At 37.1% G+C, this 72089-nt stretch overlaps 4 protein-coding genes and 1 pseudogene across 4 annotated transcripts in view; 1 reads left to right on the top strand and 4 right to left on the bottom strand.

Annotated features, from left to right (window-relative positions):
- The window catches only part of LOC132253663 (glutamate receptor 2.8-like), a 10402-nt gene extending 760 nt beyond the window's left edge, over positions 1-9642 (bottom strand). The window contains exons 1-5 of the mRNA XM_059736564.1: positions 9362-9642; positions 1651-2734; positions 768-1047; positions 256-653; positions 1-179 (exon numbers count right to left, since the gene is read on the bottom strand). The exon at positions 1-179 is cut by the window's left edge and continues 760 nt beyond it. Coding sequence (XP_059592547.1) covers positions 1-179; positions 256-653; positions 768-1047; positions 1651-2734; positions 9362-9642 — 2222 coding nt within the window. The remainder of the gene's footprint in view (positions 180-255; positions 654-767; positions 1048-1650; positions 2735-9361) is intronic.
- A 7080-nt stretch (positions 9643-16722) lies between these two features.
- On the bottom strand, positions 16723-26470 carry LOC100253755 (glutamate receptor 2.8-like; annotated as a pseudogene).
- An 11285-nt stretch (positions 26471-37755) lies between these two features.
- Positions 37756-38313, top strand: LOC132253612 (uncharacterized). Its single transcript, XM_059736117.1, has one exon. It carries the CDS (start codon positions 37756-37758, stop codon positions 38311-38313), a length of 558 nt encoding a protein of 185 aa, XP_059592100.1.
- Positions 38314-47735: 9422 nt separating this feature from the next.
- Positions 47736-52249, bottom strand: LOC100241793 (glutamate receptor 2.8). Its single transcript, XM_059736116.1, has 5 exons — positions 51985-52249; positions 49569-50884; positions 49104-49416; positions 48410-48807; positions 47736-48335 (listed from the first exon to the last, which is right to left on the bottom strand). Exons 1-5 carry the CDS (start codon positions 52181-52183, stop codon positions 47736-47738), a joined length of 2826 nt encoding a protein of 941 aa, XP_059592099.1. The 5' UTR covers positions 52184-52249.
- A 17315-nt stretch (positions 52250-69564) lies between these two features.
- On the bottom strand, positions 69565-71005 carry LOC100252057 (glutamate receptor 2.5-like). Its single transcript, XM_059736115.1, has 3 exons — positions 70936-71005; positions 69730-70136; positions 69565-69660 (listed from the first exon to the last, which is right to left on the bottom strand). Exons 1-3 carry the CDS (start codon positions 71003-71005, stop codon positions 69565-69567), a joined length of 573 nt encoding a protein of 190 aa, XP_059592098.1.
- Positions 71006-72089: the final 1084 nt, after the last annotated feature.

The following is a 72089-nucleotide window of genomic DNA, read 5'->3' as shown; positions in this document are numbered from 1 at the left end:
AATAGGCCCCAAAATCTATTAAGCCCGATGCTGTCTGAAGAAACTGAGCTGGTGAGCTCTGGACAACTGGGTGTTTGCCCAAACCACGCCTTCTCAAATTGTAGCATTTTGGCTCCCTCGGTCACGTTTAAGACTTTCCTTGAAACATCAGCTACAAGGGGTGAACCCTTTGGAAACACCTGAAAAATTATCAAAAAATAAGAAACCTCGGTATGAAAATTTATACACGTACGTGTGTTAGGAGAGAGTACTTACAAATCTAAACCCATCAAACTTGTATCTTGGTCCCACTGCAGTGTATTTGGAGCAATATTTTGGGAGGAAAGTCTTCATGTAAGGGATTTCATCAAATGCAGCAGCAATTCCACCTTTTGAAAATAATTCATCCAGTTCTTCTGGTGACTCATAGATTACAAGCTTGGACTCATCAAATTTCATCCATTTGATCAAGAATTCATGAACGAAAGAGGCATGTTGGCAACCTACACGCTCCCCTTTCTTTATCAGCTCATTTATATCGGTGATGGTTGGGTTGAGCTGTTGAACTCTCAACATTGAAGTCAAGCTGGCTGTGTAACTTTGAGTAAGAATCAGCACCACAAAAAGCCATATGATCACCACAAACCGAGCCAAGTTGCTGACAACTCTCTCCTCTGTTAACAAAATTTAAGTGTGAAAAAGAAAATCAACTCCAGAAAATCAATATAAAGTGATTTTCTTGTTTGGATATTCTTGTTGGATTTTCCTTTTCCATCTGATTTTAAAACTTTCAAGCTCTTTCGATCTTGGAACATGAGGCTTCACGCCCAACACTCCTTGCATTGAATCAATGACAGATGGATCCAAAGTACTCAAGATATCAGTTAACCCATCAGTTAGAATCCAAACATAACCTTCTTTCATCATTCCAATCTCATTCGCTCTGGTGAAAAGCCGTGAGCCTAGAGGTGTAAGCATGTGTACAATGAAAACTCTGGTTGGCATCGTCATCAACTTGTAAAGCTCTTCGAGGATTTGATCATCAGTGGCTAATGGATGAATGACGCTCTTGCAAGGCATCAGTAAGATATGGTATCCCAATAGGAGATACGGGTGTCAATCTCTTGCAAGGCATCAGTAAGATATGGTATCACTCCATTTCCATACTCGTTGTCCACGTAAATGAGCACAACTTCTCTCCGCCCAAAGGCTTGGACAATTGCCATTATAGCTGGTACTTGAGCTGAGTCATTCAGTGTGGCTCGGACAAAATATGGACTCCGGAGCGAAGAAAGGGAAAGGACTAGTTGCGGAAAATGAAATGATGGGCACATGAGCCTTGTCTCCGAGACCAATCACAAAGTTGGCCTGCATGGAGGATGCTGGTCCTATGATGGCTTGAACTTCCTCATTTTGTAATAAATCTAGAGCTGAATTTCACAATAATTAAAATTTTATGATTCTAATGTTTCATTCTATTTCTACTATATTATCAGAAATCAAACAAGGTACGCACAAAAAAGGAAAATACATCCCCTTGGTCCCATACATTCTAGAATTCGTGAAATAATCATAAATCTTGTTATACCAGAAAGGTGGACCATATATGTCAGAGATTTTCTTGGAGATAACCTTAATTTTTTTATATGCCTTCCATTCTACATCTCATTATTTCTTAGTGCCATAGGTCATACGCGTCACTTTTAAACCAAGGGGGAAATTTAATTCATGGAGACTTTTGCGTCTTTGAACCATCGTGTGGTTAACAAAGAAAAGTCTTCCTAGTGAAGAAAAGAAATGTTGCTTAGTTGAAAATCCTACCCCTCTTTCCCCTTTCCCAATCACATTAACTATCTCAAAGGCTGTCGAGTGAAGTTGCCCATCAAATATTTGAAAATATCCACTGAGACCTTTCAATTTGGTACTTAACAGTGACTGGAGAAGATTTGTACCAATTTGAGAGACTCTAATGGTGTCAAGAAGCATCGAATTGCTGGAAATATTAGTCTTTTGGAAGCTGAAGTTTGTTGCCCCAACTTTCTCAACAGCCATGGCTAGTGCAGAAGCAGCGTCATAAGCCCATAATCCAAAAATGTTCAGCTCAGAGGTCTCATCTTTTGGATGATCTAGCCGGAACTTCCTTTTCCATCGGACTCTGAAATTTTCGAGCTCTTTTGTTCTTGGAACATGAGGCTTTACGCCCAACACCCCCTGCATTGAGTCAATGACTGAGGGATCCAAAGTACTCAAGAGGTCGGTTAGCCCATCAGTTAGTATCCAAACATAGCCCTCTTCCATCATTCCAATCTCATCTGCTTTGGTAAAAAGGTAAGACCCCAGAGGTGTACACATGTGTACAATGAAAACTCTAGTTTGCATTGTCATCAGCTTGTAAAGCTCTTCACCAATTTGATCATCAGTGGCTGATGGAGAAATTACACTACGGTAAGTGACACGGACATCGATCCCTTGCAAGGCATCAGTCATATAAGGTATAATTCCATCGCCATACACATTGTCCACGTAAATAAGCACAACTTCTCTCCACCCAAAGGCCCGGACTATTGCCCTTATTGCTGGTACTTGAGCTGAGTCATTTAGGGTAGCTCGGATAAAATATTGACTCTGAAGCGAAGAAAGAGAGGGACTTGTTGCAGAAAAGGAAATGATGGGCACCCGAGCTTTGCTTCCAAGACTGATCATGAAGTTGGCCTGCGTCGATGATCCGGGCCCTATTATTGTAGGGACCCCTCCCCTTGGGAAACACGTGGCACGCAGCTCATAGTGACGCGTGGCACGTGTTATCAGCCGGACCTTCATCATCCGGATTCCCCTGAGGATATGCATGGTGCAGTTATCCTATCCGGACCGCCTCAAGGAAAGGCAAACGACGTTTCAGCTTCTCCTATCCAAGGAAGAGCAAACGACGCTGGCAGAGCGTAGACATCCGGATAATCTCCACAACACATCCGGATAATCAGCATGAGCCACCCGGATATAAATCGTCTGAATGGTCAAATAAAGTAAAGCGAGTCTTACACGCAATCACAACAAGCAGCCATGGCCCACATCTTGTCACCTGCAGAGTGAGAAGACAAGAGGAAGCGACAGCAAGTCACTTCCCACGATCATTCTACATAACCACTTCCCACGATCTCTGACAGCCGCATCACCTACCATGGTCTCTGACAGCCATTCGTAGGATGATAATGCTCCTACTGACACCTATTATCATCATTACAACATAAAATATCTCCTCACCATTAATGAAAGGAGCAGTACCCCTGAAGTTGTATATATATGCCTTCACACGCAGAAGAAGGGGATCCCCCTGGTAACCTCTTGAGACCTAGTAGAAAGCCAACTGATTTATGTCTCTCTCTCTTACCATGACTAACAAAACCATCGGAGGGTGCGTCCGGACACCCTGTCCGGATGCCTTTTGCAGGTACAACCGCTGAATCAAGAACCCCTTGTGTGTTGAGGATCACGTGTCCATCCATCTAGCAGCAACGTGGACCACCGGATACGCGAGGCGACAACATTGGCGCCGTCTGTGGGAAGCTTTACTTTTTATTTTGATTCAGTCACTAGCAAAGATGGCCACACCTTCCCAAAGTCGATCATCCGGTAGAGGGGAGGAAGATAATCTCGAATGGCGTCAGGCCATCGAAAAAAGACAGTTGGCGAGCGAAAAACAGCTAAGAGCTCTCCTCCAGGAGACGGTGAGGTTAAGGGAAGAAAACGTTGTGTTACGCATTCAAGCCTCAACGTCAGGTTCTCCTCGTCGTCAGCGTTCAAGAGGCCAGGTGGCAAACTCAAGGCCAGAGCCAGAATCAATATATCCTGGGTCAACAGGAGTTGTCCCAAGAGCATACAACGCAAGGCCCCATGAGCCACGTACACCTATGCCTCGAGCTCCCAGTGAGGAAAGCTCAGATTCCACTCATTTTTCAGCAAAGAGACAACGTGATAGAAAATCACAGTTGTCAAGTTCTATGCGCGCAAGACTAGGCCCACAAGAGCCTGGGAGATCAAGGCCACCAGTAGCCACGACCCGGGCACCACGCCCCGATCCTATGATCGCTCCCATGGTGCAGAACGTATCTCCGCATCGTGACCCCATGGTCACCCCAGCGATGCGGAACGTTCACTCACACCTAGCGGAACGACCAGCTGGGAGAAACCTCCCAAACGAGCCACCCATTGGCTCCATCAGCAAAAGGCTGGATGACGTGCTCTCCACGCCCTTTTGCTCTCATATCACCCATTACGAGCCCCCAAGGGGATTCCTCGTACCAAAGTTTTCCACATACGATGGGACCAACGATCCCTTCGATCACATCATGCACTATCGACAGCTTATGACGCTCGATATTGGCAACGATGCATTGCTATGCAAAGTATTCCCCGCCAGCCTTCAAGGGCAGGCCCTCTCATGGTTTCATCGCCTACCTCCTAACTCTGTTGACAATTTCAGGGACCTATCTGAAGCTTTCGTGGGACAGTACTTGTGCTCTGCTCGACACAAGCAGAATATCAGCACCCTCCAGAACATAAAAATGAGAGACAACGAATCCTTGAGGGAATTTGTGAAACGATTTGGCCAAGCCGTACTTCAAATAGAGGCTTGCAGCATGGATGCTGTCCTACAGATCTTCAAGAGAAGCATCTGTCCAGGCACTCCATTTTTCGAATCGCTGGCCAAAAAGCCTCCTACAATGATGGACGATTTGTTCAGACGTGCTAACAAATATTCAATGCTCGAAGATGACGTACGTGCAGCCACTCAGCAAGTTTTGGTTGCCGGACGGGCTTCCAGAGATGACGCGAACAGACATGCCAAACCTCCGGACCGGCCAAAACCAGTTGACCGGAGGAAGGACGGGCCGAGTCGTCCGGATAGGCCGCCCATCACACCCCTATCCGTGTTATACGAAAAACTTCTTCCAATGATCCAAGGGTTGTCCGACTTCAGGTGGCCTAGACCCCTCGAAACGGACCCATCCATGAGAGACCGCAGCAAGAAATGCACCTTCCACAAAGACCATGGTCATACAACAGAGACATGTCGGTCCCTCCAGTATCTGGTTGAAAGGCTCATCAAAGTAGGACATTTAAAACAGTACCTCCGCTCAGATACTGGAGGAAGGGACGCATCTCAACATCATAACTCTAGGGCCCCGAGGACCCCAGTCGCCCCCAAGGCTGTCATAAACTATATCAACGGGGGCCCATCTGACGAGGAATACGATTCCAGGCGGAAAAGGCAGAAATTGCTGCGAGCCGCGTCAATACGCGAACGCATTAATTCCATCCGGCCGGGTCTCACTGGAGAGGGCCCTCGCCCCATAGATGGGACAATCATTTTCCCACCAGTAGATCCCACCCGGACGCTACAGCCACATCGCGACGCCCTCATCCTCTCCCTAGAAATAGGAGATTTCGATGTAAGACGTATCTTGGTCGACCCAGGCAGTTCAGCCGATCTGGTGCAAGCATCAGTCGTTGGCCATATGGGACATAGTCTCGCAGGTCTCGAAAACCCCGGAAGAATCTTATCCGGATTCAACGGGTCATCAACCACATCCTTAGGAGACATTATACTGCCGGTCCAAGCTGGCCCAGTCACTCTCAACGTGCAATTCTCGGTGGTACAAGAGTTATCACCCTTCAATGTCATCTTGGGACACACATGGCTTCACTACATGAAGGCCATCCCTTCCACATATCATTAAATGGTGAGTTTCCTCACCAACGAAGGGCAAACTGACTTGTATGGCAGCCAGTTGGCCGCTCGACAGTGCTATCAAATAGCACGAGAAGCGGGAACTAGCCAGGAGGATGCATCTCCCCCTGAACCCAGCATTGCACACGACCAATAGCAATTATTGGGTCCGGCGGACAAAGATCCCCCGGCAGCAGATCCCTTACAAACAATCCAAATTTCGGAGGAAAGCGATCACCTCACGAACATCAGTTCCCTCATGACACAAGAAGAAACTCAGAGCATACAAAATATCCTTCGAAGCAACCATGACATCTTCGCATGGACACATTCGGATATGAAAGGAATTCATCCCTCTATTGCCTCTCACAAGCTTAACGTTTTTCCAGCAGCCAGACCCGTTCGACAGAAGATTAGACGCTTTCATCCGGATAGACAAAAAGTTATCCGAAATGAAATTGACAAATTGCTGGAAGCCGGATTCATCAGAGAAGTATCTTACCCGGATTGGTTGACAAATGTAGTGGTGGTACCAAAGAAAGAGGGCAAATGGCGAGTCTGTGTTGATTACACCAATCTCAATAACGCATGTCCAAAAGACAGTTTTCCATTACCACGAATAGATCAAATTGTGGATTCCACTTCCGGGCAAGGGATGCTCTCTTTCTTGGATGCCTTCTCCGGATATCACCAGATTCCCATGTCTCCGGATGACGAAGAAAAGACAGCATTCATAACACCACATGGCCTTTACTGCTACAAAGTCATGCCATTCGGACTCAAAAATGCTGGCGCCACTTATCAAAGATTGATGACTAAAATCTTCAAACCTCTGATAGGCCACTCAGTAGAGGTATATATTGACGATATCGTGGTTAAAAGCAAAACTCGAGAACAACATATCCTTCATTTGCAAGAAGTTTTTCACCTCTTACGAGGGTATGGCATGAAGTTAAATCCTTCTAAATGCGTCTTTGGCGTGAGTGCTGGCAAATTTCTAGGATTTATGGTCAGCCAAAGGGGCATAGAAGTCAGCCCGGATCAAGTCAAGGCAGTTATGGAAACACCTCCTCCCAGGAACAAGAAGGAGATACAACGTCTCACAGGCAAGCTCGTTGCGTTAGGACGTTTCATAGCCCGCTTTACCGATGAGTTGCGACCCTTCTTCTTGGCAATACGAAAAGCTGGAGCGCATGGGTGGACAGACAGTTGCCAAAGCGCTTTGGAAAGGATTAAGCATTGTCTTATGCAACCACCCATCTTGAGCAGCCTCATCCCAAAAGAGAAACTATACATGTATTTGGCAGTCTCAGAATGGGCAATCAGTGCGGTTCTATTCCGCTGCCCATCACCCAAGGAGCAGAAGCCCATCTACTATGTCAGCAGGGCATTGACAGACGTAGAAACCAGATATTCAAAAATGGAGCTAATAGCCTTAGCCCTTCGAAGCGCTGCCCAAAAGCTCTGGCCCTATTTTCAAGCTCACCCGGTGATCGTGTTGACTGATCAACCCCTTCGCAACATTCTGCACAAGCCAGATTTAACCGGGAGAATGCTACAATGGGCCATCGAATTAAGCGAGTTTGGAATTGAATTCCAACCAAGGCTATCCATGAAAGGCCAGGTAATGGATGACTTCGTGCTAGAATATTCCCGAAAACCCGGCCAACATGAAGAATCAAGTAAAAAAGAATGGTGGACTCTGCGAGTTGATGGAGCCTCACGTTCATCAGGATCTGGAGTCGGGCTCTTATTGCAGTCCCCAACTGGGGAACATCTGGAGCAAGCCATCCGGCTGGGGTTCTCCGCGTCTAACAATGAAGCAGAATACGAGGCCATCCTGTCCGGATTGGACCTCGCCCTTGCTCTATCCGTCTCCAAACTCCGGATCTACAGCGACTCGCAACTAGTGGTAAGGCACGTCCAGAAAGAATATGAGGCTAAGGACGCACGCATGGCGCGATACTTGGCCAAAGTAAGAAGCACCTTACAGCAATTCACCGAGTGGACAATCGAAAAAATTAGGCGAGCTGACAATAGGCACGCTGACGCTTTGGCCGGCATAGCTGCCTCCCTCCCTATCAAAGAAGCCATTCTACTGCCCATACATGTGCAAGCCAAATCCTCTGTCGCAGAAGATTCCACTTGCAACACCATTGAGGCAAACCAAACGGATGATCAAGAATGGACGCATAATATTGCAGAATATCTCCGGGCAGGCACTTTACCCGAAGATCCTAAGCAAGCGCACAAAGTCCGGGTGCAAGCTGCCCGTTTCACCCTGATTGGGGGGCACCTGTACAAGCGATCCTTCACAGGGCCTTATCTTCGCTGTCTTAGGCATTCAGAGGCCCAGTATGTGCTAGCTGAATTACATGAAGGAATATGCGGAAATCATGCGAGAGGACGATCCCTGGCACATAGAGCTCATTCACAAGGATACTATTGGCCAACAATGAAGAAAGACGCGGCAGCATATGTCCAAAAGTGTGATAAATGTCAACGATACGCTCCTATTCCACATATGCCATCAGCAGCATTGAAATCGGTCTCAGGCCCATGGCCTTTCGCGCAGTGGGGCATGGACATAGTGGGACCCCTCCCAGCAGCACCTGCCCAGAAGAAATTCCTCCTTGTCGCCACTGATTACTTCAGTAAATGGGTAGAAGCTGAAGCATATGCAAGCATCAAAGATAAAGATGTCACCAAATTCGTATGGAAGAACATTGTTTGCCGCTTTGGAATTCCCCAAATCATCATAGCTGACAATGGTCCACAATTTGACAGCATTGCATTCAGGAATTTCTGTTCGGAACTGAATATCCGGAATTCATACTCCACGCCGCGTTATCCTCAAAGCAATGGGCAGGCGGAAGCCACAAACAAAACTCTAATCAATGCCTTAAAGAAAAGGCTTGAGCAAGCCAAAGGGAAGTGGGTGGAGGAGCTGCCCGGCGTCCTGTGGGCCTATCGAACCACACCCGGACGGCCAACAGGAAACACTCCTTTCGCCCTCACATATGGAATGGATGCAGTCATTCCCACTGAAATAGGTCTTCCTACTATCCGGATCGATGCAGCAAAACAAGAAGATGCCAACACAGAACTAGGAAGAAATTTGGACTGGGCAGACGAAGTCAGAGAAAGCGCGACCATCCGGATAGCAGATTATCAACAAAGGGCATCAGCGCATTACAATCGAAAAGTCAGGCCCAGAAACTTCAAAAATGGTACGCTAGTACTTAGAAAAGTTTTTGAGAATACTGCTGAAGTAGGTGCTGGAAAGTTCCAAGCCAATTGGGAAAGACCCTACATAGTGTCTAAGGCAAACAAAAATGGAGCCTATCATTTACAAAAGCTAGATGGCACTCCGTTACTCAGACCATGGAATGTGTCCAATTTAAAGCAGTACTATCAATAAAAAGTAGACACAAGTGTAAATGAGAAAGAAATATGTTTTTATTGATATGAATAAATGTAATTACAAAGAGATCTCCGGACCACAAAAATACAGAAGGAAAAATTACAGCAGAAAAATTGCAAAAAGAGATAAACTATCAGGGAGCGGGCTTCTCGTAGAGCTTCTTTTCTTCACCCGGAGGAATCGAAGGGGTATCTCGCTTGATACCGTTCTTCTTCATACAGCAGCGATACCCAAAGATAAACGTATCATCAACTTGTTGCTGGTAATCCGCTGCAAGTTCCTCCCTTTCCACAACAAACTCCCTTTCAAGTTCTTCTTTTTGCACATCCAGGCGCAGCTGCAAGTCTTCCTTCTGTTTCTTTTCATTCGAAACTTCTGTCCATAGTTGACTCACTTCATCCCTTAGCCGGGCTGCCTCACCTTCCGCCTCATGTAGGCGGCCTGCAGTTGATTCTTCTCGACTCTTCGCCTCAGCCAACTCCACTCGGAGGGCTTCATTTTCCTCTCGCATGGTGGATAGATTGGCCTCAGCCTCCTCCATTCTCAGACGCAGCTGATTTTCAATCTCTTGGCGTCGAGAGGAGAAGGTCCTCATATAGTCTGCAGTCTGCAGCAGCTGAGTAAAAAGATCGTGTTGTTGAGCCATGCCGCGGAGGCCCCTCACCAGCTGACACGCAAGCAAGAAAAGCAAAGACATAAATCGTACTACAACAAACACATCAGTGCAACAAAGAGTCAAAAAGCAAAAGCACAAGACAACGGTATACCGTTTCTATCATATCAAACATCTTAGCAGAGAGCTTGATGGCTTTCCAGTCGGGTGTAATCTGTTTTAGTTTAACTTCCAACTCCGCATAGCTGAAAGGGCTAGCAGGAGCTGCATCGTCAGCAGGTTCCTCCTCAGATGAGGAAACAGAAGGTGACTCTTGTCCCGGATTCGGGACCTCCACATCTTCGTCCGGACGCATCTATCCGGATACATCTTCAGCCGGAATTATTACCGGGGCGGCCGAAGTCTCAGTTGCCATCTCCACCTCGCCTCCATCCGGATGAGCGTCATGGGCAGAAGCGCAGCTAACTTCAATCTCTTGCTGCCGCTCTTGAAGCCGCCCAAGGAGTCCGGACCGTAGATCGCGCGTCGAACGCGGCTTCTTTGAAGGAGGCCCTTTCACCGGAACTATGGCCAAGCGATCCGGGTCGTCGGAAGGCTGACTTTGGCTTTCTGCCCCCGCTTCCTCCAACGGGGTCGTTTCAGCTGCATCAGCATCCGGATTAAGGTTGCCCGGACGGTTGATAGATGCAGCTTCCTCAGCCACGTTAGCCAGACGCGCAACCGCGGCCAAGGAAGTGCCCGAATGGTTCAACCCCGACATGCGTCCGGGGCCGCTTGAGATAGAATGCGGAGCAGCGTTTACTGGCTCCTCTATCATTACTTCCCCCTCATAGGTAATTTGCGGAGGAGGAAACTCCTTGGGAGGAGTGGGTTCCTTCACATCCTTCCCATGCTTCTTCACCAGCTTCCTCCTTTTTGCTGGAGCTTTCTTTGGAGGAGAATCCGGACCCCGCTTCTGTCCGGGAGCCTTCCGGATAGTGCCTTCATTTTTCCTCTGATCTCGATCCTCCAGGAGCTTTCGCCGTCTCTCAGCATCAGCCTCTTTAGCTTCCTGATAGAGGGGGAGCTCCTTCACAGTATAATGCTCCCCAGGCACTATCTCATCCTTTGCCAGTTTCCTGGGGAGAATATTGATAACATATTCCTGGGACTCCCGGACGACCGCTATCAAATTTCGCGCGGAAAGCAATGTCTTGTAGGCCCTCTCCTTGGGATCTATCTCGAATAATTTGCAGACACAGGCGAAGGACGCCTTTTCCACCCAATCCACAAGGTGGCCCCTCAATTCCAGACCTGCATTAACAGCAACAAAAGGTGAGAACTCCGTCCGGGAAAATCAGCAAAAAAAAAATCAGCAAAGTAAAATCCGGACAAAGAATCGCAAAACAAGAATACCCGAAATTTTTAAGGTATAATTTGGAGAAAAGGGCCTCGACGCACGCTCCGGTAGCCCCGCCCATCCACCCCGGACCGCCACCAGCCCCTTCGCCCCTCCCTTTGTCGAATCTGGCAGCTCTGTCACCATTTGAAGGGAGGGCAGGTGCGCAGACACACTGAAGATATCATTTTTTGCTTTCTTCAGGGAATAGACAAAGAACACTTCCAGTAGCGTAAGGTCGAGGCTGTACAGCATGTTGATGATGCTGCATCCCATCAGCACCCGGACAAGGTTGGGATGAATGAAGATGGGTGGAACCTGAGAGAAGTGGAGGAATTCCTTGAACAACGCCGGCAGAGGGAACCGGAGCCCCGCGTTGAATTGTTCCTTTGTGAAGAGGATAACCTTTTCTTCACCTTTCTCAGTAGGCATAGCCGCCTCCTCGTTCACCAAGTCTATAGATACGTCATTTGGGATGCAGAACCGCTCCCAAAATTCCTTCACATCTAATTTGTCTATCGCCTTTTCGCCAGCCTCGCTAACCCCGGCAGATGAAACAGTCTTTTTTGGAGCCATTTCTTACCACAAAGCCAAACCAAAATCTACATACAAAAGCAATGCAACGATTCAAACCAAGCAGTCAGAAAATACACAAACCCTAACCCAAAGCAGTTAGAAAAACCCCTCAAACCCCCCCCCCCCCCCCCCCCCCCCGAACACCAACAAAGTACCAACATTCAACAACAATTGCAAGCGACTTGCCCAAAACAATGCCCAAGCAAGCTAGAAACCAAGTTTAAAGAACCAGCAAATGCAACCAAAGGAATGACAGTAGCAAAGAGGTACGTACCAAATAAAGCTCTGAAGAAGAAGAAGAACGGTTACTGTCTCGGTACAAAATCACCAGCAGCAAACAAACGAAGTCATTCGAAGTTTTTCTCAGAAAAGCAAAGGGCGCAGGAAAAAGCAAGAAGAAGAAAGGCTCTCAAGAAAATGCAGTAGGAAAAAATGCACAAAGAGGTACAGTGCCCTATTTATAGCAGGACAGTCGTGTTATCATTGAAACGACATATTGTCTGGGGATACACAGGGTCGGCGGCTCGTCATAAATGCCTTTTTGGCTTCCGCACCCCCACTCGCCACGTGGCCCAGTCAGACGAAGGGACCTCTTCAATTTTCAAAAGCTAGTTATTTTTAACCCGCCCATTTTTTGGGCAAAATAGGCAAGTTAAAAAGGGGGGCAATGTAGGGACCCCTCCCCTTGGGAAACACGTGGCACGCAGCTCATAGTGACGCGTGGCACGTGTTATCAGCCGGACCTTCATCATCCGGATTCCCCTGAGGATATGCATGGTGCAGTTATCCTATCCGGACCGCCTCAAGGAAAGGCAAACGACGTTTCAGCTTCTCCTATCCAAGGAAGAGCAAACGACGCTGGCAGAGCGTAGACATCCGGATAATCTCCACAACACATCCGGATAATCAGCATGAGCCACCCGGATATAAATCGTCTGAATGGTCAAATAAAGTAAAGCGAGTCTTACACGCAATCACAACAAGCAGCCATGACCCACATCTTGTCACCTGCAGAGTGAGAAGACAAGAGGAAGCGACAGTAAGTCACTTCCCACGATCATTCTACATAACCACTTCCCACGATCTCTGACAGCCGCATCACCTACCATGGTCTCTGACAGCCATTCGTAGGATGATAATGCTCCTACTGACACCTATTATCATCATTACAACATAAAATATCTCCTCACCATTAATGAAAGGAGCAGTACCCCTGAAGTTGTATATATATGCCTTCACACGCAGAAGAAGGGGATCCCCCTGGTAACCTCTTGAGACCTAGTAGAAGGCCAACTGATTTATGTCTCTCTCTCTTACCATGACTAACAAAACCATCGGAGGGTGCGTCCGGACACCCTGTCCGGATGCCTTTTGTAGGTACAACCGCTGAATCAAGAACCCCTTGTGTGTTGAGAATCACGTGTCCATCCATCTAGCAGCAACGTGGACCACCGGATACGCGAGGCGACAACAATTATGGCTTCCACTTCTTCATTTTGTAAGAGGTCTACAGCTGAGTTCAGGAGCACGCAGGTTCAAAAGATAAACCAGCATTTAAATGAATTAATAAATTTAAAGATTCTGACTTCTCTCTCTCTTTTTAATTTTATTTTAATTTCTACTGTCAGCAATCAAACAGCGTACTAAACCTTGTTTATGAGATTTTTTTTTTAAATATAATAATAAAATATGATGTGATACTATAATTTGATAGGAAGACGACCCATTTATTGTATGCTCAACCAGATACAACCTGCTATTCATTTAACGAAATAGGGCCATTTGGGTTAGAAGTCTATCAACTTCACCCAAAAATTACATCAATAATTCATTTAATCCCAATTAAGATTTATTTAAATTATTTTAAAATTTAAAATTATCTGCATTATAGGTTCTCTTTTTTTTTTTATTTAAATAATGTACCAAAATTATAATACAATTATTGTAATTTATCAATGAAAGCCTTATTAAAAAAAATTAAAATCTATAAATCAGCACAAATATGAAATCGAACCATCACCGCTAACCTAATCTCACTAATTTCATATCGTTTTCGACTTATGTTCATAAATAATGTCAATACCGGTACCCTTATAGTTTTTTAACACTGATTACTACCCCTTACCTATTATGTGGTAAATAAGATATGTTATCTAGTTGTAAAAATAAAACAAATAAACATGACATAATTAATGGAGACTCTTTTGCACTACTTCTTACTCATATTTATCATCAAGATATTTTCTTAAATCACAAGTGTTCTATCTTGTACATTCTAAATTTCAATTTTTTGGATCATAAGTGTAATACTATCTTTTAGATTCTAAATTTATTTATTTATTTATTTTGGTCCGGAGTACACGTTGGGCCAACCTTGAACTAGACAAACCAACAGCTGGACCACTGACCCAGTGAACCAGGCCATTGTTGGTTTTGGGTTGGCCAACCTTTTTTTCCTCTTAGCAAAAGCCAAGCCCATAGTGAAGGGGTGGAAGCCGAGCTCAATATATATTAAGGCCTGGCTCCACTTTGGTTAATTATGATTGACACCGATAAGAGATATTGAGTTGTTGAATGTGGAATCAAAGACAGTGAGTTGTTGTAAAATCCTAAATTCTTAGAATTGGGGGATTTGAATCATGGACAATCTGATCATAGATGGGAAGGTACCCACTCATTTAATAAAATTTAATATATTTATATTTATTTATGATATAAATTTGATAATATCAAATGTGAAAAACATATATTATTATTTTTAAGATATATATATATATATATATAAACTTTATAATTATTTTAAATTTTAATAATATATAAATTATATATTTATAATGCAATTGGTTCAACAACGATTTAATCATTAGTTCAATCACTAAACTATAAAACCATAACTTTTTAAATTTTATAATAATTGATCTAATTCTAAAAATATTAAATATAAATAATGCATCAACTTCAAAACGAATTCAACATTATAGAGTATTCTTGTAGCTTTTCTAAGAGAATACTCAAAGCAAATATCTTTTGGTATGCTAATTAAATTGCTCCCAATTAAGTTTATTAATTCTCAAAGAGAATAAGTCCAACGATGTTCCTCGAAACGCAAATGGATTGACTCAACATCAATTGCTTCATTATTCATTTTTTATTTTTTTTCAGAATAATAAAGTTTGGTTTTCTAAATGGTGCAGATATTTAGAACATGTTTAGTAACTATTATTTTATTTTTGTAAAACAAAAGTTTATTTAAAAACTTGAAATATTTTTAATCTATTTTTAATATTTATATAATTATTTCTTACAACAACTTTTAAAAACAAGTGAAAATAATATAAAATTAAGAATAAAAAACATAAAACAATTTTTTGAATATTCTAAAAAAACAATTTCCAATCAGGCTCTCGGATTATTCTGAAATTATTTAGACTGCTGAGTTTAACTGTTGAAGGAGAAGATTTAAGGGATAGTACCTGCTGCAGCTGCACCAACAACATCTCTTTTGGAGTCTCTGATTTTTGTAACCACCCTGGTTTTGTAGTGACCATGAGAGGCATACAAGTCTGAAAGGGCCATGGAGATGCAGCTCAAGCCCATCTTCCCAACCCATGTATCCAAGTCCAGAACCACTCCCACTTTAACTGGTATTGTTGTGTTCTGTGCCATGCCCTTTTGTATGAAGAAAATCGTGGGAAAGAGAAAGAACAAGAGAGAGGTAAGGAGTTGGGTAGGGTGCCTTCTCATCTTTGAACTCGTTGGAAGCTATGGTAGTCATAATATTGGAGAGAAATTAAGAGATTATTTATGGGACTTAGAATTTTGAATTTTGAATTTTGAAACCAGAAGCCAGCTGGAATCAGGACTACTCTGCAGTCAACTTGATGGTTCACAATAATGCAGAATATAGTTCATTTATAGGGTCTAGAATTTGGAAAAGTAGGAATTAGAAGCCTAGAAGCGAAGGCACTGTAACAAGGCACAGATGCACAGTTGTGAATACAAAACCCAACCAACACTTGTTGGGCGGTCAAAGATTGAATCTCTTAAAATATTAATTAAATAAGAAAGCGTAATTTGACCCAGTAAAGTCATAAGAGAGGTTTTCTTGATGAACTCCATGGAGCTATTCATCGCCTGTAGCATGTTGTTGAATTCCAACAGTCACTAATGTTAGGTGGCAGTTGGCAGTACAGTATTCACATGGTGATGGACTTATCATCTTCTGCACTCGGGCGCAAGGAATTTAATTAGTTGATGATGATACGTGGCTACCCTTCGAATGAAAATGGAAAATTTTCAAATATTTTGTAAATAAAAAATATTTATTCTCACAAAAATTATATCATTCAGAATTAATGAATTATGATACATAATAATAATAATAATAATAATAATAAAATAAATAAATAAAATAAGAAAATATGGATTTATATAGAAAACACTAAATAGAAAAAAAACTAAGAATAATGAAGAAAGAAATCCATTATATTAAAAAAATGGTATAAAAAAGGGGAATTATCATAACCCTAAATCTATACATCATTTTATATATATATATATATATATATAGACACGAGAGTACTCCACCACTACGAACGTTCCAAAAAATTTCACCGTATCACATTCCCTCCATTGATCAATGTAAACCACGTAGTGCAAGGGTAATCTTTAAAAATATTTATTTTATTTCATGCCGATAAGGCATAGGAAGTTGACCTGCTACGTTAGGCAGCAATAAATTTGTGAATTGGACGGAATTTAAGGCAATCATCAATGTGGGAAGATTGAATTTCATTTTCATTTAAAAAGGAAAAAAAAACAGAGAAAAAAGAAAAAGCATGTGCAAGTAATGGCTCATCTATGTCCTGTAAAAAAATGTAGGAACCGTTGGCTGATATAGATTTTAAAACAATGTTATGCGTCATGTCTGCGATGGTTTGAAAACTGGCCCTCCCTGTCCTAGTCCTACCTTTTTTTTTTGAAAATTTTGAAATTCTTGGTTGTGGGTAATGATGCCACCGGCATAAAGAACACAGGAAAAAGGCAATGATTTATCAGTTATTCAATTACAGGTGGTCTTGTTTACTCGTGATTTATATTAGCAAGCTCATATTCAAACATTATATGTGGAGACATTGGCCGATTTGGACCGACTGGATCAGCATGTCCAGAAGAAGGTGTTCCTTGTTCTCCGAAGAAAGCATAATTATTGTGTGTTGGGATCAAAAGGCTCGATGGACTTGGAGGGAAGTTGGTGTAGCTGCATCCATGGCTTTGATGTCGCTCGTCTTGAAGTTGATCGCTTTCTCTAAAAGTATGGGACCTAAGATCTTTGTCGTCAAAGCGTGTCACCATGGCTTTAATTTTTCTCCATATCGAAGATGGGGAATTCAAGTTTATTAAGGCATCTCTATTTTCATAAAGGAATGTGGTGATGCATGTGATGAGAGCTACAAATGAAGCGACTCCAGCAATGAGGAATAGGCCCCAAAAGCTATTCAGGCCGATGCTGTTTGAAGAAACTGAGTTGGTGAGCTCTGGACAACTGGTTGGTTGCCCAAACCATGCCTTCTCAAATTGTAGCATTTTAGCTCCCTCTGTCACGTTTAAGACTTGCCTTGAAACATCAGCTACAAGGGGTGAACCCTTTGGAAACACCTGAAAAATTATCAAAAATAAGAAACCTCGGTATAAAATTTATACGTGTGTTATGAGAGTACTTACAAATCCAAAGCCATCAAACTTGTACGTTGGTCCGACTGCAGTGTATTTGGAGCAATATTTTGCAAGGAAAATCTTCATGTAAGGGATTTCATCAAATGCAGCAGCAATTCCACCTTTTGAAAATAATTCATCCAGTTCTTCTGGTGACTCATAGATTACTAGCTTAGACTCATCAAATTTCATCCATTTGATCAAGAATTCATGAACGAAAGAGGCATGTTGGCAACCTACACGCTCCCCTTTCTTTATCAGCTCATTTATATCGGTGATGGTTGGGTTGAGCTGTTGAACTGTCAACATTGAAGTCAAGCTGGCTGTGTAACTTTGAGTAAGAATCAGCACCACAAAAAGCCATATGATCACCACAAACCGAGCCAAGTTGTTGACAATTCTCTCCTCTGTTAACAAAATTTAAGAGTGAAATGGAAAAATCAACTCCAGAAAATCAATATAAAGACAAATATATATAATTTCTTAAACATAAAAATTACCCTGAAATTTACTTGCATATTGTATGGAATGTCCATATATTAATAGAGGTTGTAATCATGGGAAACAAGCAAGCAGGCCATACTAGAAGTTAGTTTCGATTGTGTTTGAGATGTGCTCAATATGCTTCGTATCATGAGTATTTGAATATTACAAGAGTAGATAAGTTGCTGGATAAAATTCAAGGAGGTGGAAGAGAAATTACTCTGAGCAAACACCAATGTTGAGAATGAAAACCAGAAGATAGTGCCAACTTGATGTGAACGAGGCCCTCTGAAATCTTTATTTACTCGATGTTCAAGAACCCAAATCACAAAGCCAATGAATACAAAGAAACAAGAGCTTGTCACCCAAAGGTCCCAAGTAAGTGGCTTCAAGAAAACCCATGCATTTTTTCTTCTTCTATCTACGATGGGCACGATCATTGACACCCCAGATTATGTGTACGGTAGTGTAAAGTCTACATACAAGGACCTGTTCGCTAGAATAGTAGTATCTCCCACCACAGCATCATACTTCTGTTCACAATAAACAATGGGGCATTCTGTTATGCATTACGGGAAAATATGCTGCAGGTTTGGTTTTTATTTTGACAAACTCCATCATAATTGAAGCTAAACCTAGAGTTACCACTATGCACCAGGAAAGGTAAAGAGTTCGATTAACTGACCTGGAGATATACTTGATATATCAAATCGTTGTAATCACCCGCTGGATCGCCATCGGGCGTCTGGAAGGGACTGTACTCATAAGGAACAGCATATGGTAATGCTGCCATCACTGCATCGAAGACTGCTATGGAAAATCCAGTGACCTCCGTTGCGTTAGTGCTAGGATCTCGTGTCACCTTTACGAATTCACCAAAACCCTTGGTGACTGGTACTCCTATTCTCATCTTCTTCTTATTGGTGGGAAGGACCCAACCTTTAGGAACGGAGGGAGATTCTCCTGGCCATACGATTGTTCCTAGATTGGCCTTGGAAGTAGAATGTAACTTTCTTACAGTTCCATTCTCTGGTGTCCAAAATCCAACCCCTCTTTCCCCTTTGCCGATCACATTGACCACCTGAAAAGCTGATGAACGTAGTTGCCTGTTCAAAATTTGAAAGTGTCCACTGAGGCCCTTAAATCTAGTACTTAATAGTGATTGGAGAAGACTTGGACCAATTTGGGAGACTCCTACAGTATCAAGATCGGTTGAATTTCTGTGAGTATTAGACTTTTGGAAGCTGAAGTTTGTTGGCCCAAGTTTTTCAACTGCCATGGCTAGCCCAGAAGCAGCATCATAAGCCCAGAGTCCAAAAATGTTCAGCTCAAAGCTTTCATTGGTTGGATATTCTTGTTGAATTTTCCTTTTCCATCTGATTTTAAAACTTTCAAGCTCTTTCGATCTTGGAACATGAGGCTTCACGCCCAGCACTCCTTGCATTGAATCAATGACAGATGGATCCAAAGTACTCAAGATATCAGTTAACCCATCAGTTAGAATCCAAACATAACCTTCTTTCATCATTCCAATCTCATTCGCTCTGGTGAAAAGCCGTGGGCCTAGAGGTGTAAGCATGTGTACAATGAAAACTCTGGTTGGCTTCGTCATCAACTTGTAAAGCTCTTCGAGGATTTGATCATCAGTGGCTAATGGATGAATGACGCTCCGGTAGGAGATACGGGTGTCAATCTCTTGCAAGGCATCAGTAAGATATGGTATCACTCCATTTCCATACTCGTTGTCCACGTAAATGAGCACAACTTCTCTCCACCCAAAGGCTTGGACAATTGCCCTCATAGCTGGTACTTGAGCTGAGTCATTCAGTGTGGCTCGGACAAAATATCGACTCCGCAGCGAAGAAAGGGAAGGACTAGTTGCGGAAAATGAAATGATGGGCACATGAGCCTTGTCTCCGAGACCAATCACAAAGTTGGCCTGCATGGAGGATGCTGGTCCTATGATGGCTTGAACTTCCTCATTTTGTAATAAATCTAGAGCTGAATTTCACAATCATTAAAATTTTATGATTCTAATGTTTCATTCTATTTCTACTATATTATCAGCAATCAAACAAGGTACGCACAAAAAAGGAAAATACATCCCCTTGGTCCCATGAATTCTAGAATTCGTGAAAAAATCATCAATCTTGTTATACCAGAAAAGTGGAGATAACCTTAATTTTTTTATATGCCTTCCATTCTACATCTCATTATTTCTTAGTGCCATAGGTCATACGCGTCACTTTTAAACCAAGGGGGAAATTAAATTCATGGAGACTTTTGCGTCTTTTAACCATCGTGTGGTTAACAAAGAAAAGTCTTCCTCGTGAAGAAAAGAAATGTTGCTTAGTTGAAAACGCGGGGTACAATTTGACTAAACTTTTGCCGTCTTCGATGGGCATTCTAACGTCGGTTCAATTTGAACACTCGTTTTCCTCAACTTCTCTTATATTTATCAAACAATAACTCCCATCAGCTAAAGTTAAAGAGAAAAAAAAAAATCAAAAAATCAAAATCCTTAATTGGTCTACAAATCAATTTACTTAATGTGAAAATTTCGAATTAATTCTAATCTGGGTGGATGCTTCTGGATTTCTTTCACTGTTCAATTCAGTGCTGCATTTCAGGGATTGTGTTGCTTAAAGGAGGTTTTCTGCCTTGTAACTTTCTATGGTTGTCCTCGTCATTCACGATAATTCCATAATAACATTATAATTAAATGGCAAAATTTTTATGGACATGTTTAGTAATTACTAGTCATAAAGTGGTAAGAAATTATAAGATCTCCGGTTATTATTTTTTTGAAAAATTGAATATAAATACACTAAGCAATCAAGTTCAATATGGTGATGGATTCTCCATGTATTTTCAAGTCATATTTCAAGATAATGTAATTTTTACTTCCATATGTCTCTACATTTGTTTTCTAAATGTATTCTAAGTTCTATGAAACGAGAGTACCTGCTGCAGCTGCACCCATAACATCCCTTTTGGAATCTCTGATTTCCAGAACCAGCCTAGTCTTGTAGTGCCCATGAGAGGCATAGAAGTCTGAGAGCGCCATGGAGATGCAGCTCAAACCCATCTTCCCCAGCCATGTGTCCATGTCAAGAACCACTCCCACTTTAACCGGTATTGTTGTGTTCTGTGCCATGCTCATTTCAATGAAGAAAATCGTGGGAAAGAGAACGAACAAGAGAGAGGTAAGGAGTTGGCTAAGGTTCTTTCTCATCTTTGCACTTGTAGTTGTGGGAAGCTATGGTACTCCTAATATTGGAGAGAAAGAGATCTATTTATAGGACTTGGAATTTTGAAACCAGAAGCCAGCTGGAAGCAGGATTACTCTGGAGTCAACTTCTAAAGGAGACCCAGCTGGGCTCGTGTCTTTACCCGCGGGATGAAGAAACTTGTAGGTCCCGTCAAATATAACAAAGTTTCATACATATATTTGCATAATTTAAAATAAAGAATTATTATAGACCCTGCATTTTGCGCGATGAGTTCCCACTCGATGACGAACTCGCTTTTCATTTGACAAAAAAATATTATTTTTGAAAGAAACTTGGAGTCGCTACTTATTTTTATTTTATTTTTAAAGGGAAAACAAAATAAGAAAGAAAACCTTAAGTATAACTCCTTATTAAGAAAACACGGTTTATGAAAACCAAATCTAAGTCCGGAGTCAAATTACCTATTGGGAAGGTACGGTAAAATACCGTAGCAATCATTTAAGCCCTATAATGAAGTCTCTACTAATCAAAGTGAGGCAAGTGTAACAATTGATAAAGAAATCAATAGATACCAAAGAATAGTCACATAATGGAAGTCACAAAGAATAAATAAACAAAGTGAGAGTGAGAGCATATCTTATCGGCAAACAATAATGCACTATCATGAAATGGAGTTAGTAAACAATAATGAATACAAACTATATCGCATGTGTCACAAAATAAAGCAAGAAATCATCAATGTCAATTATGCACTTCATTCAAATTATTTTTAAAGAAAAATATCATAGATGTTGGGTTCCCACCAAAACCCAATTGATTTTGTATGAATTAATCTTGTAAATTTCCTTGTTGTGGAATTATGAAAATTCATTCATGTTTATTAAAAATCGAGAAAAACGAAAAATTATTTTAAAATTAAAGAAAATTTGTAAAAGTACTTACCCGAAGGGAAATGTGGCAAGTTTATTAAAAACGAGATTTTTGGTGACCCTAAACCCTAAGGAAGGAAGAAGAAAATAAATGACTTAAAATTATTTGAAAACTAGAGTGAAATTAAAATTATTTAGAAAAATAAAATTTGAAAATTGAAGTTTTGAAAATTAAATTTTAACATCAAAAGATGAAAAATTAAGAGGATGCCACTTGGCCTTTGGGTGGTGCACTGAGGGTGGCCATATGGGAGTGAGTCTCGAGGTAGAGGAATGCTGGCAGGAATGGGGCTTGTTCTCTTGAGTCTGATCATTCATTTTGTCTCCTCTACTTGTGTCACACGAGAATCCAAACTTCGGCAATCTCAGGCGGATCAACTTCTTAAATTCGGTAAGCTCAAAGGTAACCACATATCTTGCTTGAGCTTCTCGATCAGTCCAGAATAATGACTACCCCTTTGACGATGAAATCTCCTCTCATAGACCAGAGGAAGATCCTGTTGAGACCACACTGATCACGTTTGGGCTGTATGTAGCCACATACTAATAGTCTGATCCAATCTCTTCTCTCCAACTGATCCGACTGCCACCCAACATATCCAACAAAGAATATGAAATCCTGAGGCTTAAGCACCCCTTGCTTCACCAGTTTTACAGCTTCATCCAGACTCTAGAGACCCACCCAAACGCATGGGACAATCAGCAAAGGTGGTTGTCGGGTCCATATTAGTGGGCTTCGTACAAAGCAGAATCAATTAGAGATTTGCTGGAAGTCTATCAATAGAAAATAATGCCATGTCAAACAGTGGCCAATGTCGTATGGAAATGAGGAGTTTTTGGTGGGCAGTGATGTGGCGTAAGCTGATTGTGAGGGCTTGGATGATGAGTTGGGTGGATTTGTTGGGGAGGTCAAAGCTAGGGTCTGATCATGCAGTACCGAAGGCAGTGGGTTTGACTCCATACGAACTTTAAATGCTTGGTATACCAACTGGAAATCGAAAATCAAACTCACCAACTTGACCTTTTTGTTTACGAGCATGTGAGTATAATCCTCATGAAAATGCCAATAATATAGATAATTCGCAAGGGAGCTTCTCTAAATCACTTTTCTGATGTTCTTCTACTTGCCTTCTCATCCATGGGTCGATTAAGTTTCTGATCCAAAACCCATACACTGCCTTTATTCACACTGTCTTTCTCAAACCTGATTTCGTTAGCCATTTGCATCTAATTCAATCGCATGATATTTGTTCAATTTAGTGCCTTTAGAAAGCAGCCCACTTTCCACATGCAGTAATCGGATGTCCAATAGCAGCCTGAACACAGGGCTCCAAATATCAACACCCACATATTGAATGCAGTTCTAAGTACCAACATAATCAAACCTCTTATAGGGGTCCTCATGCATTTCAGTCTCACCTGTTCCGCTTGTAGCACTTCCTCTTTAGAATGATGGTGTCCAACTTGGTAAGGGAAAATCACAGTTAATGTAGGATGTTCACCATAAAGCTGCCCAAATCGAACAATACGTCCATAACACTCAACAAATTACCTAAAAGACAAATATCAGCATCTAATTAACTGAACATTCTAAGTTTATCAAGTTGATCCAAGAGCGCAAATTCCTTGGGATCCTGGTGATTGAGCTTCCTCTACATTGTTCTCCCACTATGATAAAGCGACAACACTGAATTTCTCCAAACTGGTTTGAGGTAGGTTGATGGGTCCTGGGCTTGAGGGTAAGTGAAAACACGTGCATGGGAGTTGCATTGAAGGTGGCTATGCAATGCAACAGCTGCATGTACTTAGGGAGTTGGTAGAAAGGAAGCTCATGGGGAATTGGTGGGAGATGAGTGATGGAGGACAGGAAGGTGGTAAGTATGAAGAAAGGAATAAGTTGAAGGTGGTGAGCACGGTGATGGGTATGGTGGGTATGAAAAGTGATCGGTGGGCGTGATGTTGTGGGGAGATGTTGGGAGGATTTGCGGGCGTAAGATAGCATGATGAGGGTGGCCATGCATTCTCATGTGGAAGTAGATCTCGGGGGGTGGAGAGGTTAGCTTTAGTTGTAGGTTGTATCTGACCTTATTTCCAGTTGTGATGCTTGAGGTATTCCAGCAAACTTGCTTATTGACGCTCATGTATGTACCCAAGATAGAGAATGGCTGGTGCATGGGGCTGGGACTTTGCAGGGACTTGGTTGGGAAATGCTTCCGTTATAGTTTGATGGGCCCGGAGCAGTGCCCCAATTGCATGATCATATCTCTTAGTCAAAGCACGGTATGCTCAGTAGAACTCTACAACCAATTTCATAAGCTCAGAACGTTTCTTGTAGTACATCATCTGCCCTCCTTGTAAAAGAATCTACATCTTCCTGAGTAAGCTTGATCATTAGTTTAACTTTGGCATCCATATCTGTAAGGTTTTTCAGAAACCATTTGGAATTTTTGAGACCTATATGGCTGCCCCATCACCAAGAATATTTTCGTCTGGAATCAGGACCCGACAGGCTAGTCATGATACCGAGTCAAGAACACCACCACAAACTATTCAAACCTTGGAAAAGCCCTGATACCAAAAGACACACTGAAGCTTTGTATATCCCACCCTCTGCACCTGATTAATGGATGTGAAGTCCCATTATAATGTACCAAAAAGTAACAGCTTTTTCCAAAAAGTGCACGTACAAAAGAAAATCAAAACAGGAGCTGGGTTTTGCTTGGCAGATGCAATCAAACACCTCCAACAACTGGACTGTAACTTTCTGAGTCATGGCTCCTGCTTTACAGTGTTAAATCTTCCTTTTTTTGCAACATTGAAGACAATTCTGTTTAGATTTTTTCGGGTTGTGAAAGATCCCCTTCAGTCAACGCAAAGCTAGACCCATTTGTTTGGAGCTCTATTGCAGAGATCTTTCTGGTCAACTCCTTGCTAAGTTCCATGAAGAAGACTCCTCCAGCCACAAAGTTTCATTTCTTACTCCATCGGAGTCACCATATTTGTAGGCATTGAGCTTCGGCTCATGGTTTTCTGCAATGATTTGCATAACTCCTTGATCTCAAAATCAGTCCATTTTCGCAAAGAGTGACTCATCTCCCACTCTATTACTTCATTAGAAACCCTTCCAGCTAAATCTGCCCATCTCCTAACCTCCTCAACAACTAACTTGATCAACTTCTTCCCATTCATCCACCATAGCAGTCTAGTCCATGTCTTGCATCCTGAATCAGAGCGCATGTAGTATTTCGTGTCTAAATATTCTATCATACTGTCAAAGAGGAACCCTGTAAGTTGTTTGCAGCCCTTAGTGTTATCCACAAAACCAGGAAAATTATCAAACTGTGTTCAAGTAGCAGAGGTGAGAGTTTCCAGTTCGTTTTAACTTGCTGAAAAGCTCAATAGGGGCCCAAAGCTGAAGAAACCCAAACCATATATTCACCATTCTCCGGTAACCCATGTCTTAGTGCCAAAAAATCGTCCTCATGAAACAGTAATCACATGAAACCACTGAGCCTGTTTTCCTTTTTACAAACTTGGGTACCAACTTCCAACAGCATCCACAAGCCAATCTCTAGCATCATCAACCGGTGATACACATGATACCATGCACCCGAAATACCCACAAAAAAACAGAGGAAGATAACCAAGAAAACAGAGCAAGGAGAAAAGAAACAAGAATGAACCAATGAAAGCCACATTTCATGTTTCATTCAACGAGCTCAGATTGGTGGGGATGGATACAAACAGATTCAAACAAGAAAAGGCAACCGATATCTCCCAATAAGGCAAAATGAAACAGAGATTTAGTGAGTTCAAATAATACTAAAAAAAAAACAGTGGATGAAACAATAACAATGAACATATGAACAAGCTAAAAAAAACAGCACAACTCATGTGTAGCCTCTGTTATCCATGACCAAACAAGCAAACAAAGCTCCAAACAGCAAGAGGTGAAGATGAAGAACATAGAAAATAAAGGTGAACAAGAATATACCCAGTGAACTTACCTGAGAAGTCCTCTGAGTAGCAAAGCTTGCTGAACTTCTCAATGCTCTTCCTCCATGATTCTTACCCCGCCAGAGAATCCTTCTTCTCTTCTGAAATTCTATCTCCAGCTATCCCCAAAAACCTCCCTGCTGAATCCTTCTCCTCTAACTCACTTTCTTTAAAACCCCTCAGAAAATCAGGAGACTCATAGCTCTCTCTTTTTCTCAAAACCAGAAAATCCCCCCTGTATCTCCCTTTCTAGATCTCTCTATGAACCCCTTTTCTTTCCCCTCAAGCTACCTTTTCCCCCAGTCCCCTCTCTCTCTCCAAAACCTTCCCTCTCCTTTTCACGGCCTACAGAATCCCACTCTAAAGAAAGAGTCTCTCAAAAAGTCCCTCTACGTTTCGCCCTACCATTGGTCTTCATTCCTCTCTCCCTAAAAACCACCCTTATATAGAACATTCTTCCTGCTATTGGCCTCTCACTCCCCTTTATAGAGAAGGCCTCCACTATCCGGTCCAAAAAGAAAGGTTCTACAATTATATTTATTTTACAATTAATTTTAAATAAAATATTATTAACATTTATCATTTTTCTATGATATTATTATTTATTTTTAACAAAAAATAGATATATTTTATAGATTCATTAAGTTAAAAACATATCAATTTGAAAATATTAGAATTAGAATTGACATGATTAAAGATAAACTTGAATCTATATATCATTATTCATTTACTATTTTTTAATTATATTATTCATTGTTTATTTAAAATATGAGAGGGCCATGGAGATGCAGCTAAACCCATCTTCCCCAGCCATGTGTCCATCTCAAGAACCACTCCCACTTTCACTGGTATTGTTGTGTTCTGAGACATGGCCATCTCTACGGAGAAAATCCATAAAGACAGACAGCAGAAGAGTACACCGTGGATGCATGGAACTTTTATGCTCCTTGGGATGGCAGAAAGTCACTCCTATTTTCCCACTCCAGTTTGTTTTTATCATTTATATATTTTTTTAAATAAATAGAATCATAATAAAATAATTATAATAATATCACATCTAAATCAAAATAATAATGCTACAATAAGTACAGAGTAAGTCTCAATATTTTTAATGAATCTCTCAACATATTCTCCTTAGTGGACCAAACTTATTTTACTGGGCATAAAATTTTGAATTAAATAAGAAATGACAAATAAGAGTGTGGATGCTCTTAAAAATAAGTACATGTGTGAACTAATTTTGAGTATAGGCCAAATGGCAGCATTATGATATAACAAAGGTGAGAGAACGGAACGAAGTTGGTAGAACGATGAAAAAATCCACTATTTGTTTGGATATATTTCCTATTTTTATTTTTAAAAATAGAAACTTTTTATATAAAAGAAGAATATTTTATATAAAAAATATAAATTTAATCTATGCCTTTAAAACTTACTTTCATAAATTTTAAAATTTAAGATAATATAATTTTTTATACATTAAATTTTTAAAATCATTACTTTCTTATCTTTAAGAAATCCCTCAGTCATGCATTTGAAGCTCTCTCATAAGCTCTAGCAAGTTTCTCAACCATTCATAAATAAAATAGTTAAGCTCGAATTTCCTAAAGAAATCCGACCAGATCTCTAAGATCAAATCAACCTTGGTTTTCCTATCAATATAAGCTTTAAGGATTTTTATCTCATTAAAGAGTTGGATCATCCTAGCGTTCATGATAGTCCTTAAAGCAGCTTGTGCTCACCTTTGTCACCGAAGATCTCTTGTAGATCGAAGAAAATATCATAAGTCGTGACATAAGACACATGTTACTCTTGCAATATCTTATCCAATGACCCAAGTATAATATATTTAGCCTTTTGATTTGCCTTATGTCATCTATGATAAGCATCTCCTTCTTCCTGTGAGGATTGCTCATTAAGGGTATTTGAAGCAAATTCCTAAATTACCTATTTTAACTCCTCTTGTGTGAAAACTAGGTTTAGATTTCTTTTCTAATCCACATAATTAGGCTTGACCGATTTATTACTTGTAAGAATGAAAGTGACTGGATTATACGATATGATTGTTATACAAAAATTAAACTTGCATTAATAATTGAGCATTCACCTTAAAGCAAACCATATGAATTTAGCAAAATGTAAAACTCTTAAGACTATGTATCTTTTGTAAAGAAACCTAGTATTATAAAAATCAAGCTTATATTGGGTAGGTTGTGATCTTATTATTGGATAAAGACCCTCTCAAAATGATCTTCTTGTCTTATTTAACCCTAAGTCAAGGTTAGCATACCTCTTATATCCCCTTAAACTAAGCAAGTAGGACCATATGGTGGTTGATTAATTTCACGACTTCATATCCAAGTTAAATGTATAATCGTTATCCTTAACATCAATCCTCACATTTTAATCACAAATTCATTAATTCAAATAACATAACATATAAAATTAATGAGTAATTATGAAACCTAACCTAAAAATACTCTAATATTTTCTTAGAAATCAAATACAATTAAAAATCCTAATTATTATTCAGTCATACCAATTATTAATTCATTTTCAAAATATAAAAAATCTTAATTATTATTCAATGACCAATTTCCTAGTGAGTTTTAAAATATTTTATCTTAATTTTGTAAAATAAAATAAAACATAATAATTATTATTATAAATATTTTTTATATGTAAAAATAAATAGAATTAATTAACACTTAACAGTATGCAAACATTAATAAAAATATACAACTCACCATTTAATAGTATTTAGACATTGCTAAAAAATAAATTGTCTAAACACCCAATAATGTTAAACCTTGTTTAGATATAAATCAAATTCAAACAAAAAACAAATATATTAAATATTTAACTTAATAACACTCATCTTCATTCAAATTGAATTCGAATTGATATTTATTCCAATATATTTCACATAAAAAAGAAACTCTAATTATTGTCGAAGATTAAAGGGTAATCATTTTCTTCTTTTCTTTCTTCCCAAAACGATTCTAAAACTCTAAATATTTCAACTACTTCATAATTTATAAATTTAGATTAACCATGTAAAGTTGTAACTTTGAAAAGTTCTTATTGGAGATGTTCCGAGTCCATAACGATTGCACCAAATATCCATATAACTTGCATGTCCTAGAAGCAAAAGCAGCCATATAATATCATATTTAGCGTGGTCCGTAGGAGTGGGAAGTGTATAACTAGTCACGATTTCTCATGTTGAATTTAGTTACCTTGACCAAATCAAAGTATGTTTTGTGGGACTCACATCATGCTACGAACCATATAGATGATGATGCTCCTTTCACAACAAATTTCTAAGGAAAGTCGCAGTCAATCCTATCAAACCAACAGGCGATTAAACAATAATCTTGTCATTTTAATCAAGACTTCAAAAAATACAGTGTGATGTAATAAAGTATTAGCCATTGTTTCTTTGACAATTAAGAAACAAAGGGTAGCTTATAACAAAAAATCGTAGGTGTCCTTCATGGAAACTCGTATCATAGCTTCCTTATCGTGTCAAAAATTGGCTATTTCTTCAACCTTCATAACTAGTGGAGGTGCTTAGCTCTAGTATGATATAGGGTTGAATCTCTATGAATCTCCATCACCAGCTCCTGGCATCAGAACGGCGTATTAGCTGGTAGGAAATTTCAACATTTCCGGCTCTTGATGGCAGCATTTGGCAGAGTTTGAGGTTATTTTTGTCCCAAATGCACAACCATGAGAGCAAATATTTCCCTGCATTTCCCGCATTTCAGGCAGAGACAGTCAAAACTCAAAAGACTCGAAAGACTAGTGTAAACCATAGACGCATCAACTCGGAATATTAATTTTTCTACAGAACACAAGATGACCTCCATGTGATAAGCATGGAATTGAGGGTTCAATATCTTTGAATTCATGTAATATTGTATTGGATAGTCCAGATGATGAAGCACAGGGTCAATGAAACTCATGAACTGTAGATAAAATATCATGGTCTGAGATCCAAGTGTTGAACTTGAGTTTTCCATTCAGAGAAAAGAAACTGGAAATAATATTCACTTGGCTTGGTCTTGGTGAGGCATTGATCGCATATGTGTAGACTCCAAAATTTGTCCTAATTTTTTTTTACATTTATTTTGAACTCAATTTTAAATTTATATTTTTTGGTCAACTTACCATTTAATTATTAGTTTTTATATTATTTTATTATTATTATTATTATATTATATTTTTATTTATTTATTTTCTTTTTTTTCCTCCTTTCTCCTCTCTCCTCTCTCTTCCTACCTTCCCCAACTACCCCACCCACTTTCTCTCTCCTCCCATACCTCCCCATTCCCAAGACCACCATCCCCCATTTCATTTTCCCTCCATTTTTTTTCTTTTTTTATTTGATTTCTTCTTCCTCTTCTTCCTCATTTGGCTCTCCCATTTTTTTTGGGCGTGGCCGGCTCTCCTTCTGTTCCTTTTTTTTTTTCTTCTCTCTCCCAACAGCACACCCACCGGCTCCCCATCTCCCCATCTCCTCTCTATTTTTATTTTTTTTCTTTTCCCTGCAACCCAACACCCACACAATAGTCGACCCCACTTTTTTTTTATTTTTTTTATACCTTTTTCACCATTTCCTTTTCTTTCTCCACACACTCTCGATGGCATGATGCCGATGGCATTTTCGTCATCCCCCCATCCCTTTTTTCTCCAAGTGTTGAACTTGAGTTCCATTCGGAGAAAAGAAACTGGAAATAATATTCACTTGGCTTGGTCTTGGTGGGGCATTGATCACATATGTGTAGACTCCAAAATTTGTCTAAAGTTTTTTTTACATTGATTTTAAGCTCAATTTTATCCTTAAATTTTAAATCCTAATTACATATGATATTTTTGATCTACTTACCATTTAATTCTTAGTTTTTATTATTTTGTATATTATTTTATTTTATTATTATTATTGTTATATTATATCATATTATATTATATTTTTTTTCTTTTTTTTTCTCTCCTTTCTCCTCTCTCCTCTCTCTTCCTACCTTCCCCAACTACCCCACTCACTCTCTCTCTCTCCTCCCATACCTTCCCCATTCCCAAGACCACCATCCCCCATTTCATTTTCCCTCCACTTTTTTTTTTCTTTTTTTATTTGATTTCTTCTTCTTTAAGCTACCCACCTCTTCTTCCTTATTTGGCTCTTCCATTTTTTTTGGGTGTGGCCGGCTCTCTTTCTGTTCATTTTTTTTCCTTCTCTCTCCCAACACCACACTTGACTCGCTCCCCATCTCCTTTATTTTTTTATTTTTTTCTTTTCCCTGCAACCCAACACCCACACACCAGTCAACCCCATTTTTTATATATTTTTTTTTTTACCGTTTTCTCTATTTCCTTTTCTTCCTCCACACACTGTCGATGGCGTGGCGCCGACGACATTTTCGTCATCCCTCCATCCCTTTTTTTCTCCCATTTTCTTCCTCTCATTTTTTTTAGGGCGATTTGGATAGGTGACTCAAAATAAAGGTAAAATTGTAAAAGTAATCTCAAATAAAGGAATCCAACCCACGACCACCACGATATGGAAGCTTATTATTCTTAGGTTAAAAGAGATTGTTGTGCATGTTTCACTAAGTTGAATAGCATGCATAATGACTTAATAAAGGAGTTTGAGAACTGCCCTACTGCTTAAGGCATGTGGAATAAGGTCAAGATTGTCTATGGTTTAACATCTATGACTAGGTTGTGAGCACTCACTTTGAAGTTTGAGCAATATATTATGGACCCCAAACACACCATGATTGAACATTTAAGGACAATGTTAACCTTAATTTGTGATTTGATGGCAATCAGTAATAGCATGACTAATAAGTAACAAGTCATAGTTGTTATCTACTCCTTGTTTGAATCATGAGGGTAAGTGAAATTTGTGCTCCGAGTACAAGGAGAATATTAAAAATTTTACTAATATTTCTGATTCATGCCCAATTGGTGTCTCAGCTGATTTGTGTTCAGCTGGTGCTCCTTGATTGAGGAAGTGATCAACAAAATTTATACCTATAACACCATACACTAGGGTAGCAAATAAAAAGCTACTATAGTATAGTGGCTCTAGGATCGTTCACTGGGAATGATTAACAAGCAATCAAGGATACCAATTCCAAGTGAATTGGTCTTGTTTCATTTCAAGGTTAGCTTAAGAAATAAAACAAAAACTTTGATTGGTAAAGGTTGAGACTTAAACTAACTATCTTAACAGAAGTTTGGAATAATTTAGGAAGAAAAACATTCCTTGGAGATTTAGGTTCACTGGGGTGGTTCCTCATGCAAAAGACATAGCTCCGGTCAAATGGTTCATTTCCTCGCATTAGAGATTCAACTTAGAGTCAATTCTCTAACCGGTGATGTACAGAGACTCCTTCAATTAGATTTCACTTTAATTCTCTCACTGATGCAACTTGCAATGGTTCATGCCTCTCACGAGCACTTACCATTCAAGGTGATCTTTAACCTTGGATTACCCGTCAAAAGCTCGCAAGAGATAACTAATGGATGTCTCCTAGGAGTCCAAAAGCTTATCAAGTGTTGGCTATTCTAGAAAATCCTACCCTGAAGTCACCTCCCAGAGGCTCGCAAGGGGTAAACTAGTGCATTTCCATGGTTGGAAATCACTTGCCTTACCAAGTGTTGGCCCAGGTGACTCTAAGGTGTTTTAAGTTAACTAAAAACATTGAAATCACTAAAGGATTTCACTTCCTCTTCATTACTAGCTAAAACCACAAAGCTTTGCATTCTTGCACTTGGAACCTTCCCCGACAACCTTAGCTCCAAGGAATTGGAGGTTTAGTTACTTATTCTCTGGGGAAAACTCCTCAGAGAATTCATAACTTAAAAATAAAATGAAAATACAAAGTGAGAAGGTAAGGCAGTAGAAAGAAAAGACCTTTACTTGCTTACCAAACGGTTACAGAAGGAACTCCTCCCAGAGAACAGGCTCTCGAGAGGTATATATATCAAATTAATATAAAACTAATTGTTACAAAGATATTTGGTCTTTTTACTAACTTAAAAACTAAGGAATCATGTAATTGGTGGTTTACAAGGAGTATTTTGGGATTTAGACAACAAAAATCTAATGGAAAATATCTCCCAATGTCGGTAGCAAGCTTCGGGAGGCTTCAGGAACCATTTCGCAAGAGTAAAATGGTGTCTGCGAAATTTCGCAGACACCCAAGAGGGCTGCGAAATTATTTCGCAACACCGAGCTATCTTCACAGGGCTACGAAGTTGGCTTCCACCTTGAGGTTCCCAGCTCCCTTCTAGCGGCATGGTTCGTGCATCGTCAGAAGGAGAAACACCTTACTGTACAAAAGTGCTGCGAAATTCTCGCAACAAAAGGCTGATTCCGCAGCATTTTAGAGTGATTGACTTGCAGTGGCTGTAACTTCTTCGTTTCAACTCCAAATTGCACACCGTTTGAAGAATTGGATTGTTGACTTCCTGAGATTTGAAATGGTATATAACATGCATCATTTGGACTTCAGAAAGTGCTCCAAAAGTGGCTGCTAAGACTGTCATCAAGAATAGGCTTCATGGCAGATTCTCTTTGCTTTTTCTCCTTGCAATCCGAATTCACTCTTGGCAAATGAATTCTAAGCTTTGCCCAAGATTCCTCATAGCTCTCCTCATTCTTGACTTGCTTTGGTGATCAAAATACTAACAAAAACACCAAAACTTACACAAAGTGATCAAAATTGCTTTAAAGGATCCTTAACATGCCAATTGAGTTAAAAGGCCTAAACTACTACTCAAAAGTGTTTAAAAGGATTAATTATAGGCTATCAAATAGCACTTTTTGAGTAGTAATCAATTTCTTGCCACATTAAGTTGAAAGCGAAGTGCTTAGGGATGCAACACACCACACTTGTCGCTTATGTTGATATTTACATTTCATGTACAAGGCATAAAAAAGTAACATGTAGAAAAAGAAGTAATCTTCACTCTTAAAACTAAAAGGAACAACAATATTAGGATTATGCACAATGTCTTCCATAACTCTAGATGTTGTTTTCAATAACCAATCTTTTATGAGAACAAAAAACATCTAGCCTAGTTGGTAGAGTACAAGACTCTTATACTTGTGGTCAAGGGATCAAGCCTTTTCATGGGAAATCCCTCATCTCTTTTTATTTTTTTCAATGAGTAACAGATACTCATATTTAAGACCCATGCATTTTTACTTCTATTATCAATGATGGGCATGATCGTTGATATGCCAAACTTGGTGTAAGGTAGTGTAAAGTCTACATACAAAGACCTGTTCGCTAGAATAGTAGTATCTCCCACCACATTGTCATACATTTGTTCATCATAAAAGTAGAGGTAAAATTGGTGAGATATTTCATTGCAAAAGGATGGCAGTTTCCCTCTATTTAACAGTTGATGACCATAGTTGAATGAAAATTTTTGTGTATTAGGGAATCTAAAGAGTATGGATGACCTGGAAATATACTTGAGATATCAATTCATCATAGCTACTAGCAACCACCATTCCATCAGGTTTCTCGGAGGGAACATACTCCTAAGGAACTACATATGGCAAATGTTGCCATTACAACATCAAAGAAAGCGATGAAGTAACCAATGACCTTTGTTGTATTAGGGATAGGATCTTGCGTCACCTTCACAAATTCATTAAAACCCTCTTTCATTGGAACTCCTATCTTCATCTTCTTTCCGTTGGTAGGAGACACCCAACCTTTAGGAAGCAAAAGTAGATTCTCTTGGCCATGTAATGGCTCTTAGATTGGACTTAGAAGTAGAATTCGATCTTCCTAAAATTCCATTCTCTGGTGTCTAAAATCCAACCCCTCTTTCCTCTTCACCAATCACATTAACTATCTGCAAACCTGATGTGTGTAGTTGCTCATCTCCAATTTGAAAATCTCCACTAAGGCCTTTAAATCAAGTACTTAATAGTGAATGGAGAATATTTGGACCTCTCAAAACCAGTTGAATCTCTGAAAATGTTAGTCTTTTGGAGGCTAAAGTTTCCCGTGCCAAGTTTTTCAATTGCCATGGCTAGTGCAGAAGCAACATCGTAAGCCTAAAGTTTAAAAATATTTAGCTCAAAGATTTCATTGGTTGGATATTCTTCTTGGATTTTTTTTTTCCATTTGATTTTAAAACATTCAAGCTCTTTGGTTCTTGGAACATGGGGCTTGACATGTAACGCCCAAGTATTTTTTTTAAGGGTAATTTAGGAAATTACTAATAATAATTCAATTAGTTAATTAATTAATTTAATAAAGTGGAAAGGGGTAAAAGTGTAATTTTACTAATAAATACCCTAGGTATAAATTAGAAATTCTATTTCTTCCTATTCTTTTCTGAATAGAGTTCCTGTTCGCAAAATTTCAGAAAATGTAGGTTGGAATCAGATTTCAGGGTTGAAGAACAGATCTCTATAGGTAAGATTCTAACCCCTAGTTTAATATTTTAGATTTATTGATTAATTTCAAACACATTAGATATCTTTTGGAAAACCCAAATCTAGATTAGGGTTAGTTTATTTTATTTTTAATTCGTTTTAAAATCAAAATAATAAAAAATTTTAAGATTTTGATTTTATTATTGGAATTTGGGAGATCTTAAGTTTTATTAGATGAAAAAAAAAAAATTCCCTTGGAAGGTTTCGATTTTAGGTTAGAGTTAATTTAAAAGAAAAAAGAAAAAGAAAAAAAGAAAAAAAGAAAAAAAAGAGTAAATAAATATATTATTATTTGTGGTTGAAGGGATTAGAAAATGTAAAAAAAAAAAAAAAAAAAAAAAAAAAAAAGAACGCGTGTGCCTGTACTGGAAGGAAGGAAGGAAGAGGAAAAAAAAAAAAAAAAAGAGGCGTACGCGTGTACTGTGCTACTGGAAGCAAGGAGAAAAAAAGAAAAAAAAGAAAAGGGGCGTGTGCCAAATGGAAGGAAGCCTTTTATATATATATATATATATATAAAATGAATCATGATGATGGCAATGGAAAAAAAAAACTTGCTTTTGGGTTTGGTGTACCCGAGACAACTAGGTAATGGTTGAGTGGCTTTTGAATTGGTTAATTAAAATAATAATATTTAGTTTTAGATTAATAATTAAGATAATAGTAATAATAGTTTTTTTTTTTAATAAATAGAATGAGAGATTTAGCAAAATATATATATATATATATATATATATATATAGAATTTTATAATGAAATAAAATTGTAATTTAATTAAATTAGTAATGTGTTATTAGAAACAAATTGGGAATTTATTAGTTTTATTTAAATAAGGAATAGATTAGTTAAATTATAAATAAATAGTAATAATTGTTTCTCTTATGTTATATTAGGTGAAGAGTAGATTTTTTTTTTCAGAATTATTCTTCTCTCAAGCTTTCAAGGACTTCTTTTGAGGTAAGGGAAGTTAATGCAATATTTATAAAATTTAAATTATTTTATATGTTATTTTGAATTGTGGAAAAGAAAATGATATTTTGTTACCATGCATGGATCAAACTGTTTTGCACTAAATATTATGTTGGAATATTTTGTTTTATTTATGACACAAAATATGGAGATATTATGTTGTGTAAATTTGAATACTTGAACAAAAACATCACTCTGGTTTATTTGGCTTTTGTCAACGGGATATAATAGTTGACCTTTACATTTCATGGTGGGAATGTAATTGATTTGGACCCCAGCCTCTAGGGGTTTGGTTAGAGGTTACTAGTACTAGTAGTGTTTGGTTCCGTCCACCAGGAACAATTTAAGGCTAGCCACCCATTTGAAAAGTCCCACCTAACTGGGCATTTGATATTTGATAACCAGAGTAATGAAAATTGAATGGATTTGATTGAATCTTATGTGAAAGTGTTTGAATTTGATATGAAAATGGTTGGTTGAATTTTGAATATATTGGTATTTTTGAAACTCTGATATTTGATGAGAAAAAAAAAATGATATCTCCTATTTGAAATGAAAATATTTGATCCATGAATTGCATTAATATTCCTTATTGGGCTATGAACTCATTCCCAATTGTTGAAAATTTTTCAGGTATCCTTAGTTCGGGTGAGGAGTGATGGCTAGGCTGAGGAATGGTCATCATTAGGATTTGACTTAGGATTTTATGTTGGATTTTGTGTAACTGTTAGTTATGTTCATTTGGATCTTTTGGTATTTGGAAGTTATTTGGATATTGATCCTTCAAATTTTATGTTAGATCAAAGTTGAGTGTTGGAGATTTTGAAATTTGTTTTAGTACTTGAATTGTTTAAGTTTGCAAATATTTGGACAATGGATTTTGGATAATGAATGTTTTAGTTTTGAAATTGAATTTTGAGGATTTTAGATTTTGTTCTGCTACTCTGAACAGATATTTGGTAATTGGTAACTTCCAATTACAAGATAATTATTTGGGTTAGGTTACACTGTAAGCCTTCAGGTTTGAGGTGTAAAATGACCGTCACGCCCTTAGAGTGGGTCTTGGGGTGTGACAGAGTGGTATCAGAGCACTAGGTTTTGATCTTGATGGGAATTTGAATTGGTTTAGATTGGGGATAGATGAGTGACACATTTGTTTAAGTTTTAGTTTCATTTAGTATAAATTCCAATTCTTTCTTTATTTGTAAATTTTCTAATTGGTTCTTTAGTGACTAATTTAGTTATGCCTTATAATTTGAGGACATCATGCCACCAAGAAGAGCAAATTCTTCACAAAACAGTCAGGCTAATGATGATGTACCTCCAGTTGAGGGTTTGCCTCCCGTGAGTGCAGAAGGGATCTATAGGTATCTTGGGACACTAGCTGGTTTAGTTGAACGCCAAGCTCGAGCTGTTGGGACTAATGTTCAGGTACAGTCTTCATCTTCTAGGGGTAGCTTTTTTGATGACTTCAAGAAATTGGGTCCTCCTTACTTTTCTGGTGCTACAGATCCCACAAAGGCAAAGACTTGGATCCTTAAGATGGAGAAATTCTTTGGTGTCATAGATTGCTCTGAGGAAGCCTCTTATGCAGGTTTTATGTTAGATAAAGAGGTAGATCATTGGTGGCGTATGACTAGGAGACTTTTGGAGGATCAGGGACCCATAACATGGAGACAATTTAGGGAGGCTTTCTACAAGAAGTATTTCCCTGACAGTGTTAGGCGGCAGAAGGTGGGAGAGTTTATTCGTTTGGAACATGGGGATATGACTGTGGCTCAGTATGAGGCCAAATTTACAGAGTTATCACGTTTTTCCCCATAGTTGATTGCTACAGAGGAGGAAAAGGCATTAAAGTTTCAGGATGGATTGAAGCCTTATTTGAAGAACAATATATCTATTCTGAAGCTTGGTGTCTATTCAGAGGTTGTTGACAGAGCCCTTAAAGCAGAAAAAGATAATGAGGAGCTTCATTAGTATAGGGAACAACAAAGGGCTCATGGTAATCAAGCACAGCGAAAGTCTACATCAGGAAGAAATCAGAATAAAGGGAAGGCAGCACAAAATTTAGATGGGGCTTGTCCTACTTGTGGTAAGAAGCATGGGGGTAGGCCATGCTATAGAGAGACTGGAGCTTGCTTTGGTTGTGGGAAGCAAGGACATTTGATCAGAGATTGTCCAGAGAATAGGAAGTTCATCATTGGGAAGCATAAAGAGGAAAATAAGGAGGATAAACAGAAACCCAAAGCCCAAGGACGGGTGTTTGCTATGAGTCATCGAAATGCTCAGGCCACTTCTGATGTGGTGACAGGTACTTTCTGAATCCACACCTTATTTGCTAGAGTCTTGATTGATCCTGGATCAACACACTCTTTTGTTTGAGTATCTTTTGCTGGTTTGTTGGGTTTGCCTGTTGCTAGCATGAACTTTGATTTGATTGTTGCTACTCCTGTGGGAGATTCTATTGTGGCCAGTAGAATGCTTAGAAATTATATTGTGATGATTGGTTATAGGGAAATGCCAGTTGACTTAGTATTCCTTGACTTTCAGGATTTTGATGTGATTTTGGGGATGGATTGGTTAGCTTCCTACCATGCCTCTGTTGACTGTTTTGAGAAAAGGGTGACGTTTAGTATTCCTGGTCAGCCTAAGTTTAGCTTTGAAGGGAAGCATGTGGACAGACTACTGCGTATGATCTCAGCCTTGCGAGCTAGTAGCTTGCTCAAGAAGGGTTGCCAAGGATTTTTGGCTAGTGTGATGAGTAATGAAAGTGATTTGAAGTTGGAAGACATACCCATAGTAAGGGAGTATCCTGATGTCTTTCCAGAGGATTTGCCTGGCTTGCCACCAGAGAGAGAGGTGGAGTTCTCCATCGATCTGGTACCAGGAACAGGTCTTATGTCTAAGGCCCCATATAGGATGGCACCTGTGGAGCTTAAGGAGTTGAAAGTTCAGCTTCAGGAGTTATTAGACAAGGGTTTTATCAGGCCTAGTGTTTCACCTTGGGGAGCTCCTGTTCTATTTGTAAAAAAGAAGGATGGCTCAATGAGACTTTGCATTGACTATAGGGAGTTGAATAAGGTGACAATGAGGAACAAGCATCCCCTTCCTCGGATTGATGATTTGTTTGATTAGCTACAAGGTGCTTGTGTGTTCTCTAAGATAGATCTTCAATCGGGTTATCACCAGTTGAGGGTTAGAGGGGAAGATGTACCCAAGACTACTTTTCGAACTAGGTATGGGCACTATGAGTTTCTTGTTATGCCTTTTGGTTTGACTAATGCACCTGCTGCTTTTATGGACTTGATGAATAAGGTATTCAAACCCTATTTAGATTAGTTTGTGGTGGTTTTTATAGATGACATCTTGGTATACTCAAGAAGTAGAGAGGAGCATGAGGGTCATTTGAGTATTGTATTACAGACCCTCAGAGATAAGCAGTTGTATGCTAAACTAAAGAAGTGAGAGTTTTGGTTAGACCGAATTTCTTTCCTTGGGCATGTGGTAAGCAATGATGGCATCTCAGTTGACCCTGGCAAGGTAGATGTTGTAGCCAATTGGAGAAGACCTAGTACTGTGACTGAGATTCGAAATTTCTTGGGACTTGCTGGTTACTATAGGCGGTTTATAGAAGGGTTCTCTAAGATTGCCCTACCTTTAACTAAGTTGACACAGAAGGGAGTTAAGTTTGAGTGGTCTGATGATTGTGAATGTAGCTTCCAAGAGTTGAAGAATAGATTAGTGTTAGCTCCTATTTTGACTATCCTTTCAGGTTCAGGAGGATTTGTGGTGTATAGTGATGCCTTTCATCAGGGTTTAGGTTGTGTTCTTATGCAGCATGGGAGAGTTGTAGCTTATGCTTCTAGACAGTTGAAGCCTTATGAAAGGAATTACCCTACTCATGATTTGGAGTTAGCTGTTGTGGTTTTTGCACTTAAGATTTGGAGACATTTTTTTTTTTGGTGAAACTTGTGAGATATTCACAGATCATAAGAGTTTGAAGTATCTATTTTCCCAAAAGGAGTTGAACATGAGACAGAGAAGATGGATAGAACTACTTAAGGACTATGATTGTATTATTCAGTATCATTCTGGGAAGGCGAATGTTGTAGTTGATGCCTTGAGTAGGAAGTCAGTTAGTTCTCTAGCAGCTATTAGAGGCTGTCAAAGGCAGTTTACTTGACGAGTTGAGGAGTTTACCAGTCCACTTTCGAGTTATGGGCTTAGGAGCACTTGTAGCAAATTTCAGAGTACAACCAGACTTAGTTGGGAGAATTAAGACCCTACAAAAGAATGATTCCCAATTAGTGCAAGTTATGGAGGAAGTTAAGAGGGGCAGTAAGCCTGATTTTGTTTTGTCAGATGATGAGATCTTGAGATTTGGGACTAGACTTTGTGTCCCAAATGATGAAGACTTAAGGAGGGAGCTTTTAGAGGAAGCTCATCGTTCCAAGTTTGCAATCCACCCAGGAGGGACAAAGATGTACAAGGATTTGAGGCAAAACTATTGGTGGTCAGGTATGAAGCGTGATATTGCACAATTTGTGGCTCAGTGTTTAGTGTGTCAATAGGTGAAGGCTGAGCATCAACGACCAGTAGGGTCTTTGCAGCCACTTGCTATTCCTGAGTGGAAGTAGGAGCATATTACCATGGATTTTGTGATAGGATTGCTAAGAACCTTAGGGGGTAATAATGCTATTTGGGTGATTGTTAATCGGTTGACAAAGTCTGCTCACTTTTTGCCTATGAAAGTCAACTTTTCTTTAGATCGTTTAGCTTCTCTTTATGTGAAGGAGATTGTGAGAATGCATGGAGTACCAGTTTCTATAGTGTCTGACAGAGATCCTCGTTTCACTTCTAGATTCTGGCATAGTCTACAAAAAGCTTTGGGCACTAAGTTGAGTTTTAGTACTACTTTCCATCCTCAAACTGATGGCCAATCAAAAAGGGTAATTCAGGTTTTAGAAGACTTATTGAGAGATTGTATTTTGGACCTGCAAGGTAATTGGGATGATCATTTACCTTTAGCAGAGTTTGCCTATAACAGTAGTTTTCAAGCTAGCATTGGGATGGCACCTTTTGAGGCATTGTATGGTAGGAAATGTCGATCTCCTATCTGTTGGAATGATGTTGGAGATAGGAAACTTTTGGGGCCTAAACTTGTGCAGTTGACTGTTGAAAAAGTTGCTTTGATTAAAGAAAGATTAAAAGCAGCTCAAAGTAGACATAAGAGTTATGCTGATCATTGTAGGCGAGATTTGGAGTTTGAGGTGGGTGATCATGTGTTCTTGAAAGTTTCACCTATGAAGTCTGTGATGAGATTTGGGAGAAAAGGAAAACTTAGTCCTCATTTTGTGGGTCCGTTTGAAATATTAGAAAGAGTAGGCACTTTGGCATATAAAGTAGCCTTGCCCCCAAGTCTATCTAAGATTCATAATGTTTTCCATGTTTCAACCTTGAGGAAGTATATTTATGATCCATCTCATGTTGTGGAGTTGGAGTCTATTCAAATTTCGGAGGACTTGACGTATGAAGAGGTACCCGTTCAAATTGTGGATGTGATGGATAAGGTATTGCGACATGCTGTTGTCAAGTTGGTAAAGGTCCAATGGAGCAATCATAGTATCCGAGAGGCCACTTGGGAGTTAGAAGAAGAGATGAGAGAAAAACATCCTCAATTATTTCAAGACTCAGGTATGTCAAGTTTAGAGGACTAAACTTTTGTTAAGGAGGGGAGGATGTAACGCCCAAGTATTTTTTTTAAGGGTAATTTAGGAAATTACTAATAATAATTCAATTAGTTAATTAATTAATTAATTAATTTAATAAAGCGGAAGAGGGGTAAAAGTGTAATTTTATGAATAAATACCCTAGGTATAAATTAGAAATTCTATTTCTTCCTATTCTTTTCTGAATAGAGTTCCTATTCGCAGAATTTCAGAGAACGTAGGTTGAAGTCAGATTTCAGGGTTGAAGAACAGGTCTCTATAGGTAAGATTCTAACCCCTAGTTTAATATTTTAGATTTATTGATTAATTTCAAACACATTAGATATCTTTTGGAAAACCCAAATCTAGATTAGGGTTAGTTTATTTTATTTTTAATTTGTTTTAAAATCAAAATAATAAAAAAATTTAAGATTTTGATTTTATTATTGGAATTTGGGAGATCTTAAGTTTTATTAGATGAAAAAAAAAAAATCCCTTAGAAGGTTTCGATTTTAGGTTAGGGTTAATTTAAAAAAAAAAAAGAAAAAAGAAAAAAAAAAGGAGTAAATAAATATATTATTATTTGTGGTTGAAGGGATTAGAAAATGTAAAAAAAAAAAAAAAAAAAGAACGCGTGTGCACAACACTGGAAGGAAGGAAGGAAGGAAAAAAAAAAAAAGGGTTGTACGCGTGTACTGTGTTACTGGAAGCAAGGAGAAAAAAAAAGAAAAGAAAAGGGGGCGTGTGCCAAATGGAAGGAATATATATATATATATATATATATATATATAAAATGAATCATGATGATGGCAATGAAAAAAAAAAACTTGCTTTTGGGTTTGGTGTACCTGAGACAACTAGGTAATGGTTGAGTGGCTTTTGAATTGGTTAATTAAAATAATAATATTTAGTTTTAGATTAATAATTAAGATAATAGTAATAATAGTCTTTTTTTTGTAATAAATAGAATGAGAGATTTAGCAATATATATATATATATATATATATATATATATAGAATTTTATAATGAAATAAAATTGTAATTTAATTAAATTAGTAATGTGTTATTAGAAACAAATTGGGAATTTATTAGTTTTATTTAAATAAGAAATAGATTAGTTAAATTATAAATAAATAGTAATAATTGTTTCTCTTATGTTATATTAGGTGAAGAGTAGATTTTTTTTTCAGAATTATTCTTCTCTCAAGCTTTCAAGGACTTCTTTTGAGGTAAGGGAAGTTAATGCAATATTTATAAAATTTAAATTATTTTATATGTTATTTTGAATTGTGGAAAAGAAAATGATATTTTGTTACCATGCATGGATCAAACTGTTTTGCACTAAATATTATGTTGGAATATTTTGTTTTATTTATGACACAAAATATGGAGATATTATGTTGTGTAAATTTGAATACTTGAACAAAAACATCACTCTAGTTTATTTGGCCCTTGTCAACGGGATATAATAGTTGACTATTCGGCCATGTTAACGGGATATAATAGTTGACCTTTACATTTCATGGTGGGAATGTAATTGATTTGGACCCCAGCCTCTAGGGGTTTGGTTAGAGGTTACTAGTACTAGTAGTGCTTGGTTCCGTCCACCAGGAACAATTTGAGGCTAGCCACCCATTTGAAAAGTCCCACCTAACTGGGCATTTGATATTTGATAACCAGAGTAATGAAAATTGAATGGATTTGATTGAATCTTATGTGAAAGTGTTTGAATTTGATATGAAAATGGTTGGTTGAATTTTGAATATATTGGTATTTTTGAAACTCTGATATTTGATGAGAAAAAAAAATGATATCTCCTATTTGAAATGAAAATATTTGATCCATGAACTGCATTAATATTCCTTATTGGGTTGTGAGCTCATTCCCAATTGTTGAAAAATTTTCAGGTATCCTTAGTTCGGGTGAGGAGTGATGGCTAGGCTGAGGAATGGTCATCATTAGGATTTGACTTAGGATTTTATGTTGGATTTTGTTTAACTGTTAGTTATGTTCATTTGGATCCTTGGTATTTGGAAGTTATTTGGATATTGATCCTTCAAATTTTATGTTAGATCAAAGTTGAGTGTTGGAGATTTTGAAATTTGTTTTAGTACTTGAATTGTTTAAGTTTGCAAATATTTGGACAATGGATTTTGGATAGTGAATGTTTTAGTTTTGAAATTGAATTTTGAGGATTTTAGATTTTGTTCCACTACTCTGAACAGATATTTGGTAATTGGTAACTTCCAATTACAAGATAATTGTTTGGGTTAGGTTACACTGTAAGCCTTCGGGTTTGAGGTGTAAAATGACCGTCAGCCCTTGGAGTGGGTCTTGGGGCGTCACATGACACCCAACACCCCTTGCATCGAATCAATGGCTGAATCATCCAAGGTACTCAAGAAGTTAGTTATCCCATCAGTTAGTATCCAAACATAGCCTTTTTCCATCATTCCAACCTCATTTGCTTAGGTAAAAGTTGGGAGCCAAGAGGCTTAAGCATATGCATAATGGAAACCCTAGTTGACATCATCATTAACTTGTAAAGTTCTTTAACGATTTGATCATTAGTTGCCAACGGATGAATGAAGCTTCGATAAGTCACATGTGTGTCCACCTCCTGCATGGCAATAGTCAGAGATAGTATAACTCCATTCCCATACTCGTTGTCCTCATAGATAAGCACAACTTCTCTCCATCCAAAGGCCTAGACTAATGCCCTTATTACCGGTACTTGAGTTGAGTCATATAGGGTAGCTTGGATAAAATATTGACTCTGAAGCGGAGAAAGAAAGGGACTTGTTGAAGAAAATGAAATGATGGACACTCGAGCTTTGCTTCCAAGGTTGATCATGAAGTTGGCCTACGTCAATGATCTCGACCCTATTGTGGCTTCCACTTCTTCATTTTTTAAGAGGTCTACAACTAAGTTCAAGAGTAGGTAGGCTCAAACGATCAACAAGCATTTAAATGAATGAATAAATTTCTACTCTACTGTCAGCAATCAAACACGGTACAAAACCTTGTTTATAAGATTTTTTTTTAATATAATAATAAAATATAATATGATATTATGATTTGAGAGGAAGACAACTCTATTTCTTCTAAGCCATATAAGCCTCTTGATCTTTTCTATATTGAGCAGAGTTTCCTTATTTAGGGTCTTACATGACATGATTCAGTATTTCAAGAGCCTCTTGCTCTATAAGGATATACTGAACTTTGTGATGTCAAACCTCATAGTTATCGCCATTTAGTTTCTCATCCTTATTTAATTTTGCTATGATGTTCCTAATTGTAGTCAATATATTCAACTACTTAGAGATATTGCATAATTTTATTAATTAGTACTTTTAGGGATATTGATACTTTTACTTGCTCTAATCATCTTCTAATATGTAATAACCTTAAATTGCAATAGAAACGAAAGTTCACTATGTTCTTAATTAACTCCCATATACAATTTTAATTATTACAAATTAGAAACAATCTATGCAAGTATTTCTAATTTTAGGCAAGAAGTTAATTAATTTTTTTTAGCCTAAAACCTTCCACTCCATAAAAAAATATTATACAACTTTCATGTATCAATAACATATAAAAAAGAACTGAAGACATGCATGTAAATAAAAGACATACTCGTTTATCAAACAATAAATATTCATGTCATATCTTGCATATAAGATATTTACATTTCATGTACAAAACATAAAAAAGTAACATGTAGAAAAAGAACTAATCTTCACTCTTAAAACTAAAAGAAACAACAATATTAGGATTATGCACAATGTCTTCCATAACTCTAGATGTTGTTTTCAATAACCAGTCTTTTATGAAAACAAAAAACATCTAGCTTAGGTGGTAGAGTACAAGACTCTTATACCTATAGTCAAAGGATCAAGCCTCTTCATGGACAATCCCTCATCTCTTTTTATTTTTTTTCAATGAGTAATAGATACTCATATTTAAGACCCTCATTTTTTAAATCTTGTAATAAGAATGAGGGCATGATACGCATTTATTATTATTATTTTATTTAAGACCCTCATTTTTTTAATCTTGTAATACAAATGAGGGCATGATACTCATTTATTATTATTTTTTTTTATGAGTAACAGATACTTGTAATACAAAGGAGGGCATCAAAACTTGAATTTGGGCTTCAAGTGAGCATAAGAGAAGTTCTAACCAACAAGAGTAATTCAACTTTGATGTTAATAAGTAGATTAAAACATATTTAAATTTTTTGTATTATTGTTACTTCAAAAAAAAAATTCGAGAAGATACTCATTTATTATTATTTCAAAAAGTAACAAGAGTAATTCAACTTTGATGTTAATAAGTAGATTAAAACATATTTAACTTTTCTGTATTATTATTACTTAAAAAAAAAAATCTTAGAATAATATTCCACTTTATTTGTCTTGGAAAAGGGCTTTTTTGAAACCATAACTAGAAAATTGTGGCTCCTCTATTCCACTCATCTTTTCCATTTTTTATTTTATTTATTTATTTATTTTTGTCCATTTCAATTGAGTCCAAAAGTTCCTACAGAGGTGGGTGCACTTTGCACCTATTTTCCATATGGCTCTTATCCTTTTCCTTTTTTATTTTATTTTATTATTATTTGGAACAGTATCCAGAATCATTTTTATCCTTTTTTTTTTTAAAAAAAATTAGGAATTATGTTTTTTTAAATTTTATTTTAATAGTGGCAGTTGTGGGTAGTTTTAAAACTCCATATATATATATATATATATATATATATATATATATATATATATATATATATATAAACGATCTTGGGTGTGGCGAAGCAATGTCAACCATGTAGTGCAAGGACAATCTTTATTTATTTATTTTTATGCCGATAAGGCACAGGAAGTTGAGCTGTTGTGTTAGGCGGCAATAAATTCGTGAATTTGACGGAATTTAAGGCAATTATCAATGTGGGAAGGTTAAATTTGATTTTCATTTAAAAAAGTCAAAAAAAAAAAAAAAAAGAGAGAAAAATGAAAAAGCATGTGCAAGTAATGGCTGAGTAACGGGTCATCTATGTCCTGTAAAAAATGTAGGAACCATTGGTTGATATAGATTTTATAACAATGTTATGCGTCATATCTGCCATGGTTTGAAAACTGGACCTCCCTGTCCTAGTCCTACCATAAACGGAAGGTCCAGTCTGTTCCACTTCGATCATCCTTTTCAATCCCATCTTGGATTAAACTAATCCGGCTGGCAAGCTTTTGGAAAATTCATTACAACAAATTTCTCCATTTTTTATAACGCTTTTAGCTAAGACAATATTTTTATGGTAAGCAATGACTTTTTGCAATAACATTTATTTCATAGCAAAATAATTTCTTAGTGATGAATTATTGTTCATAGCAAATAGATGGCATTTAACTGAAATGCCTATGGCTATAGCACAACTACATTTTTGTTTTTTCTTTTTTTTTTCTTTTTTTGAAATTCATATTTGTGGTTAATGGTGCCATCGGCATAAATAACACAGGAAAAACGAATTGATCGATCAGTCATTCAATTACAAGCGGTCTTGTTTGCTCGTGATTTATATTAGCAAGCTCATATCCAAACAATATATGTGGAGACATGGGCCGATTTGGACCGACTGGATCAGCATGTCCAGAAGAAGGTGTTCCTTGTTCTCTGAAGAAAGAAAAATTGTTGTGTGTTGGGAGCAAAAGGCTCGATGGACTTGGAGGGAAGTTGGTGTAGCTGCATCCATGGCTTTGATGCCGCTTGTCTTGAAGTTGATCACTTTTTCTAAAAGTATGGGACCTAAGATCTTTGTCATCAAAGCGTGTCACCATGGCTTTAATTTTTCTCCATATGGAAGATGGGGAATTCAAGTTTATTAATGCATCTCTATTTTCATAAAGGAATGTGGTGATGCATGTGATGAGAGCTACAAATGAAGCGATTCCAGCAATGAGGAATAGGCCCCAAAAGCTATTAAGGCCGATGCTGTCTGAAGAAACTGAGCTGGTGAGCTCTGGACAACTGGGTGTTTGCCCAAACCATGCCTTCTCAAATTGTAGCATTTTAGCTCCCTCAGTCACGTTTAAGACTTGCCTTGAAACATCAGCTACAAGGGGTGAACCCTTTGGAAACACCTGAAAAATGATCAAAAATAAGAAACCTCGGTATAAAATTCATACAAGTACGTGTGTTATGAGAGAGTACTTACAAATCCAAACCCATCAAACTTGTATGTTGGTCCAACTGCAGTGTATTTGGAGCAATATTTTGCAAGGAAAAGCTTAATGTAAGGGATTTCATCAAATGCGGCAGCAATTCTACCTTTTGAAAATAATTCATCCAGTACTTCTGTTGACTCATAGATTACAAGGTTGGACTCATCAAATTTCATCGATTCGATCAAGAATTCATGAACGAAAGAGGCATGTTGGCAACCTACACGCTCCCCCTTCTTTATGAGCTCATTTATATCGGTGATGGTTGGGTTGAGCTGTTGAACTGTCAACATTGAAGTCAAGCTGGCTGTGTAACTTTGAGTAAGAATCAGCACCACAAAAAGCCATATGATCACCACAAACCGAGCCAAGTTGTTGACAATTCTCTCCTCTGTTAACAAAATTTAAGAGTGAAATGGAAAAATCAACTCCAGAAAATCAATATAAAGACAAATATATATAATTTCTTAAACATAAAAATTACCCTGAAATTTACTTGCATATTGTATGGAATGTCCATATATTAATAGAGGTTGTAATCATGGGAAACAAGCAAGCAGGCCATACTAGAAGTTAGTTTTGATTGTGTTTGAGATGTGCTCAATATGCTTCGTATCATGAGTATTTGAATATTACAAGAGTAGATAAGTTGCTGGATAAAATTCAAGGAGGTGGAAGAGAAATTACTCTGAGCAAACACCAATGTTGAGAATGAAAACCAGAAGATAGTGCCAACTTGATGTGAACGAGGCCCTCTGAAATCTTTATTTACTCGATGTTCAAGAACCCAAATCACAAAGCCAATGAATACAAAGAAACAAGAGCTTGTCACCCAAAGGTCCCAAGTAAGTGGCTTCAAGAAAACCCATGCATTTTTTCTTCTTTTATCTATGATGGGCACGATCATTGACACCCCAGATTCTGTGTACGGTAGTGTGAAGTCTACATACAAGGACCTGTTCGCTAGAATAGTAGTATCTCCCACCACAGCATCATACTTCTGTTCACAATAAACAATGGGGCCTTCTGTTATGCATTACGGGAAAATATGCTGCAGGTTTGGTTTTTATTTTGACAAACTTCATCATAATTGAAGCCAAACCTAGAGTTACCTCTATTTACCAGGAAAGGTAAAGAGTTCGATAAACTGACCTTGAGATATACTTGATATATCAAATCGTTGTAATCACCCGCTGGTTCACCATCAGGCGTCTGGAAGGGAATGTACTCATAAGGAACAGCATATGGTAATGCTGCCATCACTGCATCGAAGACTGCAATGGAAAATCCAGTGACCTCCGTCGCGTTAGTGCTAGGATCTCGTGTCACCTTTACGAATTTACCAGAACCCTTGGTGACTGGTACTCCTATTCTCATCTTCTTCTCATTGGTTGGAAGGACCCAACCTTTAGGAACAGAGGGTGATTCTCCTGGCCATACGATTGTTCCTAGATTGGTCTTGGAAGTCGAATGTAACTTTCTTACAGTTCCATTCTCTGGTGTCCAAAATCCAACCCCTCTTTCCCCTTTGCCGATCACATTGACTACCTGAAAAGCTGATGAGCGTAGTTGCCTGTTAAAAATTTGAAAGTGTCCACTAAGGCCCTTAAATCTAGTACTTAATAGTGATTGGAGAAGATTTGGACCAATTTGGGAGACTCCTACAGTATCAAGATCAGTTGAATTTCTGGAAGTATTAGACTTTTGGAAGCTGAAGTTTGTTGCTCCAAGTTTTTCAACTGCCATGGCTAGCCCAGAAGCAGCATCATAAGCCCAGAGTCCAAAAATGTTCAGCTCAAAGCTTTCATTGGTTGGATATTCTTGTTGGATTTTCCTTTTCCATCTGATTTTAAAACTTTCAAGCTCTTTCGATCTTGGAACATGAGGCTTTACACCCAACACTCCTTGCATCGAATCAATGACCGAGTCATCCAAAGCACTCAAGATATCAGTTAGTCCATCAGTTAGTATCCAAACAAAACCTTCTTCCATCATTCCAATCTCATACGCTCTGGTGAAAAGCCGTGGGCCTAGAGGTGTAAACATGTGTACAATGAAAACTCTGATTGGCATTGTCATCAACTTGTAAAGCTCTTCAAGGATTTGATCATCGGTGGCTAATGGATGAATGACGCTCCTGTAGGAGATACGGGTGTCAATCTCTTGCAAGGCATCAGTAAGATATGGTATAACTCCATTTCCGTACTCGTTGTCCGAGTAAATGAGCACAACTTGTCTCCACCCAAAGGCTTGGACGATTGCCCTTATAGCTGGTACTTGAGCTGAGTCATTCAGTGTGGCTCGGACAAAATATCGACTCCGGAGCGAAGAAAGAGAAGGACTAGTTGCAGAAAATGAAATGATGGGCACATGAGCCTTGTCTCCGAGACCAATCACAAAGTTGGCCTGCATGGAGGATGCTGGTCCTATGATGGCTTGAACTTCCTCATTTTGTAATAAATCTAGAGCTGAATTTGACAATAATTAAAATTTAATGATTCTAAAGTTTCATTCAATTTCTACCATATTATCAGCAATCAAACAAGGTATGTACAAAAAGGAAAAATACATCCCCTTGGTCCCATGAATTCTAGATCAATTCGTGAAAACATTATCAATCTTCTTGTTATAACAGAAAGGTGGATCATATATGTTAGAGATTTTCTTGTATATACCTTCCATTCTACATCTCATTATTTCTTAATACCATATGTCATAGGCGTCATTTTTGCTAACTTCCCACGCTTCTCTAAAATTGTCACAAAATTACTGTTGACTATTAAACCAAGAAGGAAATTAAATTTATGGAGACTCTTTGCGTCTTTGAACCATCGTGTGGTTAACAAAGAAACGTCTTCCTAGTCAAGAAGAGAAATGTTGCTTTGTTGAAAACACGGGGTAAATTTGACTATAGTTTTTGCCGTCTTTGATGGGCATGCTAATGTCGTTTGATCAATTTGAACACTCTTTTTCCTCAACAACTTCTCTTATATTTATCAAACAATAACTCCCATCAGCTAAAGTTAAAGAGAGAAATTAATTGGTCTACAAATCAATTTACTTAATGTGAAAATTTTGAATTAATTCTAATCTGGGTGGATGATTCTGGATTTCTTTCACTGTTCAATTCAGTGCTGCATTTCAGGGATTGTGTTGCTTAAAGGAGGTTTTCTGCCATGTAACTTTCTATGGTTGACGATAATATGGTTGTCCTTGTCATACTGTATATCAAAAACAACACTATTCACAATAATTCCATAATAACATTCTAATTAAATAGGAAAATTTTCATGGACATGTTTAGTAATTACTAGTCATAAAGTGGTAAGAAATTATAAGTTCTCCTGTTATTATTTTTCTGAAAAATTGAATATAAATACACCAAGTAATCAAGTTGAATATGGTAAGAAATTATAGTGATGTAGGATGCTTTAAAATAACTTCATGGTTAATGGGTTCTCTATGTATTTTCAAGTCATATTTTAAGATAATGTAATTTTTACTTCCATATGTCTCTATAATGCAATTGTTTTCTAAATGTATCCTAACTTTCATGAAACGAGAGTACCTGCTGCAGCTGCACCCACAACATCTCTATTGGAATCTCTGATTTCCAGAACCAGCCTAGTCTTGTAGTGCCCATGAGAGGCATAGAAGTCTGAGAGCGCCATGGAGATGCAGCTCAAGCCCATCTTCCCCAGCCATGTATCCATGTCAAGAACCACTCCCACTTTAACTGGTATTGTTGTATTCCGTGACATGACCATCTCCGTGAAGAAAATCCATAAAGACAGACAGCAGAAGAGACATAAAGGGAGTTGGGTAAAGTTGTTTCTCATTCTGAAGTTTTATGGGAGGCTTTGGGACTCATAATGTTTGGTAGAATACAGATTTTATTTATGGAATTTAGAATTTGAAAAGTAGGAATCAGCAGCATCCAAGAAAGGCCACACTACAACGTAAGCAACAAGGCCCCAAGTAGTCTGTGGTGAATAGAAAGGAATACTTCTGGAGTACACCGTGGATGCATGGAACTATTATGCTCCTTGGGATGACAGAAAGTCACTCCTATTTTCCCACTCCAATTTGTTTTTATCATTTATGTTTTTTTTTTAAATAAATGGAATCATAATAAAATAATTATAAATATATCACATCTAAATCAAAATAATAATGCTACAATAAGTATAGAGTAAGTCACAATATTTTTCATGAATCTCTCAATATATTCTCCTTAGTGGACCAAACTTATTTGACTAGGCATAAAATTTTGAATTAAATAAGAAATAACAAACAAGAGTGCAGATGCTCTTCAAAATAAGCACATATGTGAACTAATTTTGAGTGTAGGCCAAATGGCAGCATTATGACATAACAAAGGTGAGAGAACGGAATTGAGTTGGTAGAGCAAAGAGGAAAAAATTCATTGGATATATATTTCTATTTTTATTTTTTAAAATAGAAACTTTTTATATAAAAATGGAATAGTTTTTATATATATATATATATATATATTTAATTTATGTTTTTAAAGCTGACTTCCATAAATTTTAGAATTTGAGACAATAAAATTTATTATATCTCAAATTTTAAACAAATTTTAAAATCGTTATTTTTTATCTTTAACAATCCCCTCAACCATGCATTTGAAGCTCCCGCATAAGCTCTAGCATGTTTTTCAACCACTCAAATAAAATAGTTGAGCTCGAATTTCCCAGAAGAATTCGATAGTCTCTAAGATCAAATCAACCTTAGTTTTTTTTGTCAATCTTAGATCCAGGGATCTTTATCTCATTAAAGAGTTTGATCATATGTACTATATGATCTCTAACGGGGGTTCCTTTTGTCATCATAGTGTTCATCATAGTCCTTAAAACAACTTGTCTAGTTAACTTATCCTTGTCACCAAAGATCTCTTGTAGACTCAAGAGAATATTATAAGTCGTGGCATGAGACATATGTTAAAATTACAACATATGTTATCCAAGAACCCAAGTATGATACACTTGGCCTTTTGATCTATCTTATGTAATTTATGATAAACACCCCTCTCTTCCTATGAGGATTATTCATTAGGGGTATTTAGAGAAAATTCCTAAGTTACCTATTTTTACTCTTATGTGAGAACCATGTTTAAATTTCTTTTTCAATTCACATAGTTAGGCTTGACCAATTTATTACTTGTAAGAATGAGAGTGATTAAATTATATGACATGATTGTTAAACATGCATTCATAATTAAGAATTCACCGTAAAGTAAACCAGATGAATTTAGCAAAATGCAGAACTCTTAGGACTACATGCATGCCTTTTGTAAGGTATGCTAGTATCACAAGAATCAAACCAATATATATTGGGTAGGTCATGATCTTATTATTGGGTAAAGACCCTCTCAAATTGATCTTTTTGTTTGATTTAACCCTAAGGAAAGGTCAACATACCTATTATATTTAGCCCTTACAATATGCAAGGACCATGGTTGTTGGTTCAACCATTTCATATCCAATTTAAGTGTATCTTTAACATCAATGCTACCAAGTGAAAAATCCCCCCTTTTAATCACAAATACATTAATTCAAAAAACACGACATATAAATTAATGAATAATTATGAAACTTAACCTAAAAATATTCTAATATTTTCTTAGCAATCAAACATAATTAAAAATTCTAATTATTATTTAGTCACCAATTTTTAATTCATTTTAAAATATAAAAAATCGTAAGTACTATTCAATGACCAATTGCTTTATCTTAATTATGTAAAATAAAAATAAATATAATTGTTATTATTATAAATAATTTTAATACGTAATAAAAAATAGAATTAATTAATAGTTAATAGTATGCAAACATTAATAAAAATATAAAACTCACTATTTAATAGTATTTAGACATTAATAAAAGATAAATTGTCTAAATACCCAATAATGTTAAGCATTATTTAGATATAAATCAAATTCAAACAAAAAACAAATATATTAAATATTTAATAACATTCATATTTATTCCAATATATTTCACATAAAAAAGAAACTCTAATTATTGTCGAAGATTAAGGAGTAATCATTTTCATTTTTTTCCCATAACTATTCTAAAACTCTAAGTATTTCAACTACTTCATCATTTATAAATTTAGATTAACCATGTGAAGTTGTAACTTCAAAAAATTCTTATTGGACACGTTGAGTCCATAACGATTGCACCAAATATCCATATAACTTGCATGTCATAGAAGCAAAAGCAGCCATATATTGTCATATTTAGCGTAGTCATAGGAGTGGGAATTGTATAACTAGACAAGATTTCTCATGTTGAATTCAGTTACCTTGACCAAATCAAAGTATGTTTTGTGGGACTCACATCATTCTACAAACCATATAGAAGGTGATGCTCCTTTCACAACAAATTTCTAAAGAAAGTCGCAGTCAATCCTATCAAACCAACAGGCGATTAAACGATAGTCTTGTCATTTGAATCAAGACTTCAAAAAATACAATGTGATATAATAAAGTATTAGCAATTGTTTCTTTGACAATTAAGAAACAAATGGTAGCTTATAACAAAAAATCATAGGTACCCTTCATGGAAACTCATGTCATAGCTTCCTTGTCGCGTCAAAAATTGGCTATTTCTTCAATCTTCATAACTAGTGGAGGTGGTTAGCACTAGTATGATATAGGGTTGAATCTCTATGAATCTCCATCTCCAGCGTCTGGCATCAGAACCGCGTATTAACTGGTAGGAAATTTCAACATTTCCAGCTCTTGATGGCAGCATTTGGCAGAGTTTGAGGTTATTTTTGTCCCAAATGTACAACCATGAGAGCAAATATTTCCCTGCATTTCCGGCATTCCAGGCAGAGACAGTTAAAACTCAAAGACTCAAAAGCCTAGTGTAAACCGTAGACACATCAACCCGGAATATTAATTTTTCTACATAATACATGATGACCTCTATGTGATACGCATGGAATTGAGGGTTCAATATCTTTGAATTCAAGTAGTATTGTATTGGATAGTCCAGATGATGAAGCACATGGTCTATGAAACTCATGAACTTTAGACAAAATATCATGGTCTGAGATCCAAAGTGTTGAACTTGAGTTCCATTCAGAGAAAAGAAACTGGAAATAATATTGACTTGGCTTGGTCTTGGTGGGGCATTGATTGTATACAGGGATCAAAATTTTAAGAGAGAGAGAGAGAGAGTATGAGGAAAGGAATATGGGTATTTTCTTTTTTCCATTTTTTCTTTTGTTTGTTAATGCAAGGAAAGAGGAGAAGACTTTAAGAAAAATGTATATAAACCATTTCCCAGCCTGGACTCCTATAGAAGAGTTGACACCCAAACCTACATATCCAAGGTACTGTTTGGACTGGGCATACAATAATAATAGTAAGGGATACAAACTGAGCTGGGGAATAAGTGGGGGATAACTAATGTTAGTAGGGGATAGAGACAAGATGTGAAGGATAGTTAACTGCATGGGCAGAATGGCTAGTTTTTCGTTGGACCGATCTAATCTACTCCATCACAATCACATCCTCACTAAAGCAATTATAAACCAAAGAAACCAAAGATACATCAATAAGGTGACACTATATATACTATGAAAAACCCTCTTAAAGGAGGGATAATTGTCAATATTTTTGCCTTATATAACTCATCTAATTCTCAATATAATTAAACTTTATATATTTTTTATACATTTTGATTTAGAATGAAAAAAAAATACTAAGATAAAAAAAATTTGAATTAGAAATAAATTTACCTTAATTTTTTAAATTCAACTAATAAAACAAAAATAAATTAACTTTGATACATCCCAATGAAATTTCTCAAATTACGATTTTAAAACATAATTTCCAGTCATCTAAATATCCAACCCATGATTTCAAATAATTTTGAAAACTAAAAGTTAGAATTTATGTTTTTTCCCAAATTGATACTCTAAAAAATAATTAATTAATCTGAATAATTAATCACATAATTCAATCACAATTCCATAAATCCAAAAAATAAATCATATCCCAATAAGTAATCAATGAAACTTAACCTAGAAAAATGCTATCATTTTTCTTAAGAAATACACATAATTAGAAACCAATAATTACATTGTTAGAATTTAAATGTTATTTTTTTTTTAATTCACTGCCCACATGTGAGTTAAATAAAATAAAAAGAGGATGAATAAGTAGATACATAAAATTCAAAATTTGTTTTTCAATTAAATTGGTTAAAGACATAATGGAGATAATTATCCATTCAATTTCGAATCCTTATCTTTTACTAATAAGGTTGTCTAAAAATAGTAGGCTTTAATCCTAACAATCTTTTCTCTAGTAGGTTTGAGTTTCTCCATATCTCTTTTATTTTTTCTCGATCAAATTCTTCCTAGTGCCATCTACACCTAGAATCTGGAGGATGGAGAAATAAGAAACTCTAGTAGTTTCTTTGAAGAAAGAAGTTATCAATATTAGAGATTATAATTCAAGCTACAAAGATCTTCTGCAAATATTTATTTGGATTATAGTTTTAATTTTTATCTTACATTGGTATCATCTCTAGATCAAGCTTGTTTTAGTCTCTATTTATATTTAGTTATTTGAAATAAATAAATATTTATTTTCATTAATAGAAGTTTTTTTTTATTGTTTATAATAATAATAAAAAAGATTTTTTAAAAGCATAGGTTCAATCTAAAAGTACAGACCTAAGCAAGCAAACACAAGAATAGATTGCCTAGAAGTACAGATTCAATCCAAAAATGTAAGCCTAAGCATGCAAATACAAAAATGGGTTGTCTAGGAGTGCATGTCCAATCCAAAAGTGCAGGGTCAAACATACAAACACAAAAGAAATGGGCTACCTAAAAGCACAGTTTTAATAAAAAAAAAAATTCTAGGACTAAACATGCAAGTACAAAAGTGCACTTTTGCTCAAGGTTCTACCCCATTCATTAAAAGAATTTTGGTAATAGAGTTAGAATTTATGAATTAATTTTTTTTTAAAAGGCATATGATTTTTCTTTGCATATCAATTGTTTATGTGAGTTGTTTTTTGTCCAATATTATTTAAATTGGAATTCTATATATATATATAAACACAACTATTATGGATAAAAACACCCAAGAGGAGGGTGAATTGGGTTCTAAAAACATTTTCGACATTTATTCTCAAGCAACAATAAAACAATAATAAAAATAAAGAGATAAGGGATAGAGAGATTGTAAACATTGATTTTATAGTGGTTTGGCCAATTTCACCTATGTCCACTCTCCTTAAGCTCCTCTTGAGTGAGGATTCCACTAATTTGAAGCTTCAACCAAACTCACAAGTCTTTACAATTGGATTCCTTATCTCTAATGGATACTACAAGCAATCATTCAAGTTTTATCCTCAAACTTGAAGCTTAACACTCAACCTTTGATTACTACCAAAAAGTGCTATTTTGTAGACCTAATCATAATGGTTTTAAGCACCTTTGATTAGTAATCATATTCATTTAACCCAATTAATTCATTAAGGTCCTTAGTAATTGGTTCTAACCATTTTGTGGTAAGTTTTGGTGCTTTTTGATAGCTTTTTGCTCACCAAAGCAATCCAAGAATGAGGGAGAGCTGTATACTCTTCATGACAAAGCTTTTGGAAGCTCAAATTCATGAAGAAACCAAGCTTTATAGCCTCATAGTCCTTTGCCTTAGTCGTTCAAAGTATGCAAGGAAAGAACAATGGAGAAGAGGAAAACAGAGTAAGGAAAATAGGGGACAGCAGCTGCAGTCTTCTTTCACACTTTTGGAGCACTTTTCGAAGTCAATTTTCTACATTCTATATACCATTTCAAATCTCAGGAAGTCAAGAATCCAACGCTTCAAACCGTGTACGATTTGGAGCTGAAATGAGGAAGATATGGCCTTCGGAAGACAACTGCATCAAGCTGAGGGACAATTTCGCACCTTGCGAAATTGGAACTCCAACGTGCGAAATTTAAAGTGGATGGCAGCTGTGAAGTCGCAGTGAAGCCCAGCATGCGAAGTTGATTTTGCAACTTGTGAACTTGGATCTCAACGTGCGAAAGGGAATTCTAAGTTGCGAAATCAACTTGCGAAATTTTCGCAAGTCACCATGCAATGTGCGAAACTGGGATATTTATGCCGACTCTTTTTCTTCTGATATTTTTGTGTCTAAATTTCCATTTTCTCCTTGTATTCAGCCACTCATGTAATTCCTTAGCTAGGAAGTATCCAAGGAAGGGTAAATTACCTTCCTATATAAACTCTCTTGTAAACACTAAAAAAGCACTCTCAGGGAGCTTTTTCCAGGAGATCAACTTATGTATATTTTACACTTAAGGAAATACAGGGATCTCTTTTGCTTTACTTTTTCTCTATCATTTTCTTGGAAGCCAAACAACCTCTGAGGATGTTTTCCCAGAGGATGAGAGGCTAACTTTTTGGTTTCTTAGAGTGAAGGAAGCTAGGTGAAAAGTCCAGATGCTAAAGTGGAAAACTTTCGTGCATTAAATACAGGTAGTTGGAATTCATAAATGGCTTCTAAATCTAAAGTTTTGCTTTAAATCCCTCAGAATGCCTTTGAATGGCCAATACATGGTAAGCTTCAGGTCTCTGTGAATGCTTATTGCTAGATCCATATCAGTCCATTAGTTATCATGTACGAGCCATTGGAAAGTGATTCAAGGTGAAGACTCATAGTGTCTAAAGCCATCAATGGAATTTAACTACCATTTCTATTGACTTTTTATGGATTAAATCTTCATTGTTAAACCTATTCCGGTTCGGGAGATAACTATAGGTTAAATCCCTAATGCGAGGTGAAGAATCCGGAATTTCCACTTTGCATTTTGAACTTGATCCTAGCAACCCTTAGCTCCATGAGACTTTCTTTCTTCCATTTTTACTTAGTTCTATGTTAGTTTAATTTCAGTCACTACTTTCAAAACAAATTTTATTCTCTTTTAAACTTTTAAGTTTATGATAAAGGAAATCATCAGACTCAATTTCTAATTTAGAGTTTATCACTGGTAGAGTGAAAACCCATCCCTAAGTTCGACCCTAGAGCTGCTATACTATAGTAGCTTTGCTACACCAGTATAAGGTTATAGGATTTATAAATATTTTTGGTTAAAATACTCAACTGGGCATGAATCAACCTTACTTCAATAAATGAGATCAATTGATCTTAGTACAATTAATGATGAAATAAAAGGAAACTAGGATGAACAACAAGGGTGCACGAGATGAGTTTGCAAGTAAGAGATTTAATGTACCAAGAAAGAAGGAAAACTTTGAATGTGAGAAACTGGTAGGTAGGAGGTTTAATGCAAGTATTCTCTATGCAATAAATGAATGAGAGCTTCCTATTTAAAGGTTTCTAATTTTGAACACCAAAAAAATGCTCCAATGGGTCTTTCCTGGTCGAGCTCCGATTGGTTGGTTAACTAGTCGTTGGGTATTAAATCTTTGTTAGGTGACCGTTAGGGGCTTGACTAGACCTTGACCGGGAAAAGGGCTTCCTTGATCAAGAAAACAACCCTTTTAGAAGAAAAAGAAGATTTGTTGTGCTCACTAACTAGGCGTTGATCATGAAAGGGTAATCAGTCAATTGGATTCCTAACCGATTGAGTCCGTTGAGCCAACTCTTGATCGGTTGACCATTTTTTTCCTGAAAACATATCTTTTTCAATTTCAGTTCTTTCTAACACTTAGACAAAAACTTTAAACATTTTTATAAAACTAATTGAGAATTTTTTACTTATGGTTTTGAATTAAAACTCAAGTTTATAAAAATATTACTTTTGAAGCTTAAAACCTAGTATGGAAATGATGCATGGATGAATTTAAACTCCTAAGTGCACCCAAGTGAACATCTTACATAGGATTTCTAAGATTGAATGACCTTCATGCATACTCGGTCCTGCTCTTCTTTGATCCCTTGATGATTACCTTGATTTTTCATTTGAATTTTTTGATAATTAGTACTTGAAACTTATCTTAATTTTAACTCATTAGCAAACTAACTGATTTGTTATCATCAAAATGTGATTAGGAAAACCCTTAGGGTAATATTGTTTTTTTTTTTTAAGGAATATTGGTCTCTTTCAAAAAAAATAAAAATTTTAAAGTAGTTATAATGATCTAGTGCACATTTAATGAGCAATGGTTATGAGCATTGAGAAATTTTTTATCTCATTATGTTAACAAGAATATCATAGGTTAATTTGAAATTGAGAAATGTATGGTAATGTCATAGCCTATGTAATAAATGTAGTGAAATGGTTACTAAAAGCATTGTTGCTAATTTGACAAGAGGAAAAAAATTAGATGACAATTATTATGATATGTGGCATAGAAAAATCCAATACCTATTAAATGAACAAGAGATCTTAGAGGCTTTAACTAATATCATGATCTAACTTGAACAAGGGAATCCAACCCACCACCACCACAATATGGAAGCTTATTATTCTTAGGTTAAAGGAGATCCTTGTGCGCATTTCATTATGTTGAGTAGCATGCATAATGACTTAATAGCAAGGATAAAAATATCGGTAGGCCAAAAATTGATCAAAAGTCATGGAAATGTAAGAAAAAGCTATTAGAAATGAATTTAGAAGCATAATTAACATTTCAAAGTTGTTTTGTTGAAGAAATTGATATATATATATCTGATTTGTGATATTAAATTTAATTGTTTCATGTTGATCAATAAAAAATGTAAGTTTTGTAAGTGTACACTTATTATGAAGTTAGATGAAAGATTTTATTCATTAAATATCAATAATTTATACATATTACATTGTAATGACCCTTTAGTTCCAAAATGATGACCGATGTGGTTCAATGGAATTGATAGATGAAGGAATCCCATTTTGTTGTTGGAGACAATATTGGTACCAAGTTAATGAGCCTCGATAGTATTGATTAAAAATCTAAAGATGCCATGCATAGATTTCTTGAGTCTTGCCTACTGCCTCTACATAGATGGGATACTCCGAGTTCACCCATGTGCTTGTGTCAAATTCTCCTTGTATCTGATATAGAACATGATATGAGTCGCATGTCATTTGTGCAGAAGGAGAATGACTGGGCATACCATACTCTTCATCCATTGAACTTGAAGGTTGACCATAACCCATCACATAAGAAGGTAAACGTTAGCTTTGTTTGATGAGTCACTAAATTAAGTCTCTATACTCATAGACTCTAAACTAGCTAAAAATAACTGCTCATTGAATGGTGGTGCCATCGTCTTTTCTCTTTCTTTACATGTCTTCCCAATAACTTTTATGCTTGGACCAGCTTTTCTAAAGCCATGGTCTTCATCCTAGGTGCAGTGTGTGAAATCATCTTCAAAGGTGAATGAGATCATTTGATATTGACTTTGTTGTTGTTGCCCAACATCTCCTCCTACATTATCACTTCCATCATTCCACATCTTGAACCATCATAACGAGAAGTAGAAGTACCAACAACACTAGGTCTACTACTTTGCCCAACACTTGTGGAGTTAATCAAGGGATGTGAATTCAATGTTGCCTCAAATGAATCATCAGCGTCTTTGCTAAAACTCTCACAATGAACTTCTTTAGACAACACTTAATCAACATAAACACCAAATTCTCGAGCATGAGCGGCAATCCGTGGATCTGGATTTTTGATTTCATCATCCAAGTGTAGAGACTTAACCCATTGGAACAATTTCTTATCCTCTTCTTTACCCACCTTAATTGAAATGTCGAGGAGATCAAGGTAATCTTTCTCAACAACTCTACCATTTTCTGGCTCCATATCACGCAACTTTAGCTTCATATTGTAATAACAAAAAACTAATTGTTGCAGTTGGGGGTAAGCCAAACAATTTCATTGTTTCATGTGAATGAGAGCGCATGTGCTCCAATTTCTTTCACAGACAGAAGATGATGCAGTTTGTGAAAGAATTTTGATGGTCAACTTCCTTAATGTCGGTGTATGGTTTCCATACATAAACCACCATTTAGCTGTAACCAAATTCATAATTATATAAATACTTATGTTGTGAATTTACAATAATGATAATCAATTTAGTTTTCTATTAAGAAATAGTACTCACCAGGAACCATGGTTGACCTTGCGGCAACCGCCGCTAGATCACCGAATCTTTTTTTCACGTCTTGAAAAAGTATAAGTTATGTATTCAATCTTCAATATGTGAATATAATATTTTTAGTAAAAGTTCAAATAAATTGATGAATAAAATATTTTTAGTTTACCTCATTTCCAAATTGACTAAGCAATTTAGCAATTAGGTCTAATTTCGCAAAAACATCTTGGATTGTTTGGAGCAGTTTGGGATCGCTACCAATTCTATGCATGTATTGAAACCTTAGATTCAAGAAATATGCTATAATAAAATTAATTAAAGTTAGTGTTTTATAAGAGAAAAAATTATATAACATCAAGACTAAGAACTTATGAAGATATATAGCCCTTGGATTTGGTAGTTGACCTTTGGGATCAGCTTTAAAAAATATGGCTATGTTTCTGGCCATTAGATCAAGGCTAGATTTAATCTTAGCCCTTGGATTTGGTAGCTAACCATTGGGATTAACTTTAAGAATGTGGTTGTGTTTTCGGCCGTTAGATTAAGGCCAGATTTAATCTGAGCCCTTTAATCAACCCTTTAGACCATTCAACTACTTCAATATATATAGCTATAATTCTAGTCATTGGATAAGCCAAAAAAAAAAAAAAAAAAAGCTTGCCACAAGCCAAAAAGTCAACCTGCCACAAACCTAAAAAGTAGCTTGCCACAAGCCAAAAAAGAAATTGTCACCAAGAACGATTAGCCACCGACATAATCAACTATTCAGTTGATTTTTCCTCGATAAATTGGCTATATATCACCGACTTTTGCGCCCACAGGACCATTTTCTCCTACTTCCACGATTTATCTCCAAAATCCAATATATCGATGATAAATTCCCAATTTTTTTTATCGATTTTCTTAAAACATCGGCTGGTCGATTTTTCAGTGACCTTTTTAGCTTCAGGCATCGTTGACACTCGATATTTCAATGATAAATTGCCAATTTTATCCGACTTTTTTATCCTTGCTTAATAAGGAAGTTTGAGAATTACCCCACTACCTAAGACATGTGGAATAAGCTCAATATTAGTTATGGTTTAGCATTTACAACCAGGTTGTGAGCACTCACTTTGAAGTTTGATCAATATATCATGGACCCCAAACACACCATAACTGAACATTTGAGGACAATTTTAGCCCTAATTTGTGACTTAAAGGCAATCACTAATAACCTGATTGATAAAAACCAAGTTACAATTGTTATCTGCTCTTCAAGGACCCCTCTAATCTCCTTTGGTAGCTTCTCCATTGTGCCATCTACTTCTTGCAATGTAGCTACGTAAGTGAATTCTCCCCTTTTCACTCATTTCTTGAGTGACAAAGAGAAAGCTTGAATTGGTGGTAGGTTTGGTTACCTATCATCGGAATCATGCATGGACTTTCTTCTAAGATACAAAATGAGTTATAACATGACAAAGGAATCACATGGAATTGCCTTAGAAACTCCATGCCCTTGCTTGAATCATAGGGGTAAGTGAAACTTGTGCTCATAGACAAGGAGAATATAAAAACTTTCACTAATATTTCTCACCACATTGAGTTGCAAATGGTGTGTTTAGGGGTGCAACACACCGTAATTGTCGCTCATGCAGGGCAACAATAGGTTAATAAGCTTAAGCGTAAGGAACAAGGAAAACATGGTGGTATAGTAGGAAATTTGGAGCCAACAAAAGGTTACAAAAAAAAAAAAAAATACTAGAGAGGTAAGCGAGACAAAGATAAGGATATGGCCAAAATGAAATGCTACAACTATGGAAAGTTGGGCTACTTTGCTTGTGAGTGCACTAAGCCAAAAAAGGGTATATCCAAATCCTAATACTCTTTTCATATGCTTGTATGCATATATTAGTTTCTCATTCTCTTCTTGGGTGAATCATAGAATCAATAGTAATAAAAACTGTAACAAGGGATCAAGTGGGATTCATGGATTATAAAAAGATACTTATTGGAAGACACTATGTTACTTTGGGTAATGGATCAAGGGAAGATGTTTTAAAGGTTGAACATACCAACTCAAATGGGGCATACATTACTCTTTCTTGACGTGTTATATGCACTTAGTGTCCATTATAATCTACTTTCAATAGTAACATTACTTGAATTGGATTTTAAATTTCATTTTATTGGGTTAAAAGTTGAATTCTATTTAAATAAGGCCTATATGGACAAGGTTTTTTTATCTAATGATTTATTTATGTTGGATTTAGATTCTTCATCTTCTTATGTGACTTGTGATAATACAATTGATTCTTTGAATTGACGTATTAGATTAGAACACATAAGTGAAGAAAGAATGGCTAGACTAGTTAGAGAAGGTCTTATAAGGTCTCGTGTCAATGTTAGCCTACCTATGTGTGAGTCTTGTCTAGCAAGCAAAGCATATTGGAAGCTTTTTGGAATGGCACCTAGGGCCTTTTACCCTTTAGAGTTAGTCTATTAAGATATCTATGGACCTATGAATGTAAAGGTATGCCATGACGCCTTTTATTTTCTCACATTCATTGATGATTACTCGCGCTTTAGTTATGTATATATGACCTCTCATCACTTTGAAGCATTGGATTGTTTCAAGCGTTTTTTGGAAAATGTTAAGAATAAGAATTTAAAGATTCTTCAAATTGATAAAGGTTGAAAATCTTGTCACGTCAGTTTTAGAAACTATGTGAATAAAAAGGGATACGTAGATAGTTAACAATTCTTGACACTTTGCAACAAAATAGTGTAGTGGAAAGAAGGAATTATTCTTTTTACTAGATATGGTTAGGTCAATGTTGGCACAAGCTAATCTCCCAATATCTTTTTAAGGGGATGCTCTTTTGATTACTACCCACATCCTTAATTGAGTGCCTTTCAAATCAATCCCTTCAACTCCATATGAGTTATAGAATGGTGCAAAACTAAATTTAGAGAATTTATGACCTTGGGTTTGTATAGGTTATTGTTGGGATTGACCCTTGGAAAATATGACATGATGTAACAAATTGAGATTCATTTATAAATTTAATTTATTTATGTTTCTTGGTTTCCTTTTATTATCTCATTTTTGTATTAATTGGTTATTTGAGCATACACACCTTACATCACTTGTATTGTACATGACTTGGGTGCATTAAGAGTTACACAGAAGATCTAAGTTATGGGTTTCTTACAAAATGATGAGTTGTCTACAGTCGGTTCATGGATTTGGGCTATCCATTTGAGATGGTGGTGCACTACCTCCTAATTAGAGGGATTACTTATCTTGGTTGTTGGGATGATTTTCCTATGGTGAGTGTACCAATGCATGTGATGCGCATTGGATAGGACCTACAGTGAATCATGACGCAAGGCTATCAATTTTTATAATTCACCAAGCTACTATACTATATGAACTCTCCACTTTAAGAGGATATTAAGCTTGTGCCAAAGTCAATAAGAGGTTTTGACCTATGGGTGAGACCTTAAAGTGACCATATATCCCTATGGATTGGGTCACGATTGATGGAAGCTGGTGGAAACAAGTATTCTCAATAGAGGCATCATGATATCTCATAGATTGAGATAGTGTGTCCCCTTGGGTGATCCAAAGAACATGTGATTTAGAAGATTATGGCCATAACATTTCCTTTTAGTGAAAATTTGACATATGCTCTTTAGAGTTAGAGTATGTCAATTGATCACATAATAAGTGAAATATGTAACTAAAGGATTGTAGAGTTAATCTTAATAGATGATAGTACTACCTTGTTAGATTATGGACATTAGTTTATAAGGAGTTTGCATGTAGTGGATAGTAGCTCACATACCCTGAGCTTTGTCTCGAAGTTATTTACATAGGATACTGGAGTGCAATTGATTATCTTTAGTAGAATGTTGAATCAACTTTAGATTGATCCTAGTGGTCCTCACTCTAAGCTCATATACTATGATGATACAGTTTATGAAAGTTGAATTGGCTCTTAGTTCGCTCTTGTGTATAAGGGCGTTTTGGTAATTATGCAAGGTTACACAAGGGATAGTAAACAAGTTATCTGGATTGGGCTAATTAATTAATTGGATGACCTTGCATGGTTAATTAATTGATTATGACCCATTTTGGGCTAGATTAAGTGACTCAAATCTTGATGGGCTTAAGTCACTTAAGCCTAGTAGGGGAACCTTATAAACACCTCCTTAGGGGTTAGGGTTTCCATAATTTTTAGAGAGACTTTCTTTTCCACCTCCAGAGAAAAAGAGAGATAGTGAGAGCTAAGAGATCCTCCCTTCTAAAGCCCACACTTTGGAGTATCAAGATTGTGGTTCGAGTCATTGGGCGGAAGATCTTGGGTGTATTAGACTTCCAGATTCATTGTTTTTCATCTCCACCAAGCATAATTGATTTGGGAACATCCAAATCAAATGTAAACTTCTCTAATGACTTTCCTCTTGATCCTAGAATGTTAAAATTTGATTTTTTTTTTCTTCTATTGCATAGGATCTAGAGGCTTGGGGTAGTTTTGCATGCACCTATACGATCCAGGGTAAGAGAATGGAGAAATTTAAGGTTCCCAATAGTTATGTTCATAACACTTCTCATAGATGTAGGAAGTTAGACCCTAGAGCAAATAAGAATGTCTTTATAAGATATTTTGACTACTTAAAGGGTTATGTAATGTATTGTGAACATCCAATGGAGGATTGATTGAAATATAGTCACACAATGTTGATTTTATAGAAAATGATTTCCCTATTATTGGTGAAGTAAATAAGAGTCTTGAACTCTATAAGTTGCAAGAGAAAGCAACACAATCTTTGAGTGAGGATAGGAAATTACAAGCCCATCTAGAAATCGCCAATGGTAGTGGGAGTGACTTACCTCCTAGTGGGAATGTACCACTAAATGGTCTTCACAAGGTCTCAAATTACAAATAAGCAAACATGGCCAAATTCTCGATCATCATTTGAGATCAAAGGGGAATCCTAGATGTGTACTTAGTTAGATCTTAATAAACCTGCTTCTTGTGAAGAAACATTGACTTCACCTAAATCAGTAAAATGGATAGCTGCTATGAGGAAAGAAATGAATTCCATGGCAAGGAATTATGCTTGGGAATTAGTTGATGTTCCACTTGGGCGTAAGACCATTGGAAATAAATGGGTTTTGAAATTAAACATGCGACAAATGGTTCAATCAACAAATATAAGGCTCATTTAATAGTGAAAGGATATACCCAAAGAAAGGGTATAGATTATGAAGAGAGATTCACCTTAGTGATGAGATTTGCCTTTATTCGCCTTATTCAGGCTATAGTTGCACATATAAACTTGGAGCTCTTCCAAATGAATGTGAAGACTACATTTCTCAATGGAGAACTACATGGATCAACCTATTCAGTTTGAGGTCGAGGGACAAGAGTGCAAATTATGTCATCTCAAGCATTCCATTTATGGCCTAAAATAATCATCTAGGTAGTGGTACTTTAGATTTCATGAGGTAATTATTTCTATTGTTTTTGAAATATTAGAAGAGGATCATTATGTATATGTCAAACAATCAAGGAGTGACTTCCTTATTTTATCTTTGTATGTTGATGACATTCTATTAGTTGGAAATGACATGGACATAATTGTCACTACCAAAGGGTGGTTGTCTTCCACTTTTGAGATGTATAGGGGGAAGCAAATTTTGTGCTCGGAATTAAGATCCTAAGGGATCACTCAAGAATACTTCTTGGTTTGTCTCAAGAGACTTACATTAAGAAGATTCTAGAGAAGTTTTGGATGCAAAATTGCAAACCTATTAACACCCCTATTGAGAAGGATTACCACTTAAGCCTTGATCAATGCCCTAAGAATGATGAAGAAAGAAACAAATGGTAAGAGTTCCTTATGTGAGTACAATTGGAAGTCTGATATATGCTATGTTATGTACTTGACCTAACATATGCTTCACAGTTGGATTGGTCAGTTGTTACCAAAGTAACCCAAGCCTCGTTCATTGGCAAGTAATTAAGAGGATTTAAACTACCTCCAAGGGACTAAAGATTTTGTCCTTTGCTATCAAGGTGGGGACTTGAGATTAAGAGGATACTATAATACAAATTGGGTTAGTGATAGAGATGAGAGCAAATCTACTACAAGATATGTATTTTGACTAAATGGTATCACCATTACTTGGTAGAGTAAAAAATAATCCTGCATTGCTCTATCCACTATGAAGTCGGAGTATATCATTTGTTTAGCAGCTGTATAGGAGATTGTTTGCTTGTGTATCCTATTCTTTGTTGAATAATGGTTGGAAGAGAGGAATATAAAATGTGAAGATTTAAAGGAAAATATAATATATGTTGGGAGAACTTTTCAAATTTATTTAAAAATACCTACTCACACCCCTCCCTCCAGGTGTAGTTTATCATTGAGATATACCCTCAATTGCTTTAACCGAATTTGTTATAGCTACAGTACTTTTTCATTAAATATTCCACATTTGTGGATAATGGTTCCATTGGCTTAAATTACAGAAGGAAAATGAATCAGTCATTCGCAGCTGCTACTTGAGGCAGAATCATTTGCACTTGATTTGTATTAGCAAGATTAATTAATATCAAATACTACTTTGGAGATGTCAGCCTATTTGGACTGAATGGATCACCATATTCAGAAGGTGTTTCTTGGTCTCTGAAGAAAACAAAATTACTTTGTATTTAGATGGAAAGGCTTGAAGGATTTAGGGGCTAGTTGGTAGGTGGCGAGGTTGTAACTGCATCCATACCATTGATGCCACTTTTTCTGAAAGTATGGGAGCTGAGATCTTTGTGGTCAAAGTGTGTCGCCATGGCTTTAATTTTTCTCCATACTAAAGCTGGGAGATCCAAGTGTACTAAAGTATCTCTATTTTCATTGAAGAAAGAGACGATGCATATGATGAGAGCAACAGATGAAGTGAATCCAGCAATGAGGATTATGCCCCAAAAGCTATTAAGATCGATGCTGTTTGAAGAAACTGAGCTGGTGAGCTCTGGACAACTAGGTGTCTGCCCAAATCATGCTTTCTCAAATTGAACCATTTTAGCTCCCTCAGTCACATTTAAGACTTGTATTGAAACATCAGGTACAAGAGGTGATCGCTTTGGGAAGACCTGAAAATTACAAAATAAGAAACCAAGTACAGTTTGAAATTTATGCACAAGTACGTGAGAGAGACTCACAAATCCAAACCCATCGAACTTGTAAGTTGGTTGAACTGCAGTGTATTTGGAGCAATATTTTGCAAGGAAAAGCTTCATGTAAGGGATTTCCTCAAAAGCAGCGGCAATTCCACCATCTGAACTCCTGTTTGAAAATAATTCATCCAGTTCTTCTGGAGACTCATAGATTACAAGCTTGGTTTCGTCAAATTTCATCCACTTCAAGAATTCATAAACAAAAGAGCCCTTTTGGTAATCCACACACTCCCCATTCTTTATGGGCTCATTTATGTCTGTGATAGTTGGCTTGAGCTGTTGAACTGTTAACATTGAAGTCAAGGTGGCTGTGCAACTTTGAGTAAGAATCAGCACCACAAAAAACCATATGATCACCCCAAACCGAGTCAAGTTACTCACGATTCTCTCCTCTGTGAACAAAGTTTAAGAATGGAAAGGAAAATCAGCATCAGAACATCAATATAAAAAATATAATTTTTGAAACATAAAAATATATCCTGAAATGCACTTTCATATATGTTGTATGGAATGTCAATATATTAATAGTTGGTTTCAGTCGTGTTTTGAGTGTTGTTATATTAAGGTTCTGGCCCCATGGAAATTCTGCAACTTCTTAATAAGATGTGCTCAATATGCAACATTTTCAAATACTACCATGGAGTTTTTTCATTCCAATGTATATTCAAGGAGGTGGAAGAGCAATTACTCTAGGCAAACACCATTGTGGAGAGTGAAAACCAGAGGATCGTGCCAACTTGATTTGAATGAGGCCCTCTGATATCTTCATTTATACGATGTTCCAGAACCCATATCACAATACCAATAAAGACAAAGAAATAAGCGCTTGTCACCCAAAGGTCCCAAGTCAGTGGCTTCAAGCAAACCCATGCATTTTTACTTCTGTTATCGATGATGGGCACGATTATTGACACCCCAGATTCTGTGTACGGTAGTGTGAAGCCTACATACAAGGACCTGTTCACTAGAATCATAGTATCTCCAACCACAACATCATACTTCTTTTAACAATAAACAATGGGGCCTTCTGTTATGCATTACGGGAAAATATGCTGCAGGTTTGGTTTTTATTTTGACAAACTTCATCATAATTGAAGCCAAACCTAGAGTTACCTCTCTGTACCAGGAAAGGTAAAGAGTTCGATCAATTGACCGGGAGATATACTTGATATATCAGATCGTTGTCATCACCTGCTGGATCGCTATCAGGCGTCTGGAAGGGAATGTACTCATAAGGAACAGCATATGGTAATGCTGCCATTACTGCATCGAGGACTGCTATGGAAAATTCAGTGACTTCTGTCACGTTAGTGCTAGGATCTCATGTCACCTTTACGAATTCACCAAAACCCTTGGTGACTGGTACTCCTATTCTCATCTTCTTCTTATTGGTTGGAAGGACACAACCTTTAGGAATAGAGGGGAATTCTCCTGGCCATACGATTGTTCCTAGATTGGCCTTGGAAGTAGAATGTGTTGAAGAAAAACCAGCCTTGAACTAGGGACTGTTACAGCAAAAACTAAAAAAAGAAAAAAACAACCAATTTGTAAGAACTTCTCTTAGGAATAAAATCAAACAGATGGTACGCAATCAACCAAGATCAAGAACACAAGAGAATTATCGTGGTTCGATAAGCTTGATCTACATCCACACTGATTTCCTAAAGCCTTTATTCAACTATACGAACCAGAGATTACACAAGAATCAAAAACAAAGAAATTACAGCTTTTCCCAAAAAAACCTCCTCACCTTTGTTTCTTTCTATACAAGATAACCGAGACAGACCTATGATTATGGATTTGCAAAGCTCTCTTCATTTCTTGCTCTCTGTTCTATACAACTGAATGCCCCCATTCTGTTTTCTCGAGACTGCACCTTTTATATCAGTCACAAACCTCTAACTAACTAACAATACTCCCAGCCGTTATTTTCTACCTAGGTCAGCAAGCTTTATTGTTTGCTAGTTGAGCTTAGTTAGCAGCCTTGCCACTTGTCACTTGATAGTTGGTAAACTCTACAAAACTCCACTTTGACAACCTATTAAGTTGACAAGTGTCTGAACTACCTTCAGGTTTCAGTACCTTCCCTAATGGGAAGTCTTCAATAGTCTCCCATGTTGATCAAATTCAAACAATGTTTGAACTTAGTCACATTTAGAGACTTAGTCAACATGCCGGATGGATTGTCTTTAGTAGGAACTTTTCCAACTCCAATATCTCCTACAGCAATGATATATCTCACAAAGTGCAGTCTTACATCAATATGTTTGGACCTTTCGTGGAAGGATTGATTCTTGGCTAAATGGATTGCACTTTGGTTATCACAATATACAACAACTTTACCT

This window comes from Vitis vinifera, chromosome 4 (genome assembly GCF_030704535.1).
Source record: "Vitis vinifera cultivar Pinot Noir 40024 chromosome 4, ASM3070453v1".
Taxonomy (NCBI): domain Eukaryota; kingdom Viridiplantae; phylum Streptophyta; class Magnoliopsida; order Vitales; family Vitaceae; genus Vitis; species Vitis vinifera.
The sequence above is the reverse complement of the archived record's forward strand: the minus strand, read 5'-3'. Positions and strand labels throughout refer to the sequence as shown.

Coding starts and splice junctions, on each gene's coding strand:
- LOC100252057 (XM_059736115.1), bottom strand. CDS start 71,005: ATGGCAGCATTACCATATGCTGTTCCTTATGAGTACATTCCCTTCCAG. Junction 70,137..70,935: donor GCCTGATAGCGATCCAGCAG/GTGATGACAACG, acceptor CTTTGTTCACAG/AGGAGAGAATCGTGAGTAAC. Junction 69,661..69,729: donor AGTTCGATGGGTTTGGATTT/GTGAGTCTCTCT, acceptor TGTAATTTTCAG/GTCTTCCCAAAGCGATCACC.
- LOC100241793 (XM_059736116.1), bottom strand. CDS start 52,183: ATGGTCATGTCACGGAATACAACAATACCAGTTAAAGTGGGAGTGGTT. Junction 48,808..49,103: donor AACATTGGTGTTTGCTCAGA/GTAATTTCTCTT, acceptor TTTTGTTAACAG/AGGAGAGAATTGTCAACAAC. Junction 48,336..48,409: donor AGTTTGATGGGTTTGGATTT/GTAAGTACTCTC, acceptor ATCATTTTTCAG/GTGTTTCCAAAGGGTTCACC.
- LOC132253612 (XM_059736117.1), top strand. CDS start 37,756: ATGCCACCAAGAAGAGCAAATTCTTCACAAAACAGTCAGGCTAATGAT.